A 72,089-nucleotide genomic window follows, 5' to 3' on the forward strand; every position below is an offset into this window, starting at 1 on the left:
TATTTCAAGTACCTTGAAGTAGCATTTGAGCGTCATCAGCAGACACTTTGAGCTTATCCAGGTCACACACATGCTGCAAGTGTTTATGCACATTTGGTGGTTCCATGCATAAATTATCACTTAATTTCATGCTTCAACCCTAGACGACATAATATATTGGGCCAACTCATCAACGTGATGAAGCCCATACCTCAATGATCTCGCACCTCGAGAATAAATTACTTCCAAATTGAATAAAATAAACATCATTACGGTTTGCGGCCGATGCCGGTTTGATCCGGTGCGGTTTGCCTGCTTTTGTCACATACCCTCGACTATATGTGTAGACACACATGCCAAAAGCGTTTTTCTGGAAACCGCAACGGATCTGGAAGGATTCTCACATAGTCACATGAAGCAAGATTAGAAGGAAACCAGTGACTACCATCATAGTGGTGAAAACTTAATTTAACTTATCAGCAGTTCGATTAAAATTTAAACTGTTCAACTGAAAACAGTAACAGAAATAACACAAACTAAATTTGAATATTTGAACTGTGAAAAAGCTTGGAGTCACCCTTTAAAAAAGTGTTTTGTTCATATCTCTATAAATACATATCTAATAGACATTTTTCATGGTTCTTTCTTGACGATGCTTAAGCCAGTGCTACCAGTATTCTTTTTAAGCAAATCTTGTGAACAAATTTAAATATCAAGGCTCATAATTTGGTTGTTTCTGACACGTTTAATTGATTCAATACAATAGAGAATGCCTGCTTTTTTCAAAATCAGATTTATATTAAAAAGCGGCGTTATTTTAGGAAAAATTGACACGATTTTTATTATATTGCTCTCAATTGAGTATTTCTCATTTATTTTACAGTCACCTCCAAGGATGGAAATCTAGTGATCATGATAAAATCCACGATGCATCGTGGTTATTCTTTATCGTGCGATCTAAGCAACAACGATTAACCTTTTGTCGCTATGACATCACAACAAACTACGCTAAGCGATTAATGCATCGTTCTGTATGTGGGCTAGCGATTAAGTGTTCGTGAGGCATAGTTTTATCATTCTGAGGATTGTTACATTTTTATCTGTTGATTTCCCTTCGGATATATTGTTTGTGATTTTAAAATCATTCGGGTATGGTTTTAACGAAAAATAATAGCGCGAATGCGCCATGATTCAAGTTGATCGCTACTTGTAACAACATCCGATAAACTCATTGTCCCACGCAGTGTTGATAGACTTACACTCAAAATCTCAATCAATACGCTCTCCCGTGAGAGCAAACTCATTAGAGATCTGCTTCGTAAATCTCAAGCTTGAGATTTTGATGCAAAATCAACTCAATCAACTCAAACCGTAAAAAATGATTCAGTCGCAAAACCCGGCAAAAACTCGTGAAACCCGAATGTTGTTGTTTACGTTAGAAAGGATTACTATAACTTTACCAGACTAACAACAAATTATTGCCGTGTGTGAGTAAACTGCGGAAATACGAGACAATGAGTAAAAAAGGTGAGCCAACTCATCCATGATTTTTTTACTGCTGAGTTGCATGATAAATCTCAAGCGTGAGTTGTGAGAAATTGAGTTTTTCACAACACTGGTCCCACGACAAACATTGTATCGGATGCTCCTTATGTCGGTACGATGCGCGCGTGGTGAGGTGCTGCAAGAACGACGGCACTCTTAGACCGTTCAAATACCGTGTTGTTTGTCGCTTGAGACGATTTTTTCCATCCTTGGTCACCTCTCCACATCTCGATATCGAAGGGACCATCAAGATAGGGAGAGATCGAGACAAAGAACAAATTTTTTAAGAATACTAGATTGGAAAACACTCCGTTGCCAAGAAAGTAATACACAAACAGACGTCATTTTGCGCTCCTCATTTGTTTTGAATCCCAAAACTTTGGTCTAGTAATCTTCGATATTGGTCATATCGACATACTGAGAGAAAATTGAGAACAAAAAATCAACAGAAACATATCGAGATGTGGAGAGTCGACTGTAGTATGGTACGATCACATGCGAAAAACTCAACATCAAATATAAATAGATTTGACACAATTTTCAAACTTTTGATAAAAAAAAAACTAAAATTTATGGACTAGCAACACGGCCGGGCTAGCAACAAAGCGCCCTGTTGCAATCCAACTCAACGATATGAAAGTAGGCCTTTGCCAAAACGTCCTATGAGAAGTGGTCTTTTTGACAGGCAATTGGTTTCGTTTTTTTACTTTGACCTGACACGTCTTGTCTTAGATCTTACTTTGTATGTATTTTGGCAAAAACATTTTTCGAATTCGGGTTTTTTTTTCAAAAATTGCAATGAAAACCATGTCTATTTTTCCAGCTTTAGATTGACAAAAAAATTGAAGCAATGTTGCATGAGAAGAGTAATCTTTCCGAGGTTCAGAAATCCAGATAAACTAACAAAAAAACTTAGAAATAGAGGATCCACTGTACTCATTCGTGGCAGCATGCTTTGTCCCGCATTTTCGCCGAAGACATGCGCACTAGATACCACGTTGCTCCATCTGCTCTCCTAATCTATTTTATGTTACGGAGAAAGCTGTTTATCCTTTCGATTGCGTGGCAAATGCCGGAACACAAATTTCTTCTCCAACGACTACAGCAAGCTTCCCATCTGTTTGGGCTCGATAGGGTAAGGTGACAAAAGTGCCCCACAGCGGTTCATTCAGACGTTTAGTTGGTTCAATGAATAGGAATGTTCCAGGTGAATTGTTATGTTACTTTTAGTAGTATAAATTTAGAATAAATGGTAAGAACTAATTCAAATAATAATAAATATCATCGTATTCGCTACATGATGTACACAGACATAATATTATCATCGATATTACTCAAAGCGAGCGGTACTATCCCCATCAACCCTACTTTGTACCAGAGTGAGCACATTTTCCGAGAGTCTCAATGCCTCCACTGAGCGAACAGCTACACTCCCGGAAAATCCAACCATCCCCATCCATCATCACATTCGAACCGAAAGTGGTCAAGCGTAGACGTGTCTCCTCACAGTTCTCGACGAGAGCGCCAAGGATCGGTCGCAATCTTGGCTTTGTGGAACACCATGGACATCTTGGCGGTGTCCCGTTTGGATTGATTATTGCTTTCTATCGTTTGTAAGTTCTTCAGAACGTTTAGGGCACTCATTTTTCCAACTAGTGCGGTGAATGTATTCGAAACGGGTGGAAATTGCGATAAGAAACATATGTTCCAAGTGCAAGTGTGATACGAATTTTGCTGTCGTCGTGGAATATCGATTTATACAGTCACCGCCAAAATTAAGTGCCCACTTGCTTGTAATCACGCAAAGTGGCGAAAACGTGTGTTGAAATTTATATTAAGCGGGAAAATTCTTTTGTTAAAATGTGTGTACTTAATATTTAACGCATAATCTCTCTGATACACAAAAATAACTCTTTATTTCGTATTAAATTATTTTTTTACAAAAACAAAACAAATGTGTCCAAAATCTATGTGTCAAAATTAGAAGCCCACTTAGTGTTGCTTTCTATTTTATATATTTTACTCTTACTGTTCCAAAGTTTTCCATCACAAACATGCTGTTTGAGCTATTCAAGACTTCTGGAAGAGGTTTTGAAGTGATCGATGGAAGCTTAGTCAAAAACTGTTCAGTTGTGCTGTTATGTCGCATAAATGTGTTCTGAACGGTTTAAGTAGAAAACCAGTGAATAAATCTGGTCAGATCAGTTTTGTTATATAGAATAATCTAAATACGGCAAATAAGAGTGCTTTCATAGAGCTTTCGATTGGAATTGAAAGACTGAGGTGAATAACTATACGCGTTTTCTTGATATTTTGAATACACATGACCTTTTACGACCATTACTGATTTCAACCAAATTTTGGTAGAAAGTTTATTAACTTAAAACATGTAAAAAGCCAAATTTGTATGCCAATAGACCTAGTGATACCAAATTATAGTACCAAATTATATTTGCCTATAGGCAAAAAAAACAATTAAACAGTTTACATTTTAGAAACTATTAGACATAGAGAAACATGATTTTCGGAACTTTTAAAGCAACTCGTTCAAGGAGTCTAGAAAAAATATTTTGGTTGGATATAGTTAGGTTGCCCCAAGTGAACATCTATTGACAGCAGCCAATGTTGAGCAGTTTTAATGCTGTTCAAAAATTTATTATTATTACGTAGATTACAATTCAACTTATAACTACTTATATTTTAAATCACAAATTTGCAGATTTTCAAAGTATCCACCTTCCAGCTGACTTTTCCTTCTTATGAAACAAAACTTATATCAACGCTCTCCAATGCTCTCAGTTTTGTCAGTTTCATAACTCTGGCAAACCACCACAGCAAGTTTTGTAACTTTAAATTTATTTCTCGTCGAATGAATGAAGTCATGTTATTTTAGTTCACTCGACTTACAAAATAGACTCGGGGTTCTGCCAAACCGCACCAAGCGCCAATTTTTCCAAAAATGAGTTATTTATACAAGAGGATTCAGATTGTCATAACCTTTCCACATTACAAATATCGAATAATTTTAATCATCCCTCGTTGTGTAAATTCAAAATTTTTCTCTGGCAGGATATGTGAAACTGAAATTGTAGCCAACCAGAGCGAACCATAAACCTAAGCTTGACATTGGAGGTAATTTAGTGTTCCGATTCAAAACGGCATTTTTTTCAAATTCTTCCTAAAACATTGCAAAATGTCCATTCCGGACAATATACAGGACCAACTCCATCATATTTTAGCATGTAATGTAAGCGAACGGCTATGTAAAATAAAATATTATTTCGGTGGTACTGATGAATTTTCATTCAAATTTTGTTCAGCCACACCGCACCAAGTACCATTTATAGAAAAATCGTATTTTTGTATGAAGAAAAGGTATCAACATGCGCTAAACGCTAGCCTTTGCTTTTTATATAATATGTTGATGGATCCATGCAGGAGTCGTAATGAAATAAAAAGACATTTTAATTTGATGTTGTTTGAATAATTTGGTACCTAGCACATGGTGCGGTTTAGCTGTTCAGAAAATGACGTTTTCACCATCACCTCATTGATCAGAGTGCGCATAAGTCGTTTCTAGTTTGTAGCTCTCAATTCAATAGCTCGATACGACCGAGAGGTAGCACGCCCAATCGACACTTGAAGGACACGAGTTCGAATCCCGACTAATATATTTTTTTTACGTTGCCCCTAACAGACAGTCATAAAAATCAATCAACTTTCAGCTATTGTGACTATTTTTGAACTTTAGATCAGAAGCAGTTCTATAAACAATGAGAATTTCATGCCATTCGTGGTCAATGATGGATTTCGTGCCATTGCTGGTATCCATGACTCGTAAAGAATCCGTGAACTTGTTCAGCCAAGATTTTCTTAATGCACTTGGTGCGCTCTGGCAGAACAAATTCATGAATTATTTCGATCATCACATTTTTAACTACATCATTGTTGTCTCTTTTGAATCTTTGAACGCGTGTGGACCTTTATTTAACATAATTTTTATTGAAATAGATAATCCACCATGAGAGAGACAGATAGAATACGTTTAGGATGCCTTGTACCAATTTATTATTCAAAAAGGTCCCAAACATTGGGAAATTACAAATCCTTTTGATTCGTAGTGTATAACATTTGAAACATGCATTTCATTATGCTTGGCGATGATACAAACCATATTACATGAAAAACATATAATGATTTTCTTGAATATTCTATCTTGACTTACTTATTGGAACCTGTTATTCATTTGTGAGTGGTACAATTTTGAAAAGAGTCATTCGCGAGCTACTCGCGGGTGAGTGAACTATAAAGTTAAATATCTAAAAATAATGATTTTGGTACTTGGTGCTGTTTAGCAGAACCCCGACCATATCAGCATTGTAAAACTTAGGGGTCTATTATAAAAATCGAGCAGTGTCATGTGGCTTGTCTGTAGTCACAACTGATCAAAGTAAGCATACATATTTCAGATGTCACAGCGAAATTTTTGGTCGAAAGTGACTCCAATCGAGTCTTTTTTGTTCGACTCGACTTATGAAATAGAGTTGTCAACTGGGGTGAGAACTTCACACCCCATGGTAATGACCAAATATGTGTTATTGTTCCATAAAGAGCAGGGAAAAGCCGGAATATTTTTTTTTCCAACATGCACAAAACCTGCTCATTTTTTCTTTATTTCAGTTCAAAGGTAACATAGAGAGCCGGTTTTGATTCTTGGAAATTTTGAATCATTTCGGCAGGGTTTTTAGAACTACTGAGGTCATATTTGGCCACAATATGCGTCATATTTAAATGCTTCTTATTACAAAGTTTCAGACAATTCAGCCTAGAAAAACTCCGCATGCCAAAGCAAATCATGGACTTGTCCATTAGCTATTTACACTACTAGATTTATTATAAAGTTGATATTGATATATTAAACTTTTTTTTTTTTGAATTTACAATTGAGTAATTCCACCGAACATGACGATTTATTTTTTAAATTTAATTTTTGTATATTTTGAATCGCCTGAAAATTTGCATACAGATTCTTTATGACCAAAAATGCCATTTTGAACCTCGCCTTATTTTTGAGAAGGACGTATCGGAAAATGCATAGCAAATCTTTAAAAAACTGTAACTCAAAAACGGTTTGTCCGATCGATTTGAGATCTTCTACAAAGTTGTAGGTATTGCTTAGGACTATATGGAGAAACATATGCACGGTAAAACAAAAGTTACAGATTATTTTTTATTTCAAAAACAAAATTTTAAAATCGATTTTCTCCAGAAACGCAGTTTTGATTTTTTTTATCTTTGGATATGTTTTAGGGGACAACTTATGTGATTTATTAGACAATGTTTCAAAATGGAAGAATTTTGGACAAAAAAGCTATGATTTTATAAAATATTACAGATTTTGAAAAAAAAATCGAAATAGAGGAAAACAATATTTCTTTATGTGATTATTTGAAAGTACAGAAAAATTGCAATCGAAGAGTACTTAAGTAAATTTTTTCTAGGTTGCATCAATTTCGAGATATACTCATATTTATATAAAATTTTCAAATAAAAAAAGTAAAATAGGTTCTTTTCAAACATATTTCGTGTTTCTCCATTCCAGAAATATTTTATTTTGATGGAGTGAATCGTAGCTGAATTGTTTATTGTTTGATCAAAACCTATATACTAAAGTATTTAAAAAAGTATGCACGGTAAAAAAATATAAACGAAATTTTCAAATAAAAATCTGAAGTTCATTGTTTTTAAAAACCGCAAAATTGATGTTTTTAATTTTTGGATATGTTTTGCAGCATATTGTTTGTAATTTCTTGCACAATGCCTCAAAATGGAAAATTTTTGGATAAAAAATAAATTATTTAAAAAAAATAAATAAAACGAATTTATGTAACACGATATTTTTGGTGCGTTTTTTTGAGTACAGAAAAATAACTATATATTTTTAAATCTGAAAAATTTCTATCGAAAAATACTCAAGTAAAATTTAGCTGAGATGCATCACTTCCGAGATATACACGGTAAATCTAAACGTGGAATTAAAAATGTGATTCTATCACAACGGTGTACCTTTGCTACCTTTGCTCGATGAGTCATCGCTACTAGATAGTTGAGTACAATTAGACAGTTTTAAACGACAAGAATCACAAATTTTAAGCTTACTATTTAATTTATTCTGTTCAGCGAATCCCAACAAAACCAATTTCTGAATATTATCAGATGTCCAAATGTATGGGTATGGGAAAAACGTGATTGTTCATCATACCTACTAACACAGGCAAAAGTGATGAGAACCCTTGTGGAGCCTGTTTAGTAGAATGCCTGTAAATATACAAAAAGATGAGTAGTACTGTTCCTTTTAATTCTACTATTGTATCCTTCGACAGATACGCGTATTTCAACCTCAACTGTAAAGCCATCTTCAGTGTTGTGTACTTGACTTGACTTGGTTTGTGTTGTTGAAATCAAAATAAAAGTTTCCGGAATGGAGAAACACGAAATATGTTTGAAAAGAACCTATTTTTCTTTTTTTATTTGAAAATTTTATATAAGTATGAGTATATCTCGAAATTGATGCAACCTAGAAAAATTTTACTTAAGTACTCTTCCAATGCATTTTCTGTACTATCAATTAAACACATAAAAAAAATATTGTTTTCCTTTATTTCGATTATTTTCAAAATTTGTAATATTTTATAAAATTATAACTTTTTTGTCCATAATTCTTCCATTATGAAACATTGTGCAATAAATCACATAAGTTGTCCCCTAAAACATGACCAAAAATAATAAAAATCACAGATGCATTTTCATAGAAAATCGATTTTAATTTTTTTTTATTAAAAAAATCTGTTATTATTTTTTACCGTGCATATTTTTTCCAAATACAGTTAAACCTCCATGAGTCGATGTTCCATTACTCGATATCGACTCATGGAATCATATTAAAAATCAAATTTCATGGTTACTATGATGGTCCCCTCAAAGGGGATCCCATAGCATTGCTGTTCCATGACTAAATATTTCCTTGAGTCGATGGTCCCTTCAATATCGACTCATGGAGGGTTGACTGTAGTCCTAAACAATACCTACAACAACCGCAAAATATATCCAAAAAATAAAAACATCAATGTTGCGGTTTTTAAGAACTATGTAAAAATGTATTCACCGAAAAAAGGCAATAAATTTTCATAATAATAAAGTCATGCGGTGATTAAACCTTATAAATGTAGAATATAATTGGCAAAGAAATCTAACTTCAGTTCGAATGATCACTTGGGCAAATTAGGGGTATGCGATATTAGACGTGAAAAAAATCCAATAAGTAACGTCAATTTCGTATCAATCTCCGAAAATATGCCAACGATCGATAGAACTGTTACATACGCCGAACAATATAGTTAACAGGTGGAGGCGACAAATTTTGCCTGTCTAGTGTTAGTAGTGACCAACACTACAACATCTAGCCGTTCAAGACCAGGACGTTAGGCAACGATTTGTCGTTTCGATTGTGTTGTTCACATATATGGCCCTCTGTTAAAACAAATTTTCAACTTCTATTCATTTCTCTCGTCGCTCGCTTGCGATTCTATCCATCTTGTCATTTCATTACTTTCGTTACTCCCTTTCACTCTGAGTATAGGTATTGTATTCACCGAAAAAAGCCAATAAATTTTCATAATAATAGGGATAGTGTACCAGTTATGGACATAGTGGTTCCCTATTTGACCATATGCAAAATTCGGATAGCTTTCACATTTTTAATCATTTTGAATGTTTTAACATCAAGATAAATCATATATCTTACTGCTAAAACACAAACAAACTTTTCAAAATGTTGAGAGATTTAAATTATCTCGTATGGCGAAATAGGGAACCACTATGGCCATAGCTGGTACACCTACCCTAATACTAATAAAGAAATTAAAAAAAAAACTTACTCAAGGAGACACGGGAGACCGTGTTATTTTCCCTATCTTTTGTCTCACTCTAACAATTATCATCAATACTTTGCAGAAGCAAATCTCGAGTTTAAGTGAACCGATCAAGCTGAAAATTTATTGGGATGTGCACTACATATATTGAATTAGAGTGATACATTTTTCGCATCGATATATTGAGATTTGCTTCTTCATAGGGAGAGGGGGATTTTAATACCGTCCCGTGCGGCTTTTAATTACAAATGTACTTGCTGAGCCTTCTATTTTTTTCCAGCTCTGGGGGGGGGGGTTTGACCCCCAAACACCCCTCCCCCCTTGGTTGCGCCACTGCCTTGAGGTGGTTCGAGCCAAGCTTGAGAAACTGCGTTTTTTAGTTTAAAAAGTCCGAATTTTCCATATAAAATCTCAAGCAATCTTAGTTTACGACAAATAAAATATTGATCTATGCAAAGTTAAGGTGTTCTGGGATAATTAAGAACTAAACAAATAATAGACAATAAAAAAAATCATAACAGTGTTGCCAGAGTACCTCTCTAAGATGAATTGTTAGAGGTAATATCAAACTAAGAGAGCATGAAATAAATTAAAATTTCTAGGTGAGGACTGTTCATTTTATAAAGTGGATACTTTGTGCATGCTGTATCTTTTTAATTAATCAATAAAATTGCAAACGGTTTTCTGTACATCGTTCGACTAGTATTGTACAATATTGTGATAATAATAATTGATAGAAATTGGCTGGAAAATTCGACAATCTATAACTTTTATTTTCAAAAAAAGCTTGTTCTTCGAAAGCATCATCAATAAGAAGTCTGCTGAAAACCAACAAGTTATTTTTGGAACATCAGTTCTTCAGATTTAATAAATTATTTTTTATCGATTTCTTTAGAGAAAAATATTTTAAATTTAAAGGGAACTGATATGAGTAGAATTTTAAGGTTAAAAGTTCGTCCTGACGGAAGTGCTAATATAGTATTAATAAGAAAAATAACTTCCGCCTTCATACAGTTGCTCCTATGTCCAGACGTCACATTTAAAGTACAGTAGAAAAACAAATGCTTTATTTTTGGATGTCCTCTCAAACTACAATGACAATCATTTAAATTGGCAACACTGCTGTAATGAAAATTATTTTACTTCTCACATACATATTATATTCATAATATGTTATTCTGAGATAACCTATTAAAACAATTGAAGAAACGTTTACGATTTGCTGTAGATCGATAAATACAGTAAAACGACCATAAAGATTAAAATTTATGCTTAAGACTGCGGTTAAAACTCACGATTTCTACAAATATAGTTCTTTTAGTAATCTGAACTAGTTTTGAACACACTTTTTACTTTTCTTTTTTGCTGTGAGTGAAAGGATTATGTATCAGCAAATTTGGCAATAAATGGATAAATCACTAATGTTTCCTAATGTCAGAGAATGGTGGAATATTATTGATTTTTTCAAAGCTATACCTTTAGTAGAATAGTGAACGATACCAACATACAACTTGTTCATAAAAATGAGGATTTTTATTTTGCGAAAAATAATGTTTAACTTTGACGAACAGCTTTTCTAAGGAGTTTTTGGGAAAACTATTAAGTTCTTCAACCAAAAGCATTTGTAAGATCTTTTATTTTTTCAACATTGTAGAATAGTATTTGATGCACTGAAAACCAAGTATGATTTAAAAAATAAATAAAATTTGAATGTACCAAGTTAGGTATTAAGTTGTAGTGTTGTCAAATATGCGACATATGTCTTGAAAATAAAAATTTTATCATAATTTGAATATGATACATACTTCTGTGTTGTCCAAAATCGAACGGTTTTGTTGCCTCAGTCAAACAGTAAAATTGCTAAAATCGAACCATGTCAAAAACAAACTAGAACTGTATTTATCATGGTGAAAAACTTCTCCGAATATAATATAAACCATCCATATCCAGGAATCAGTTTTACGCGGAAAGATGCATTTTGAGCTTTAGAATAAAACATTAGACAAAAACGGTCTTCTACAAAGTTATTTGTATTAGTTGAGCCCTTTATTTGGTGTTATTGAAAATTAGGGTGGACCACATTTTCATAGAAATTGTGTAACTAACTTTCTTATTTGTAGATATAATATTATACATACTTCAGCAAAGTTGTAGACCATTCAATTTCAAGCAACTTTGCCAAAAAAAGTTTTTTTGTATCTTTCAAATTGACGACGATTTAGAGCTTTTTTCCTAAAGGTGACATAGGGTGGTTCGAACAAAACTGGTTTTCTGACTCTAGAGTTTTAAATTTCTCATCAAAGTAGTCTATGAAACACTTTTAGAGCTTTGAAAAATGCGTAATTTGGTGAGTGAAGAAACTCGCTATCTCCTTCCGTTTATTGTTGTTTTTCTCTCAAAAACATGCCTATTTTGATTGTGAATAACTCTGATTGGGGCAAACATAAAAAATATCTTTTAACGGCGTTCAAAAGACAAAATAAAGTTGTATATTATATCAAAAAACTACATATGCATTATTTTTGTAACTCTAATAAAACGTCTTGAAAGTCAAATATTTTTTATCACAAAAACTTCAATAACTTTTGAACTAAAATAGATATCAACACCATAAACTAGAAGAGTTTTCCAACGTAGCTCTATATACTAGTGTAAAAATTTGCTAACTACGATTTATGATTTATCACCAATATCAATACCAGATTTTTCAGAACTGTAAATTTCAGCAAAAATATTGCAGATAAGACAATGAAAGTTTTGATGAATTTCATTGAATAAAATACAAAATTTTCAGCTCGACGAATTTCACTAAATTTGATCAGCTTCATTACAAGGTTACACAAAAAATATTTGAAAAGTATCATACACCTGATACGGTCATTACTGCCAATGCACAGTAGTCCAGGAATCATTTTACGCGGAAAGATGTATTTTGAGCTTTAGAATGAAACATTAGACGAAAACGGTCTTCCACAAAGTTGTTTGTATTAGGCTAAAAAGCAAAGCCATGCTGAAGGTGTCTGGGTTCGATTCCCGGTCGGTCCAGGATCTTTTTGTAATGTAAATTTCCTTGACTTCCCTGGGCATAGAGTATTATCGTACCTGCCAAACGATATACGAATGCGAAAATGGCAACTTTGGTAAAGAAAGCTTTCAGTTAATAACTGTGGAAGTGCTCATAAGAACACTAAGCTGGGAAGCAGACTTTGTCCCAGCGAGGACGTAATACATGGAATAAGATGAAGAAGGAACTCTAGTGGATTTAAATGGTATAGTACTATATTCGGTTTTTCATTTATTTATAAGTATTCAACTAAACAGCTCGAAGATTTATTATCAATATATTTTTTTGGCACGTGTCACAGAAATCATATGAATTTCATGAAATACACACATTTTAACAAATGAATTCTCAATTTTGGCAAACGCTTCTACTAATTCACGTGATTACAAGCAAGCGGGCACTTTATTTTGGCCGTGACTGTGCCTTTCCAAGTGCTGGGGCTCTTATCGCCATTGTAGCTTCCGTTTTCATGCCCAAGGAAAAATGCTCGGATTGTAGTTTCACACCGTTCACCCAATTCGACTAATCACATCGAACCGTGGAGCACGACATACATACATTCATTAATAGCGGAAATTGTTTCTTTCCCCACCCCTTTTTCCTTTGCCACGTGAACAAAGTGTGCTACCGAAATTGGAGTGAAAATCCTTCCCCCCAGCAACAAGGAGAGGAAGTTAGCGTAGAAGTGTTGAAGCAGCCTTATCATGGGGCTTCGGGATGGTTTGGCGGCCGGTGGATTGTTTCTGGTGCTGCTCTGTGGGGCGTTTTGGGGTTCAGCTGGAGCAATGTCCCACGGATTGGTGCCGGGGATTTCCCCCCGTGAGGCGGACCTGCTGAATAGCAACTTTTTCCAGCGGATGCGGGAGATGATCATGGAGCGGGCCTACGAGGATGCTCTCAACGAGGTGCCGAACGAAGGGGTGAGTTGATTTACGATTAGTGATTTATGAAGAGGGATACTGTTTTGGCGATGGGCCAATTCCTGCAAACTGTCGTCTTCATATAGTCCGCCGGGAGGACTAAATTTTTAAAACTTCGTTAAGAAATGGGATTATATCTATCTCAGTAGTGTATGTTGGAGACGGTTGGAGTCGAATTTAGGTTCAGTGGAGTTTTTTTAACCCGTAAAATGCCGAGAAGAACCTTCAAATTTCAATATGTGAGAACGATCATTTTGAAAATTAAAGGTAATACTCCAAAAGATTTTTGAAGTTTTCGGTTATAATGAAAAGTAATAATTGTACTAGCTTCAAGCGCTGAGTTTGGAGTCATGTCGTCAAACAAAATTGTGTCGAGTGTATGCAACGCAGCATGCCATCGACAATCAAAGCAACCCTTGAAATTTGTTTTTTTTTTCAATTTGAATTCTTAGTTTGAATTATACTACCAACTAATAAAGACGTATTTTAATTGTAGTCAAGTTTATCTTTTCAAGTCCAGTCCGATTGACTCCCACATTCCGCCAATAGGTTATGGGCCTTTGGAACCGGAATCGGATCTGGTGAAGAAAAAGTTTTTTCGTCCACCGAGATGGGGGACAGACTGGAGTCGTTTCCGAAGCTGAATGGCTCCAACTACGATAATTGGAGTTTCAGGATGAAGCTGTTGCTGACCAAGGAAGAGATCTGGTCGATTGTTGCGGATGTGAAACCGGAACCTGTCACGGATGCCTGGAGAACAAAGGACGAGCAAGCGCTGGCAACGATCGGATTGGCCGTGGAGGACAACCAATTAATCCACATAAGGAAGGCTAAATCGGCTGCGGATGCGTGGAATGCTCTGGAAAATTTCCGCTCTCGAAGCCCGACCGGAACAAGATTTGACCCTGGACATGGTGAAAGGCAAGCTCATAGACGAGTGGCAGAAAAAGAAGCAGCGCAACGATGATGATGACGGTTCCGAGAACGTTCTGTATGCGGATTCGAGAACCGAGAAAGATCGGTGTTTTTTCTGCAAGAAATTGGGGCACCAGAAGGCAAGCTGTGAAAAATTCCGAGCATGGAAGGCAGCGAAAGCGAACGGTGCGGTATCCAAGCAACCGAAGGTGGTAACCAAGCAACATAAAGCTAACCACGTGTCACAACGTAACGACGACGATGACGACGATCACTACGCGTTTCTCACTGGATGCGCAAACGGGACGGAAAAGCAGTGGACTTTGGATTCTGGTGCGACTTGCCACATAGCAAACTACCGGAACTTCTTCGAGAATCTGGACGATGCAGCTATTGAGGACGTTTGGGTCGCAAACGGAACGAAATCTTGCTCGAAAGGCCGTGGTTCAGGACGGATTACCGTGATAGATGGTGCTGGTCAGCGGCGTGAAGTGCCAATAGAGTGCGCGCTGTATGTTCCAGAGATGAAATCGAATTTGCTGTCCGTGAAGCGACTTGTGCAACGGGGATTCGTCGTCACATTCAATACGAGTGGAGCTAGGATCATGAGAGGTGAGAAAGTGTGCGCTATGGCGGAATCCGTTGGAAATTTGTACGTGCTGCGTCAGCCCACCGAACGCGTATCGATGGCATCGGTGAATGATGACTGCGTGCACGCGTGGCATCGACGATTGGGGCACAGAGATTGTGAAGCGGTGCTGAAGCTACAAACCGTGGCTAACGGAGTGAAAGTGAAGAATTGCAACTGCAGCGGTGCTTGCAACGTGTGCATTGAATGCAAGATGCACAGAGCACCATTTCCGAAGGTATCAGAAAGTGTATCATCTGCGGTGATGGATTTGGTTCATACCGACGTATGTGGACCAATGCGAACAACGACTCTGAGCGGAAGACGGTACTTTATCACGTTCATCGATGACTACAGTAAGTACACGGTGGTCTATTTGATGCGTGAGAAATCCGAAGCGCTCGAGAAACTAGCTGAGTACGTCGAAATGGCTAAGACGCAGTTTGGAAGAAAGCCCAAAATTTTGCGATCCGATCGAGATGGTGAATACACCGGCGAGAAGTTCAAAGCGTTCCTGAAGAAAAATGGTATCGTCGGACAGTTGACGGCACCGCACACCCCACAGCAGAATGGGGTAGCTGAACGGAAGAACAGGTACCTCGTCGAAATGGCAAGGTGCATGCTTATCGACGGAAATCTGGACAACCATTTCTGGGGAGAAGCGGTTATGACGGCCAACTACATGCAGAATAGGCTGCCGTCGCGGTCCATCAGTGGCACACCACACGAACGATGGTACGGAAAGAAACCCAATCTTGGTCACGTCCAGCGGTTTGGTGTGGTGTGGATGCATATTGTCTCCTGCCAAATGCAAAGCGAGGTAAGCTAGATCGAAATGCTATTAAGTTGAGATTCGTTGGATATAGTGAGGCGTCGAAGGCATACCGCCTAATTGATGAAAGAAGCGGAAAGGTAACTATTAGCCGTGATGTTAGGTTCCTGAGCACATGTGGATCTGGTCAAGCCGAGTGGAAGAAATTCTGGTTGTTCCATCCATCAGCTTTCAACGACCGGAACCACCAAATGAGCCGATCGAATCTGATGATGACGATGTCTGGGATGTTCCAAACGATGGATTAAATGATTTAAGTAGCGGCGAAGCTGGACTGGAAAACGTACCTTGTGTTGATACTGGTACACCTCGAAGGTCAACGAGATGCAACCTGGGTACAATTCCAAAGCGGTATGCGTGTAGTGCGCAAAATTTAGTTCAGGAGGAGCCGAAATCTTTGAAGCAAGCGTTAGCCAGTCCAAACAATACCATCAATGCAAGCAAACGATGCCTGGGATTTAGTCGACCTGCCGGCCGGCCGCCACGCCATTGGATGCAAATGAGTATTTACGCAAAAGCGGGACGAAAGCGGTAAAATAGCTCGATACAAAGCCAGGTTGGTGGCTCAGGGATTCAACCAGCGATTAGGAATCAACTATGGAGAAGTTTTTGCACCTGTTGTTCGCCATGCAACGTTTCGGGCGTTAATGTCCGTTGCAGCGAAGAAGAAGATGTCCGTCAAGCAATTTGACGTCAAAACGGCGTTTCTAAACGGCAACCTTGAGGAGGAGATCTTCTTGAAGCAGCCTCCCGGGTTTGTCGTCAGCGGAATGGAAAGCAAGGTATGCCGTTTGAAGAAATCCTTGTACGGGCTCAAGCAAGCGGCTCGTGTTTGGAATCAGCGACTACACGAGGTGTTGATAGCTGATGGATTCGTGCGTTCCGAGGCAGATCCCTGCCTGTATAAGAAGCAAGTCGATAGCAAGTGGTGCTATGTTCTCGTCTACGTTGACGGTCACATCGTGGCGAGTGAGGATGAGCGCATCATCGGTGCCTTGAAGACGAAACTGTCGAAAAATTTCCGGATTACCAGTCTCAGTGACGTCAAGATTTACTTGGGAATCGAAGCCGATCGGGACCATAATCGAGATTTCTTCATCAGTCAGCAAAACTACATTGAAAACATTGTGCGTTCCGTTGGTTTACAAGACGCAAAAGTGTCAACCGTGCCAATCGATCCTGGGTACGGTAAGACGGACGATGATGACTAGCTGCTCCCAACCAATCTGGAGTATCAAAAGGTAGTTGGGCAGTTGTTGTACATAGCGGTCAACAGCAGACCGGATATTGCAGCGGCAATTTCGATCCTGAGTCGTAAGGTAAGTTGTCCAACCCAACGCGACTGGAACGAACTGAAACGAATGAAACTGAAGGGGACAGCAAATCTGCGACTTCGGCTAAGCAGCACAGGTGATTCTTCTGGTCTGGTTGGATACGCCGATGCTGATTGGGCAGAATGTCGGACCGATCGGAAATCAAACAGCGGATATGTGTTCCAATACTGTGGAGGCACAATTTCGTGGGCATGCCGGAAACAATCTTGCGCGTCTTTGTCCACAGCAGAGGCAGAATTCGTGGCTCTTTCCGAAGCGTCTCAAGAAGCGGTTTGGCTGCAGAAACTCTTTGGACCTAGGTGAGAGAACGAAAGTATTGTTATTTGAAGACAACCTAAGTTGTTTGAAGATGTTGGACTCTGAGAAGTTCAGCAACCGTACGAAGCACATTTCAACCAAATTCCATTATGCCAAGGACTTGAAGACGAAAGGAGTTGTTCAGTACGAATACTGTCCTACTGAAAGGATGACAGCGGATCTTCTAACGAAACCTTTATCAAGATTGCGTTTGGAAGTACTTCGGCAGCAGTGCGGTCTACAGCAGCAGCGTTGAGGAGGAGTGTCCGAGTGTATGCAACGCAGCATGCCATCGACAATCGAAGCAACCCTCGAAATTTGTTTTTTCAATTTGAATTCTTAGTTTGAATTATACTACCAACTAATAAAGACGTATTTTACTTGTAGTCAAGTTTATCTTTTCAAGTCCAGTCTCCAGTGACTCCCACATTCCGCCAATAAATTGTACATTACTGAGCCATCTCCAAAGGTGGCGAAGTATTTAACAAATCTGTCAAAGCAGAATTGCAGTCTCTTGGTCAGAGCGTTGACAGGCCGCTGCCGACTCAACTATCACATGGCAAATATTCAGCGTGCTGACTCATTTGTGTGTGATACAGTCACCCCACAGTTATGGATCAACTAAGGGCCATTTTTCAGAATTAACTACGATTAAAAAACATGATGAAGCTGTACAGAACAAAATTACCTCCTTGGCACTGCGGAATATAGTTGTTTCTGAGAATACACCTTAAAATACCCGGTTATTTACGAAAAAGTGTCGATTTCAATAGAAATTGCAAACGATGTCCACCCCACAGATGTGGATCAGTGGGAGAGGAGGATCCGTATTATGGATCAAATCGACTCATATTATGGATCAAACAGCAATTTATCTGCGAGATAAACGAATGGTGTACTAGTGAAAGCATACGTTTTGGCGTTTGTTTCGGAATCGTCTTATCTTTGATTCATAACTGTGGTATGAGTTTCAATGCCTCACAGTTATGAATCAACGCATCTGGGAATACGCTTGACTTTTTATTTCCTACGGACGGAAAAAATATGAATAAGCATATTACAATTGATTGTGATGCTGTACAGATTTATGGTTCACGTAGGTAAAATGTGTTCTGCGTAATTGCAACTCTATTTGATGAGATATTCCCGTTTTAATCCAAATCTGATCCATATCTGTGTGCTATCCATAACTGTGGGGTGACTGTAGTTGTGACTCCGATTATGGAACTTCGTATCACCTGATATGTAACTGTCCAGTTTTTTCGCAAATGCGATTCCAATTACTTGGTAAACACTTATTAAGTGAAACTGAATTCAGAAGCCTGAGTCTTCAGGACATTCTGTTATTCTTAACCCGCTGTGGTAATGAGCTATAGGCTCTCTTTTCGCTCATGCGTTTTGCAGTGCTCTTTTTAGGGCGCTATTCGAACCCATTGTGGTATGGAGCTACATGCTCTCATTTCGCTTATGCGATCTTCCCTCTTCAAGGGACCCCACTTCTATTTCCTACCATCTTTCCCTTCCCTTTCCTCTCCCATCGGGTAGATGATAAAATAGGCTCAAATATGGCGATGGCACAAATCTCCCAACTGGTGGGGAACGTGCCTTTGGAGCCGGCCTTCTGATACCTGATACCTGATAGGCACAATCTGGGAGACAAAACAGCTACCGGAGGAGTGGAAGGAAGACGTAATATGCCACATCTACAAGAAAGGCGACAAGTTAGTGTTGTACGGTGTAATGAAAGAGCAACCGTACAAGGTCACTACGATCTATAATATTCTTCAGAGTTTGCTTGACAACACTTCTCCTCAAACTCGGAAGAAAAAATTGAGGTAAATCTGAATAACATGTCTTAATGCTAGAGAGCCCGTTGCCATTCTTCACGGTCTCGACTTGTTAAAGCTTCTTGATATTTCTGAGGTTTTGCATTGTCGCTAAATCTTGAACAAACGCCACCTTGAGCATCATCGATCCAACAAGCACACCATCCTATGTTTGGCTCCTCCTCCTGCTTGTTGATAGATACAAACAGTCCCTCATCACCGGCTTTTGTGATTACGGAAGTATCGTCTGGATTGCATGCTACATTTAGTGAGTACAGTCCTCCAGTTAGAGTGGCTGCTCCGATCACTTTATTGTGTTTGAGAAGGCAGCAGCCATCGACATCAAAAACTATGGTAGTCCCGTTCGATGCTAGTTTCTTAACCGATACTAGGTTTGATTTGAAACCAAGAACGTGGAGTACATCTGTTGGCGTAACTCGATTGAAGCTCCCGTCAGGGGAAACCAGAACAAAGCTACAAGATCCCATACCAACGGAGTTAGTCGTTCTGCCATCCTTCTGCTTCGCAGTAACATCCAAGGTGTTAAACAAATCTGCATTCGCGCACAAGTGGGATGATGCGCCCGAATCAATCAACCACCCGTTGGGGAAGTTCAGTGACTGACTGGTCAGGAAGTAATATTCATCGAGGATGTCTTGGCGCAATGCTCGTGCCCTTGGAACGTTTCGTTTTTTCTTTTTTTTTTTTTAAGGCACTCCGTGCTTGTGGCCACTACTGTGCCGGAATCAGTTTATCTGTATCTTCCTTACCGATACAGTTCTATTTTTAGCTAATCTATATTTACATCTGCTTTCACTCTCTTCTGCTCGTTTGCTCTCACACCGAACAGGTAGGAGTGTGCTCTGTTGTTGGTCCAATCGATTTCCATAAGCCATAGTCAATTGCTCTTGCGGTGGTTAATTTTGCCGTGTTCCTGAGCAGTGTTGCCACAAGTACAGATTTATCTGGAAAGGTACAGATTTTTGAATAGTTTTTGGTACAGATTCTGTACGGTACAGATTACAGATTTTCACCGAAAAGTACAGATTGGTACAGATTTTTGGAATTGGCGATTTTTGTAACACAAAATTCAAAAAATGCTTGAAATTCGAAACTAATTTCCACGAAACTGTTATTGAAAGATACTATTTCCATAGAATTTAATATTTAAAGAGTGAAATTAGTTCAATAAAAACTGTGTTAAATTTCCAAATAACTTAGAATTAAAGTTTTTTCAACAATTAATGTTGTGTGTGGTACAGATTTTGGGTACAGATTTTCAGAATCTTTGGTACAGATAAAAAAGATTTTTGAGCCTACGGTACAGATTTAAATGTGGCAACACTGTTCCTGAGTCGTTTGAGGCTAGCTGCCTGCGAAGTGGGTCAGTTTGTCTCAGTCACCATCTGATACTTACGGAGGATGGATGTGCTCCCCAAAGCACGGTCCTCCGTGCGGCGTCTTCTGGTGGCTGGACGGGTTATGTTTTTGGAGGGGCTGGGAATTGAATCCATGACCTTCCGCTTATGAAGCGAAAGCGTTACCTCAAGGCTACGGACCCCCCTACAAAAGTAATGTCAGAAGTGGGAAGAACGTTTCGTTGCATCGCTTGATCTTCAGATTTTTCATCATTGATCCGCTGTTCAACTTGTGCCTTGCAATGCTTTTCTTTGTGACCGGGCTTTTAACAGTACTTAGGGGGACTGGGGGCAAGAAGGACACCTTAAGATATATAGGTTCAAATCATGGTTAATTAGCACAGTTTTTGAAGATTATTCCAGTGTAGGGGCAAGCTCACCTCTTGTTCTAAATGATGTTATCGATAGATTTCAAAAATATAAGAATTTGATGATGATTTGAGATTTTTGAAAATGTCCCTTCTTATGAGGTTTTTCAACGAGGCACGGGGCAAGAGTGCCACTCGTATGGGGCAAGAAGACCACCAGAGCAAAATGCCACAAATTTTGTATATTATTATTTCCCCACCTAAATGATAAATTCTAGAGTAAGTAAAGATAAAAACTGAGGGATAAAAGTTGACTTATAGTTGAGAAGTAATTTTACGAAATTAATTTAGTTCTCATCTTATTTGACTGTAACAATATAGTCAAAAAAATTTCAGAAACCATTTTGAATGTCTAAGATGGTTTATTTTGATTTTATTTAGTGGGAAGCATTAATTTAATGCAATTTTAAACAAGAAAAATAAAAGTTCATGTGATTTTATATGAGAAAATTGTGGTGTCCCTCTTGCCCCATAAGACATACTTTTTTTATTTTTGTAAAACTTAATGTCAAAAGAACTTTTTCGAAAAAAAATCCTCACAGCTATATTAAACAATTGAAAATCATCAATACTGTGCGGAAAAACAAATATGTTTTGTATTTATTGGGAGTCAAACCTTGTTTTCCAGTCTTACATTCTTATAATATTTCGCATTTTTTGCGTTGGTGAGTTAAATACATTTTTCTAATTTTTTGTACTAAACATTTTTAACTGTAATATTTACACAACCCTCAATTAGTACTCAATTTATTCTTATCCTGCGTTAAACATCAAAAAATTGATTTGAACTACGTGAAATTAGAGGTGGCACTTTTGCCCCGGGTGTCCTTCTTGCCCCATGTCCCCCTACATGTGAATTTTCTCCTATCCGCGTTGACCATCAGTAGAGAATCGCTCAGTCCTTTTTCGCCGCGTTTTGCCACTTCGTCAACAAGCTTGGACTTGATCAATTCCAACGTTAGCTCGTCGTCGGTTCTACTCTCCAGAGCCGTGGTAAGTGTATTGAACGACTCTGGAATGCTTCGAAGCACCATTTCAACTTGCAGGATTTATCCAGTTCTTGGCCCGCCACAGTCAATCACTCGAAGAGGTCCTCCACCTTTGTCTTCCAGATTATGTAGTTGCTCCCATTCAGCTTGGTAATTTCCAAACGATCCATTTTTTCAAGGATTCGGCTTGAAAAGTGAAAAAAGTTTTGGCTTGTTTGTTGATTGCTCAGTGGAAGCGTGTTGGGCCCATAACCTGTTGTACGGTGTAATGAAAGAGCAACCGTCTTATTCAAACACAGAGAGAGAACTAATTTTATTGAATTCAATTATAAGTACAAAATTACAAGCACAAAATTCAGAGTTTGCTATAACAACAGTTAGATTATGAGAACCTTCCGAACGATCACCATCCTTAATGCGGCCTACAAAGTGTTGTTTAAGATCATCTTCGTCAAGTGACAGTAAATGAATTCGTGGGAAGTTGACGGCCAATTGACAACGGACCAGATCTTTACTGTAATGGCAAATCCCCCATCCCGAATACCAGGTACCAACTTGCCACCTTTTCATCGATTTTAAGATGGCATCCGCGTAGAATAATGAAAAATCATGAACGAGAACAGCTGTCCCGGGAAGCTCACGAGACCGATAAGTGCTACGATGGAAGGTGTGCAAGGTTGTGCTTTCAGGCGAACTATCGTTTGTTCGTTTGAATCCCACCGGGAACTACGACAAGGTGATGGACTTTCGTGCCTGTTGTTCAATATTACGCCAGAAGGTGCTATGCGATGAGCCTGGGTACGATTTTCATAAGATCCAGTCAATTTATTTGCTTCGCGAATGATTGTCTGCTAAACATTTTCAAAGGTGGCAGAACTGTAGATCCGCCTGAAATGCGACGCAGCTAAAGTTGGGTCATTTGGGTTTTGAACACCGGTGCTTAGAGCCAACTTTGGCGGCGTAGAGGAAGGAGAACGGTGTATGTCGGCGCGGCGAAGGATGAATAACGAGCTCGCCCAACTCTACGGTGAACTCAGTATCGAGTACGTGGCCAAAGCTGGAAGGATACGATGGGCAGGGCATGTTGCAAGAATTCCGAACAGCAACCCTGCAAAGTTGGTGTTTGTTTCGGACCCGGTTGATGCAAGAAGGTAGCAGCGATGGCAGAACCGATGATGAAGAGATGAGACCGTCAACTGAGTATTATGGCGTGAAATAGTTGATTCACTGTTATTTGTTTACATGTCAACTAACTACATAATTTAAAACAACATTGAGAAAATAATTATTTTAAAATGTTCAATTTCCTCATATTTCCAAAATCAATAATTTTGATTTCAACTACTCTTCAACATTTATTTTTCAGTCACAACCGGTGAAGCCAGTCGACACCTCCCACCTGGACAGCCCACCCAAGCCTCGGGTCGTCGAAAACTGGCCGATGGTGAACCACGAGTTTGGGCAAGTCACGGCCGTTTCGATCAACCGCGAGGGCAATCCCGTCATCTTCCACCGGGGTCGTCGCGTTTGGAGTGCCGAGTATGAGCGGACTTTGCTTTTCAAATCATTACGTTAACTAACGATCTTCTTATACATTGCAGGAGCTTCAACGAGACCAATCACTTCCAGCAGATCATGGACGGTCCCATTGAAGACAGCACGATCCTAACGCTGAGCGCCAAGACCGGCGAAGTGATCGACGAAAGCGGCGGAGGAATCTTCTACATGCCTCACGGTATGACGATCGACCGCAATGGAAACATGTGGCTGACGGATGTGGCTCTGCACCAGGCGTTCAAGTTTATGCCGAACCATGACTATCCCAGCATTACGATCGGGCGTCGATTCGAACCAGGTTCTTCCCGGAATCACCTGTGTAAACCGACGGCAACGGCCGTGGCCACAACCGGAGAGGTGTTCATTGCCGATGGTTACTGCAACAGTCGGATTCTGAAGTTCAATGCAGCTGGCCGTCTGATCAGGACCATTCCGCAACCTCCGGAATTCCTATCGCTGCAGGTCCCACACGGGTTGACGCTGCTGGAGCATTTGGACTTGATCTGTATAGCTGATCGGGAGAATATGCGAGTCGTTTGCCCAAAGTGAGTACGCTTTTGAATTTCCCATGTGACGATCAACTATTCTGGAATACCTTTCTAGGGCCGGTCTTAAGTCTTCATTCGGCGAGGGAACCCAGGCGGCTACGATCCAAGAACCGGATCTCGGACACGTTTATGACGTTGCGGCTTACGGTGATCTAGTGTATGCCGTAAATGGCCCTACGGCCGATATGATTCCGGTGCGAGGGTTCACCATTGATCCTCGATCGGAGACCATCATCGATCATTGGGGCAAGTTCGAAAATCCTCACTCGATCGCATTCTGCCCGAACGGATCGGCAATGTACGTCACCGAAATCGGACCAAACAAGGTTTGGAAGTTCGAACTGGTTTAGGGTCAGCCCGGGGACAAACATGTGTGAACCAAAAACGCAAATGTTTATAGAATTAATGACACAAAGGCGAAAGCCAACCAAATGAGTATATCTTATTCGTAAAGAGCTGTCTACGCAATTGGTACGTAATAATCATCCAACCTATAAAACCAAAAATAAGTCCAGAACTAAATGAAACGATGCGCGGTGCAGCCAAGCGGGAAGGTAGCAGAATGGTAACACCAACAGCCATGGAACAACATCAATGAACTGTAACTTCATGAACAGATTCCAGACGTGTTATGAACTTTCATCAGTTATTTATTGCAAACGTTTTGGGGGTCATCTTTATCTGATTTTAGTTTTTCTGCGTTCTCTTATCATAGCGATTCATCACCTAGGTTCGGTTTATGAAACCGAATGATTTATATCTATTGTGCACTCAGTTGGTGCGTCCTGAGACGACACCTCTATTGTATATTTAGCAGTTTAATATGCAACGTTAGAGAATTTATGAGTGTTAGACATGTTGCGATATATGATACACATTTAGTGGATGTTGCCAGTTTATCTTATCGATTGTATTCTCTCAAAGCAGGATCAGCAGAACAAAAATATCACAAAAATCATGTCGTAGAAAGCTGCTAGCTGATAAACAGCAATGTAAAGTAAAACATTTATACGTAGAAACTATAAAATGTGCGTTTTGATTATCCGTTTCCATATCCATGGGGGTAGGTAATCGATTCGAGGAATTCTAAATAAGGGTTCAACAGTTCGAAAAACAACAATTCTGGTAATCTCTGACTTACTATGGATCATACGAGTTTCGGCCTGCCTAAAAATAATAACTTGTTCAAGATTAATCGTCTTCATTGTCCTTCAGCTCGAATTATCGTCTTTGTGTGTAACGTTTTATATTTAACAAACAAGTCCTGATCTCCTGACAGTTATAATACCATTCGATAGATTGATCAAAGCATAGTTGTAAGGTGAAGTTTGGTCCACTGCACTTTAGGCTGGAAAACACGGAAAGCTTTCTGGTCTACCTCTTTGAACGCCTACGATTTGAGACCAAAAAGAGCTAACAGAAGAATGATGGTCTTCCACAAAATTTGTTTGAAGATCAATAGCTTGCTTGTAATACAAAGCTTTGGTTTTTTTTATAAGAGGTAACATACATTTTATATATGGTACGTCTGGCTTGAATGGCCTCAATATGATTTTTGAAAGTTGAATTTTAATCTAGCATGAACCCTCTATTTCATTTCATCTGACCAATTCATTGGAACCCCTCTCAACATGTCTTTTAAGTTTCTGGTTTATGAGGGAAAATTATAAGATGTGCTTTGGAAGCATAATTTATCATTTTTAGAAGTATGAAGACAAAATATCCGAACTTTTTTGCAATCTTCAGGGTGTCCGCAAATTGTCCGTACAAACTTTGAAGACATGGCTCTACGCAAACAGGCGGAATAAATTCAGTATTCTTGCATCGTTTATTACATTGACCAATTATATGCTTAAGCAATAAGATTGACACATTTCCGAATTCAAATAATTGTAAAACCAAGCCAAATGTACTGAGTAGTCTTAAAGAGAACTGTTTTTCTAGCTCTATGACGGAAGAGAAATGTCCATAGAACTAACTGGATTTGAATCGTATAAGTTTCTATTTCCAGCCTTGCTTAAAGCCAATGACCTAATGGTTACTTCAAATAATAATACAGTCGCTTCTTCACATCTCGATATCGAAGGGACCATCGATTTAGTGACTGTAATCATATATTGTAATGATGTTTATTCAGGTTTCACTTAGCTTAATAAGGATTGATGATTTAACAACGCTAGTTTAACAAACTACATTATTGCAGTTTAATTCAGCATCATGTTTAACAACATTTTAATTATTTCCAAGTGAAGCCTTTGTACAGGCGTTGTTCACACAAATTTGGAAAAGTTATAAAGCTTGTCGTTGTATATTGACTTTATTCTACAACTTCAAAATCGCTTTATAAGCATTCATCTCAGCTTTTATTCAACTGCCACAAAATTGATTGAAAACAAATAAATGACTAAAAATAGCTAACTCTGTATACATCAAATGCAGTGTATACCTTTACCATGAATTGATAACCACACTTTTAATAATTACCTGAATACTGGATTCAAACTCGAGACCTTCCCATCGTCAGCGGTATACCTTGCCATCTGCGCCATCCTTGAATTCATATATCAGCCTTCCAGTGCCCAATATAAACTGCCCATACTCGCATAACAGTCCCATTTGAATTTTCATCACTTTTGAGATTTCTTCGTGAATCATGTTTATTATAAGTGTACTTCTAGGTATCATGCTTAAAATTGTATTTTTGTATGGACGAAATGCGAAAAAAATATCAAATCAGGTGCGTCCCATATTGAAAGTACCCGCATAACAGTCCCACCAGTAGTTTACGATGAAATTCAAGCAAACCTCTTCCTGTTATGATTTCTTTAATCTTGGCTCGTAATTTTCATCCTCTAAGAAAAATAAATACTACAAATTACAGTATTTTGAATCATCTTTATTCCATAAAAAATATTGTTATTGCTTGAAATAACTTATGATGCGATAAGTGATAAATAAAATATCTCAATGTTAATCCTTATGAGAGTCTAAACTAAAAATAAGATAAATCGCCACCCTTCAAGTCAAACCTACAGCTGTCATTGCTCTCGTCTTCTGACCAATTATCAACGAAATCTTCGGTAGGTTCATCTTCCTAAGATATGGAGGGGAAGGCTTTTTGGGCCAATGTGGGAATACGCAAATTACCACTACAGCGCACTGGTATCGTCAACTGGTCAAACTATGCATGAGCCATATCCAATGCTGAAAAATTAATAGATCCAATAAGAAGGTAGCATTATGGGTTTCTAAGAAATGTCGAATAGATCTGCCGAAATCAAGCTAAATAATACTTGCCCTCCCTGTGTTTCAAATCCAATATAAACGTGCTGCAGGTGAAACCAGAGTACCTTTCGTATCGGCCAGCCGCAACGCTTTCATAAAATCCTGGAATGTCTTCAGGACTGTCACTATCTACCGTTAAGTTTAATATTTTTCAAGAAGATGAGAGCACTAATAGTAGCAAAAGTAAAAGTGCCTTGGTATCTAAAATAAACTTGGCTTTGAATGTGTCAAGGTGCGCGATAACAAAGTAAGCGAGTCCTAAGTAATGGGACTGGTATGCGGGTATATTTGAATATGATGAGAAAATTACTCGGATAACGAGTCCCACTTGCAAGTATCTTGGATTTGTACATAAAAACAAACGTATTAACAATATTTTGGTTGTTGATCATTTTCTTATACTCTAATGATAATGTGTTGAGGGATGCCACTAAAATTTTCTGCTGCGGGCAGCGGCGTTATGATTTTTTTTTTTGCAATAATGTTCAGTTGCGTTTTTCTCGACATGATGATTTTCCTAATGGGACTGTATTGCGAGTATGGGCAGTAAACCTTTTGTAGCTGATTATTGATCATGCTTGAGCTTCTATTCAACAATAACTAATCAACACGTGCTATGCTGATCAACAAATGAATAAGCGCATTACTTCTGCTGCTGTTCAGTACTGATGCGAGCCGAACTCAGTCGGCTATTTATAGCGCACAGTGAGAAAATTTATTTCAATGCTGGTCAAAAATAAAGTTCATTCACAAAGTAAAAACAGTCTGAAATGATTAATCGAATTTCATAATAAGTTTTAACTTGTTAAAGCTTTAATTGAATTGTTCATCTAACTATACTAAAATTCATTTATTAAATGTATAATAATTCTACTAGGTTAATATTTTAATTATTTGTCGTACTTTTTCCATCTATTAAACATTATACAAATATAAAATATTTTTCAATCAATAATCCTATGTCAGAAGACTGATTCAAAATATTTTCTACGCATAATTGAATATTGTATTGAGAAAGCATCAGTTATTATTGTATCTAACATGTTTTTATATATTAGTAAGTTAGTGGCGAATTCGCCAAGGGCGAAAAGCCACTCAAATAAAGATAAATAATAATAATATTAGTAAGTTGAACATTGCAATACATTAGGAATACAACGCAATTTTTAGATATTTTGTCCATTTTTCAAAAATTTGCTATGGTGTGACCTCTTTTGTAAGGCTTCTTTGTTGCTGAACAATGTGTTTAGTAATCGTTATTTTGGACTTCTTTGGATGACCTGCTCGGATGATATATCTATGTTGTATTAGGATTTTATAAAATACCTATTCAGCTTTTAATCATGTTCATGTTAAACATGGAAACACCGCTGACGCTATGACGGATCCCTGTAGTAACTTGTCCGTATGAACATGAAACTATTGAGAACCAGAGCTACCGGTCCAAAGCCCGGATAAAGTGTGGATGGTTGTGATGGTTGTTATCCATGGCCATCATGTAAAGAAAATGGATACAGTGGGGGACCGAAATCCGTTCAGTCTCGAAATCGTAGACGTACGAATCTCGGCCCCCCACAATGAACCCCAATGCCAAGGTGTGATGCGACCCGTGCCGATGGAAGAATGGTTGAGGGGGTTTCATAAATGCTCAATCACACACGGAGCCTGAAGAGCACCAGGGCGAACTCTTCAGTATGAAGCTCTTGCTGCATTATGGCAGGGTAATGATGCAGTTGACCTTTATTTCCCTAGCGACTCGTGGGACCAACAAAATGAATACCAGTGTTAGCAAACCAATCAAAGGTGACGACTGCCTCACACAGTCGGAAAAGATGGAAGTGGAGAACTCACTAAGCCAGCTTGGGCTTACAGAAGACCAGCTACTGTGCAGTTCTCAAGAGGAGATGAAATCTACTCCGTCCCAGAAACCCAACGCACCGGGCAAGTCCAGCGCGGGACATTCAGAAGATCCTGGTATCCCCTCGTCGATTGAATCGGTGAACACGGACGACGACAATGATGATGGAATCAAGGTCGTTATCAACACCCCTAAACCTGTACCATCCAAAAAAGGACCCAAAATGGACGATCCTATGGATGGTGAGGAAGCTGAAGGCAATGTAACTCCCAGAAAAAACCTAACGCGCTCACAAAGGAAGCAGCTCAAAGCTCTCCGGGAAAGCGGACTATGCCGAAACGAGGCTTTATCCAAAATCCTGGCAAAAGAGGGTACTGTGCTTGCTTCTTCTAAGCGAACGAGAAACGACCTTGATAAATCTGCTACGGTTGAAGAGGATTCAAAGCCGAAGAAGATGAAACACCAGTTAGATCCCCGAGAGCGCGCTGAAAAATCCTCAAGCTCAGTGCCACAAAAAGGTGTGTCCAAACGACAAGCCACTGGTCAGAGCTACAGCGATATGACCAAGCGTGTGAAGGTCGGGATAATACCCAAAGACTTTCCAACCGCCCAGCTCACGACGGCTCAACTAGACGTTCTACAGGACGCTCTGTTGCTTAAAGTGGAACAACAGCGTGATGAGTCACTGAAACCCAAATTCTGTAACCTTGTCTACAAATCTGGCTACATGGTTCTAATTTGCAAGGATCAAGAGACAGCTGAGTGGGTGAAAGAAATAAAACCTTCAATAAATACCTGGGAAGGTGCTGAGTTGGTTGCACTGAACGAGGAAGACATTCCCCGCCAAGAGCTTCTTAGAGCATTCTTCCCTCAAAGCTCAACCTTCGCGGACGAACGTATTAAGGCTCTCATAGAGAGCCAGAACGGGTTGAAAACAACGAATTGGCGTATCGTGAAAAGGTCCATCCTCAATGACATCCATGTCGAATGGATCTTTACAGTAGATGGATCGTCAATGGACATGCTGTCGAAATCCAAGTTCATCCTCAACTACCGATTTGGAGAAATCCAGTTGAGGAAAATTAAGAGGACACCCTCCGTTTCCAACCACAAGCCGAATAAGGAGCTGGCCCAAGAAAATTCTGAGGAAGCCCCTGATTCAAACAGTGGTAAAAGGAACGCAATTTCTCACCCAAAGACCACCATGAAGGCTAGCGTGTCCGCTCCTAAAGGAAAAGTTCCGAGCTCAGCTTCAATTCCCTGCTCAAGTGGTACCAACCCAAAGGTATCTAAAACTAGCAGTGGAAAAGAAATGAGTGAAGTCTTGACCACAGGGGCGAAACTCGCAGGCCTGGATGTGATGGGTGGGAAAAACAAAGTTCTGAAACCTAACCCGAAACAAAACCGTGATGACCCGCAACATCCAAAGAAGGGCGATACTCGCCTGGATAAAAGCGGAACTCCTAAATATGGCGCTTAAGGCAGTTCAAGTGAATCTCCACCACGCACAGAGTGCAACAGATGTACTCTGTCGGAGATTCACAAAAGAAAAATTGACGGTGGCGCTTATTCAGGAGCCGTGGGTCAATAAAACCAGGATACTAGGTATTCAACTAAACTCATGTAAGTTGGTATATGATGATAGCCAGCTATCTCCAAGAGCGGCTATCTTAATACGCAATTACACTAAATGTTTTCCTATTACAGAATTCATTAAAAAGGACATCGTGGCAGTCAGGATGGAGGTGCCCACCGCTAGGGGAAAATCTGAGATCCTCATGGTTTCAGCGTATTTTCCTGGTGATGCGGAGAATATTCCTCCACCAGAGATAGCTGCGATTGTCCATTACAGCCGTATCCACAACATCCCGTTCGTCATTGGTTGCGACGCGAACGCGCATCACACCGTATGGGGAAGTACAGATATCAACACCAGAGGTGAGTATCTTTTACAGTTTCTTTCCTCCAAAAACATCAATATATGCAATATTGGCGACAAGCCTACATTTTCAAACTCCATTCGACAGGAAGTGTTGGATTTGACTTTATGTAGTCCATCTATTTCTGACAAAATAAAAAATTGGCATGTTTCTGATGAAACATCAATGTCAGACCACAAACACATAATATTCGACTGGGAAGGGGGTCTAACAATAGAAAGAACGTTTAAAGATCCTAAGAAAACTGATTGGGAAACCTATTCAGCAATTCTCCAATCTGAATCATACATAATTGAAAATAATATTAAATCCATAATGCAGTTGGAATCGGCGTCCGCCTGCATTAAAAACAAAATTCTTAATGCTTATCAAGAGAGTTGCCCGACTAGAACAACTAGTTCGAGTAGAGATGTTCCATGGTGGAACAAAACTCTAGATAAGTTCAGAAAAACAGCGCGTAGAGAATTTAACCGCGCTAAGCGTACTTCCGATTGGAGCCTATACAAAAAAGCTCTAACAGACTATAATAAGGAGCTAAGGCGCTCAAAACGGAAATCATGGGTTAGTATGTGCGAGAACATAGAGATGACCCCCGTGGTAGCCAGGCTTCAAAAAACACTCTCAAAAGAACACTCCAATGGTCTGGGTAGTATCCGTAGAGTCGACGGTTCATTCACTGTAGAGGCAAGCGATACAGTGAGTGAAATGTTAAGAATTCACTTCCCTGACTCAATTCCTCAATCAAGAATAAGTGACGAAGGTACTGAGATTGCTGTTTCAGTTCCACAAGAGACCATATCTTTGGTTTCTGGGACAAAGAGAGACGCAATTAAGGTTGCCAAAGAAGCTTTTACTTGTACCAGAGTTGAAAGGGCTGTGAGATCTTTTGAGCCATTCAAATCTGCTGGCATGGATGGGATCTTCCCAGCGTTAATCCAAAAAGCGGAGAAAACGCTAATCCCACACATGGTAGAGATTTTTAGGGCGAGCTTGATTTTAGGGCATATTCCAGATGATTGGCGTCAAGTTCGAGTTGTCTTCATTCCTAAAACAGGTAAAAAAGACAAAACAAATCCCAAAGCATTTAGGCCGATCAGTTTGTCATCCGTGATGCTTAAAATCATGGAAAAGGTATTGTGCGAATACATAAATTCTAAATTTATGAAAGCAATGCCTCTTTCACAACACCAATTTGCGTATCAGAGTGGCAAATCCACGATCTCAGCACTACATTCGTTAGTCAATAAGATCGAAAAAACTCTACAAGCTAAAGAAATCGCTCTTGTAGCATTTCTTGACATTGAGGGTGCATTCGATAATGCTTCTTATTCGTCTATAGGATCGGCAATGTTGAGGAGGAATTTCGACCCATGCATTGCTACCTGGGTACATGTTATGCTAGCCAATCGACAAATCTCCTCTGAGCTAAGTGGTTCGTGCGTCACTGTAAAGGCTACAAGGGGGTGCCCACAAGGTGGGGTACTTTCACCTTTGCTTTGGTCACTGGTGGTGGACGAGCTTCTAGATAGCTTAGAAAGGAGAGGCTTCGAAGTGGTAGGATATGCAGATGACGTGGTCATTATTGTACGAGGCAAATTTGAAGACGTTATATTCGAAAGGATGCAGCTAGCTCTTGATCATACCTTTTCCTGGTGTCAACGAGAGCAACTAGGAATAAATCCTTCCAAAACCACCATCGTACCTTTCACAAAACGTAGGAAGGTACAATTGAGAACCCTTCTCCTAAACGAAACACAACTGACTTGCTCAAAGGAAGCCAAATATCTTGGTGTCATACTTGACTCCAAGCTAAATTGGAATTCACATCTTCAAACAGTGGTGCAAAAAGGCCTCAATTCACTCTGGGTATGCTTCAGAGCACTTGGTAAGAAATGTGGCCTGAAACCAAGTATGATTATGTGGATCTATAAAACCATTGTTCGTCATAGAACAACTTATGCTTCTCTTATCTGGTGGCCTAAAACAAAAGAGGCTACGGCAAGGGCAAAGCTAAACAAAATCCAACGTATTGCCTGTATAGCAATTACTGGTGCAGCATGCAGTATACCCACCTCTGCCTTAGACGCGATGCTTAATCTGCCCCGGCTGGATCAATTCATAAAGCTGGACGCTGAGAAAAGTGCGCTGAGGCTGAAACGAACAAAAACCCTACTATCAGGTGATCTTACGGGTCACCTCAGTATATTAAATGAATTTTCTATAAATCAAATTGTAGAAAAGTGTAGTGACAGGATGGAAATGGTAGTCAACTATGACATACCCTATCAGGTGATCATGTCTTCTCGTCAAGAATGGGAAGAAGGTGGACCCAACATCCCTCCAGGTTCTATTAAATTCTACACAGATGGTTCCAAAATGAATAATCTGGCAGGTTCTGGAGTCTACGGACCCCGAACAAAAACCTCAATTCACTTAGGACAGTGGTCTACAGTATTTCAGGCAGAAATATATGCTATCTTAGAATGTGCGTTACTATGCCTGAAGAGGAAATACAGACACGCAAGTATATGTATTCTCTCCGACAGCCAAGCGGCTCTTCAGGCGCTTAACACTTACACGTGTAACTCAAAACTAGTGTGGGAATGCATTCTAGCTTTGAAAAAACTAGCTCTCTGCAATCGAGTTAACTTATATTGGATCCCAGGGCATGCGGGTCTAGAGGGAAACGAAATTGCTGATGAGCTGGCCAGAAACGGATCTGCCAAAAGGTTCACTGGCCCCGAGCCATTTTTCGGAATATCAGACAGTTTCTTAAAAATGGAACTGAACAACTGGCTGGTTAGCCAGACCTCATCAAACTGGGATGCATCTCCTAATACGAGTCAGTCAAAAAGGCTTGTAAATATAAACCCAAAGAAAACCCAACAACTATTAGGTCTCAGCAAAAGGGATCTCAGTTTATACACTGGTCTAGTAACAGGACACTGCCCCAGCAGATATCATTTACAAAAGATCGGTGTTGTTCAAAACTCCAACTGTCGCTTCTGTGACGATGAGCGAGAAAATCAGAACACCTCATCTGCTATTGCAGTGCACAAATCCATCGTAGGTCCAGGATATTTGGTAAGCCCTTCTTAGAGCCTGCCGATATAAGGATCGCAACCCCCAGCAATGTTTAGGCTTTATTAAGCTAATTGCACCAGACTGGGGGAATTCTCACACTGCAGCTTAGGACCATTATTTCTCAATAATAAGGTGTTCATGAGCTCAGAAGTACATAGATCATTTAGTGACATACATGTCACTGGATGATGTATGTACTATACATACAGTAAAAGGGGACATCACAATAGTTCAAGTTAATTGGACGCAGTGATTCAACACCCGACAAAGAAGGAGGAACATGGAAACAGCTGAAGTGCGAAGCAACCAAAACGTTAGTTCGTCTCCGGTACATCTGTTTACACAATTATATTTGTTTGGTGGAATATTGGCTCTTTAATAGAAGGAAAAACTACTTGTTCAACTCATTAGTAAAACAATCTTGACAAGTCGGCAGAGATTCTTTGGAGAAGTTTAATAAGTGTCGATTCTACTATTATTCATTCCAATGAAAAATGTTGAACATTGACTTAAATTTGGATCTAAATACCATCTTCTCAGCTCTTTGTAGGGCATTTTTTCAGCTGTCACCATTATTCAACAATAATTAACTATGTATGTTTATTTGTGACACTTGACTGTAAGTTGGGTAACCACTGTCATGTAACTATTGTTAAATTATTATTTATACTTCTATTATCATTAAAAATGTTATGATTAGTAACTTTTTCCGATATCAATAACGTCGCAGATGATGATCACTACATTAAGAAAATTTAAATTTTGATATTTTAATCCAATGTGATTCGAACTTTACCCTCGTTGATCCATTACGTCGCCATTACGTCCATTACGTTAATCCATCGATCGCATACACGTCTTGGATTTGATTTGAAAAACATTTGAAACATTTGAAAATAACATAAAAAGATATAATATGTTTTGCTTGAATAAGAGCATACTCATATACTGTTTATATTGTTTATAAGTTTTACTAATCATGCTGGTCAACATTTTAAGTATTAGACACTGAAACTTTTGTACGATTTGTTGTTAATCAAATGTTCAATATTCTACTAAAATGATGGCTACAACCTATAAAAGCTTTTAATCAGTCAATTGTTAAACTTCTTATGTAGAAGTGGAATAACAGCTTTTTTATAAGCGGAAATTAATTTTATTCAATTAATGATTCAACTAAAAATTTGTTCAGTAATGGTTGCTGCTATGCAGCTTGTATTAAACACGTAAGTATCTTAAAAGCTACCAATTATTCCTTGGGATGGGAGATTAGGACCCTGAAAACTTATAGTGAGTAAGGAGACTCCAAATACCAGCAACTGAAGCGACAACACGACAAGACGAAGCCTACGGAAGGCACGGGAGATTGGGACCCTGAAAACCTGTAGTGAGTAAGGTGGCTCCAAATACCAAATAAGATCAGCTATGAACAACACCAGTTACGAGGAGTTCAGCTCTAGAAACACACCAAGCGTGGAAGCAATGAAGTCACAAGCCCTGGATGGTGTACTGGCGGCAGCAGCAGCTGCAAATATCGATCAAGTCCAAAGTGTTACGCAATCCTGTAAATCTGTCAAATAAAGGTCTTCTCGGCACCTCGTAGTGTTCGGGCGATTGCATGGCATTATCATCCCGGGTATCACCCAAAAGCAACGCGACCAGGGGCGCGGATATTCCAAGGTAACTTGGAATTGTGAACCTTATTCTTGGATCCATGCACATCGAGGGCGAGGAAATGCGCTCTTTTGCGAACTAACTACACAAGCTATGCACTCGACTTCGGTCAGTGACTAAGCCATTAGGCACGAAAATAGGCAATTATACCATCGATGATGTCCTAGCCTTAAGTAATTTAGCCAATACAACAATTTACCTCTATGTTTCTTGTGTAGATGTAAGATTTTTCTAGTTTTATTTACAACTAGAGATAATCTATTTGTATGTTCCACTGTCATCATTAGTACTACCACGACACAGGAAAAAGTTTATTTCCGCTGTGGCAGACAAAAAGTGCACCGGCAGCAGCAAGAGAACAGGTGCTAGTGCTTGAAGCTGCAGAGATAGCTGCCTCCTCGTGGCAGACTAAGCTGATCGAAGCAAATCCTTGCCGACACGGTGCCAGGACGCGCGGATCAAAGGAAGGTTCCAGATTTCGATGGGACAGCAGCTAACGGGATTCGGACCGCCTAGCCCGGATCAAGGAAAAAACGCCAGAACACGCGGTGCGGGACCGGTGAGAAGAGCACGGCTGCACAGTTAAAAATAATAAAGATTACACGTCATGTAAACTTCATTTGTGCGATGTAAACATGGCGTCATGTAAATTTAAGTCTGGAATCATGTAAATTTATGTTATATGTCATGTAATCACTCAGAATCCTGCTGGATTACATGACATATAATTGAAGTTTACATGACATGTCATGTAAATATCCATTATATACCACGCTCCAATTATGTGCATTATATATCTCAGAAATTTACACGTTTCGTTCGAACTGTGTGTGTTCAGGGACTGTGCCAAGGAATCCGTTCCGAGCATCATCCGGCAAAACCCAACGGCAAAAAGTAGCCAGGACAAGGAAGTTCTGAAAGAACTAGCATGAGAAGTCGACCCTAATCTCCATCCGTGCGTTTGGGAACGAGGAAAGTGCTGAGAAATACTCCGAAAAAGCGTCCCAAATCCAAATTTTCTGTTACGTTTTAATCCGAGGCAGCAAAGCATCCAATCCGGACAAGCACTTGGCGGCGGGAGATCCTGGTGGATTGCTGGATCGAGGACCTAACAGATCTCGGTTGTCGGCAAGAGATCCAAACCCGTCGGCCAGAACAAATACCTGTTTGGTGGCATTCACAGAGTGGTCGGTGTCTGCTAACGGAGGTTCATCGAGCGCGAACGTAGTCAAACTCCACAGTGAGGGTCATTTAGAGGAACGGAGGCGGTGCAAAAAGGTCCGAACAACGAGACTACCGACCATTGTCGGCGCGAAGAAGACGGCGAGCAAGGCGAGGTGACGAACTCTAGGGAGAAGAAGCCGTGAGTACACTATAGCATGCGCACAAGTAATGATCGCCCGCAGGGCAAGAAGGAGACCATAATCTGGCCGAAGACCATAGCATAGGGCATTAGCGTAGGAGTTAGCATTATCGAAGGCGTGTGATAGGTGTGTGTGGGAGCGCTAAAATACAGAATTCTTCGAAATTAATTTTGTGGCTCTATATTCTTTTGGTTTGAGGGAAAAACCCAACATAGTGTTTGATCCTTTGATCTTGTCGCTTGCTCCTGTGGGGGCGGGCGACGAACACTTGTTCGGCGTTCAATGCGTTTATTTATTTATTATTGAATGTCTTCGAACAAGTCGCACAGACTGATACTTATGAACTAATATTTCTTTTGAATGTTAACTTAGACATATTAAAATCAAATCTGTCAGATACTTCGTTAAAACAACAACATAGAACCGGACAAAATCAGCTTGACGAGTAGTTCTAGCGGGCACATTTAAATTGATGTTGGTCAACAGCACTGAACAGTCTACGTTGTTACTTAAGATGTCAAACACGAACAAGCGTTGAAGCAAAACCCTCCTGCAAGCCACAGTTTCTAGATGAACCAAGGCGCATCGATGCTCGTACGGTGGAAGTCGAACTGGATCATTCCATGGTAGCCGACGGAGCGCGTAACGAATAAAGTTGCGCTGAATTCGTTCAATCCGGTTGGATTGGGTGGTATGGTATGGCGCCCAAACAAGTACGCCGTATTCCAGAATACTTCATACTAACGAGCAGTAGAGAGACTTCAGGCAATAGACATCTTCAAACTCCTGAGTGTTGCGTTTGATAAATCCAAGTACCGCATATGCCTTGGCAGTTGTTGCAGCTATGTGCTGAGCGAAATTCAATTTGCTGTCCAATAGAACCCCGAGGTCCTTTACGGTGTTGACTCTGGTGAAATTAGTTACCGACATTCTGTATCCGAAGTCAATCACATTCCTCTTTCGGCTAAAAGTGATGACGCAACATTTTTGAACATTCACTTTCATTCCATTCAGCATGCACCATCTCACCAAGGCGTCAATATCAGCTTGCACAGCGCAACAATCAGTCAACGATGAAACCACACGAAATAATTTCAAATCGTCAAGGCAAAGGTCGTTGACAAACAGCACAAACAACAGCGGACCCAGGTGGCTCCCCTCGGGGACGCCTGATGTAATTTCAAAGGAATCGGAACTTATACCAGCAATACGTACATGAGCACTGCGTTCGGTGAGGTACGAGAGTATCCATCGTGTCAACCAAGAGGGCAGACCCATTTTATCTAATTTTTTCACCGACAGTGAGTGCGGTACTCTATCGAATGCTTTCGTAAAGTCAATATAGACCGCGTCGATTTGTTGGCGCTTCTCCATCGCTTTCACCAACGAAGACACATACTTTTATATTTTAACCCTACTTCCACACTGCTGGAGAACTGCACTGATTAGAAGAATTGCGAGGCGGAGAAACTGCGGACTGTTCGTACACCGTGATAAGGCTTGGAGAGAAAACGTCTGATTTGTTTCAAGTTACAAAATGAACTAACTTTATTTTCTTTTCTTTCTTTTCAGGTAACCACCGGATCAACCTGTCGTGGAACGAATGCACCCGAACTTTGACAGTTCGAATCGAATGCGCAGGGTGCGCCTGAACGTCATGGACATGACAGTTCTTCCCCTTTTAATTAGTTGATCAGATCTGGCCGTTGCCAACTTAGATAGAATTCAAATTCAATAAAAAATCAAATTCAATAAACCTTAATTCTAAAAAACGATCTGAAGGTTAACTTTATCAGAACTTGTAAAGAAACTCATTCTCTAAATTCTTCTTCCTAGTACGTTTAGAACGCCGGAGTCCCTCTGCTTCAGGATCAGCCATACTTGGTAGCTTTCTTTTTCTGTTCATTGTTTTACGAATCTCTCCCTTTGGAGTTGGTTTCCCAGTTCCTCGGTTGTCGTCGAGCTCCTCCTCGCAATCTTCTGCGGTCACTACTGCTTCAAGATCAGGCAGTCCGTCATGTTCCAGTCTTCTTATAACAACGTTGGGTAGGGACCAATCCAGACATTCCTTGCAAACCTTTAGCTGTCTACGGTGTGCCATTACGCTGACGCTTCCAACATGAATCTGGAAAATATTTTGAGAATATTTTTTACTAAAAGTTGCTTTGATCCATCTTGCCCGACTGTGGGGGTTGTTGGTTCTGTACCACACTTCTTCCCCCACCGTCAGATTATCAAGCGCATCATTTGAATGCCTCGGGATTTCCCCGCCCAACTCTTGTTCGATGCTTTCATCATCCGGTTGTGGTACAGCGAGCTGTTTTTTATAATGATTTTTAGGGTTGACTAGACCCAAAAGCGTCTTAGGTATATAAGAAAATATTCTCTCAGATGGAAAATGACCATCACTCGTTAAGTTGTTGTTTCTAAAATTAATCAAAAATAAGTTTATCTGGTCCTCCAGGTCTAATTTTGCTATGTCCGGTTCCAACAAGAATCTCTTCAAAACCTCTTTTACGGTTCTGACCAGTCTTTCTGCTTGACCATTGCTAGAAGGGTGGTAGGGTGGACTTTTCATAACCTTGATTCCCTGTCTCTCAAGGAAGCTAACAAACTCATATGACGTAAATGGAGGACCATTGTCCGATACTAAAACATCCGGAAGACCAAATCTTGCCATAAATGCAACTAATCTCTTCAAAACTTTATTACAATCTGTACCTTGTTTCATCCATTCAACCTCAATCCATTTGGAGAAACTATCGACAATTAGCAGGTAAGAACGATGCTCAAAAAAGAAAAAATCTATATGAATTCTACTGAAGGGTCTAGTCGTGGGAGTCCATTTAGACACTTCTTCTGTCTTGTGAGGAATGCTCATACTATTGCACGCAACGCAGCTTGCAACGTATTGTTCTATATCTTTATTGATTCCAAACCAGTAGACCATAAGCCTGGCAAGTTGCTTCATTTTTACTGAGCACGCATGATTTCCGTGCAGAAGCTCCAGTATCTGTTTTTGGTATAATAATGGAATTATTACTCTGTCTTTGTAAAGTAGACAATCATCCAAAAGTTCCAAATTTTCTTGATTTGCAAAAACATCAGCGAAACGTTTTTCCACCCTTTCAGGCCAGCCATTTAGCATAAACTCTTTAATTTTCTGCAAAAAATCATCGCTTCTGGATGCTTCTGCAATCATTCCTGAATCAATTGGTAAGTTTTCACTGAAATTTGAACTTTTTATTACTTCCGCATCCAATTCCTCAGGAACTTCCTGCTGCAGTGGAAATCTCGAACAAAAATCGGCATTCCCCAATTTGTTTGCTGGTCTATACACAATATCAAATTCATAAATCGACAAATCTAAAATGAAACGTTGAAGTCTAGTTACATATATAGAATTTTTTCCTTCTTTGCCAAAAATGCCTACTAAAGGTTTATGGTCAGTGTACACTGTAAAACGTTGTCCATACAAATATTTATGAAATTTTTTTATCGTGCAGACTAAAGCTAAAGCCTCTAAGTGTAAAATAGGATATTTTTTTTGTGCTTCATTCAGTGAAAACGATGTGAAACTAATTGGTTTCTCAACGTCTCCTATCACATGTGCAATCAATCCCCCTAATCCATAACTAGAAGCATCCGATATTACCACGATATCTTTTCGAGGGTCGTAAAATTCCAAAAATTGAGTATTCATAAGTAAGGTTTTACTTTCTTCAAATGCTTTTTGGCAGTTTTCATCCCATACATACTTTACGTTGTTCTTAAGTAAATTATACAAATGGTAAAGCTTAGATGACAAATGTGGTATAAATTTATGATAATAATTAAGCAGTCCAAGGAAGGATTTTAGCTCTGATTCATTTTTCGGAGCCTTTGCCTTCTCAATTGTTAATATTTTGTCATTGCATGGCCTTAGTCCTTTTTCACTTATCACGTGCCCTAAATGGGTGAGTTCCGATACAAAAAAATTACATTTTCCAAAATTAACCTTTATGCCAGCTTTTGCCAACCTCTCCAGGACCATTAAAAGTTTGACCTTGCCCTCCTCTAGGTTTCTTCCTGCAATCAAAACGTCGTCTAAATATACTGAAACATGATCGATTCCTTGCAAAACTTTATCCATTACTTGCTGAAATATAGACGCACTTGAAGAGGCGCCCTGTGGAAGCCTGTTATACACATATAATCCTTTCATGGTATTAATGACTACGAATCTTCTGGACCTTTCCGATAACTCCAATTGCGTATAAGCCCCCTCCAAATCGAGAGCACAAAACACTCTACAGCCAGACAAATTTGCAAAAACGTCTTGCGCTGTGGGCAATGGGTATGTGTTTGGAACTATTGATTTATTGATAGATACCTTGCAGTCTATAACTAATCGAATTTCGTTGTTCTTTTTCATTACTATAATGATAGGAGAAGCCCATTCGCTTCTATCAATGGGTGTGATTACATTTTCCTTTTCCAATTTATCCAAATAAGCGGAAACCTTGTCCCTCAATCTGTAAGGAACTTCATAAGCCTTCTTGAAAATAGGCGTCTCGTCTCTCAAAACTAATTCCGCTTTAAATCCACTTATTGGCTGCCCAAAGTCTTTAACAAAAACATTACTAAAGCGTTTCTTTATGTAATCTACATCGCAATTAGCGACTTCGTCTTTTACATTATTTACTTCTAAGGATTCTGAAAAAAATTGCCTCCAATCAGGGCAAAAAACATCCAACCAGGTGCGACCAAACAATGGATAAAAATCATTTTCACAATCTAGAACCAACAACTGAAGCAACTTCATTTTATTTTTAAATTTGACTGAGACCGTTGCCTCCCCTTCAATTTTAAGTTTCGCTCCATTTACCACAATCAATTGTTTACTATATTTGCGTAAGGGAATGTCAAAATCAGACATATATCTGCTTTTACTGATTACTGAAACGGAAGAACCACAATCAACTTCCATTTCGAGGTCTTTACCTTCAACTTTGACTTTGATCAAACAAGGGTTGCTAATCTTATTAATGGACGATACCAACATACAGTGCAAATCACCTGTGTCACTCTCCTCATCTTCCGAATCTACTGTCCTCATTCGCTCCATCAGTTCATTAATGTGCCTGCCGGCAGAAGGACCAGGTCTGTAAGAATCAACAAGATTAACGGCATCTCGCTCTAGATTCTTCAGTTTAAAACATTTTTTCTTGATGTGCCCTTTCATTCCGCAGAAATTGCACACCATTTGCGAATAGTCCGGCCTTTGTCTCTTTTGAAATCCTCCATCCTGCCGGAAATGAACCGTCTTTGTACCGTAATGTCGTTTACCTCTTGAATGGTGTCCTTCGTCATATGATCTCATCCCCAGACGGCTTTTCACTGGACCTCGGCCGCTTCCGGTTCCCCTAAATGATTCCTCCTCTTGATACCTCTTTGCTAAATCGAAAGTCCTGTTAAGTTTTCCGTAGGCTATTCCAGCACGTTCTGAACCATTCCGAATTGCAGCAACGAATCCAGTATTTCCATTTGGTCCCTCATCCACTGCACCTGCGTTAGCCTTCGCTATTTCCCAAGTTGCTATAATTTTCTCAGCATTTGCCAAAGACAGTTTTTCTTCTCCTAAGAGACGTTGCCTTAAATTTTTATCATTAATGCCTACTATAAGGCGATCTAGTATAGCGATCTCCTTATAATTGTCAAACCCACAGAATTCGGCTTGAAGTTTCAGTGCCAACACAAAATCCTCGGTGGTTTCACCCGGATTTTGTACCCTAGAGCTGAACTTGTAGCGTTGTACTAGATCAGGTTCTATTTTGTCTAAACGACTTTTGAGTTTAGCAATTAAATCCTCAAATGCCACTTCTTCAAAATTACCTGCCGGATAAAGCAGTTTTATTTCGGCAAACATGGATGGTCCACTCAACGTTACGAAATATGCCATCTTATCCTCTTCCTTAACGTTGTTCACCTTGAAGAAGTACTTCAATCGGGTGAACCAATCGGTAAAGGAAGCACCACGCCGATAAGGCTCGATGGTAAAAGCCATCCCGGATAAAAACGTATCATTCAGTGAATGGAATAAACCATTAATGTACAATATAACGTATTGGATATAATACAGCGTATTGTTATTGAATGCCGAAGCAACATTATTCTTGTATGGATATACAATTCAAAAACAATATAATATATTGTAACAGAACACTGTATTGTTTTCAATTGGTTTTATACCTTACAATTTTGGTCAAATTCCTATTTTCGCGTAAAACAACTGTTGCTTTTTTCTATGTAGCTTTGCTGAAAGAAATAAACAAAACAAGTTCAGAAAGCAAGAAATGTTGGGTGAAAAATATTCAAAAAGTAAAAATAAGTAGTTTTTTAGAAGTCACTTGACATTAGCTGTAACGACGAATGCAACCATGATACAGTTCGTTGAATTGTTTTTGTATTGTACAACAATACACGAATTGCTAATCAAGACAATACATGAACAATATATCGTATTGTATTTTCAAAATGTTTGTATGAGAAAATATCTATATTTGTATTGTTACGATACTTAACCACCCATACATTATATTGCAAAAATCTCATATACCATACAGTGAACTGTTCAAAACAATATATTGTACTGTAATTGTATTGTCATTTTACAATATACTGTATTGTATTTCCAATATATTGAATGGTACTGTTTCAATACGTTATATTGTTTTTGTATTGTATTTTTTATCCGGGATGTTAGCACTCATTCTGCGAAGCTCTTTTTCTCTTTTTTTTATAGAGGTAATTGTCGATAATAAAATTCAAAAGCAATGACACCAATTGATCAAACAAAAATTTCAATAAAACAATACAAAATAGCAAAAATTGTCACAATGATTCAAAAGGATTCAACACAAAAAGAGGAAAAATAAGAAGAAAAAAAACAATACCTCAGTTAACAAAATCAAAATCCTTTGAAAATGGCAAAAATGTCCCCGTAACACAAAGGATACAACTGTGTCCTCACAACACAAAGGATATAACTTTCAATATAGAAAAAAAAGAAAATGACTCACCAAATCACTTCCCGTCCTGATGGCTGAACTTTAGCCGAACTGTCCCGCTCTAGGTACTTCCTCTGACCGAGCCTTGCAACAGTAATCTCCGCTCTCCGGAACTTGAGGGATTCCAATGAGTGAGTTGTTCGAACTGGCCGTCAGGGAATTGATCTGGAACATGCACTTCCCGTCCTGAATTCGTCCAGAAGCTGTACGGGTGATAAAACCACTAGCGATTTATCACTGACGGCATCCGCGCACACCGAACTGATCCTTTTATAATCTAGCAATGCCAATAATATTTTAGGATTAGAAGAAAGGCACTGTTCACTTCCTCACCCCGATGAATCGGAATTGCACAGCAAAACGCCGACACGCAGAGAATGATGGTGGCCGATGTAATGCCGGCTGCTGCTGTTGTGTGTGGGATACCACTTTTTCGCACGCACCCGATTTTCCCCGTCGACACTTTTATATTTTAACCCTACTTCCACACTGCTGGAGAACTGCACTGATTAGAAGAATTGCGAGGCGGAGAAACTGCGGACTGTTCGTACACCGTGATAAGGCTTGGAGAGAAAACGTCTGATTTGTTTCAAGTTACAAAATGAACTAACTTTATTTTCTTTTCTTTCTTTTCAGGTAACCACCGGATCAACCTGTCGTGGAACGAATGCACCCGAACTTTGACAGTTCGAATCGAATGCGCAGGGTGCGCCTGAACGTCATGGACATGACACATACGACATTAAATTTGAAGTTGTTGACCGTTTTTTCACAAAGCCATGTTGGAACTCAGAGATGATGTGTTGCACGTGAGGGTAGAGGGAATCGTGAATGAGGCTTTCAAAAGCTTTTGGCAGACAACTCAGAATGGAGATGCCACGGTAGTTTTCGACGTTGTTCATATTACCCGATTTGAGTATGGGAGTAATAGCAGCATTTTTCCAAACGCACGGGAATGTTCCTTCGGACAATGAACGGTTGAAAAGAATAGTCGCAGGAACAGTAAGCGAGTCAGCACAGTTTTTGACGAAGAGAGGAGGAAGGTGGTCAGGTCCAGCGGTCTTTGAGTCGTCTATTCCTCGCAGCTTGCAGCACACATCCCTCGTCGAAAAGTTGAAAACAGCAACGTTCAAATCGTATCGTGGCAAACTGCTCAGGTACTCTTCAGACGAAGGTGATCGGTTATTACTTAGCACACTTCGAAAGAATGACGAGAACAGATTTGCCGAATCAGATGGTGTTACGGCGTTCACGTCCTTGTAAAAAACATGTTGAGGAATGCTATTTGTTTGCTTTCTACTTCTCACGAACGACCAAAACGATTTCGGATCATGCTTAATATTTTCCTCCGTGCGACGAATGTAACAGCTAAAGCATCGTGCATGCAAAGAGTTGTATTCGCTCTCTAAGTCACGCAGTTCAACTTTGTGCTGTTCATTTTTCGAACGAAAATAACGTTTCCTAGCCTTGCGCAGTCGATTACGTAGACGTTGAAGTTCATTATTTCACCAGGGTTGCCTTTTTCCGATACCTCGACGTCTCTGTTTCAACGGAACAGTCTCACGAAGAATTCCATACACCTGATCATGAAATGTTGCCACTGCTTCATCAATATGACATTGGGACTAACATCCGAGTAATATCGCGAATCCGGTTAGGCGCATTAATTTCAAATTTTTTATACTTATCGTTTACCAAAACGAATCCTTTACCCAACCCTGTTCCATATCCAAACTCCCAGTGTCTACTTGTGGAAGTGCAGAGGACTTCTCGGTTTCTATAAAGCAAGTAACACGTCAACATTTCCCTCCCATGAAATTTCCGAAATCGAATTTTTTTTTTGATGCCAGATGTCTTAGAAATGCATGAAACGTCGAGATCTGGTGTTATTTGGAAAAAAACTTTTTTTTGAAAAAATCGACCTTTTGGGACTTAGTAAATTTTTGAGTTGGGGGAGAGAATTGAATTTGAAATGAACGATTTGAATTCAATTGCTGAGAAATTCAAGGCAATAGTATTGAAACATATCCTATATGATTGTTGGCCACTGAAAGCATATGATATTTGATATTTCATTAGGGTGGTTCATTTACTTTGCATTAGAGTGGTTCTTTTTGTTAAAAAATAAAAAAATAAAAAATAGAATTTTAATTGAATATTGCAGGCAATAGTATTGGAACATCTCTCACATTATCGTCAGCCATTTTCTACATTTAATATGTGGTATTTTATTAGGGTGGTTCACTTATTTTCCATTCGGGTGGGCTTTTCTGTCGCGCCTCTAGTTCCATTTGATATGCGACATCATCGTAGGATACTGTTAACATATTTCATTAGGGAGTTTCTCTTATTTTCCATTAGGGTGCATCATTTTTCGTATAGTTTGAAACCATGATTTCTCGAAAAAGTCTCGTCCACTTTCCTTAATTATTGTATCATTGTAAAAATTTCAACCTTAATATCTACAGACCGAAAGATTATGGTGTGGACTACTACATAATATTTGCGTAATGTTCGACGAAAAATGTAAAGGTAACTTAGTTAACAACAAAAGAGTTTTCTAGAAAGCCTCTCATTGTTAGAAAGGTCTTTTTGAAAAGTTTTGCGTGATTTTCATTCGGAATGCAACACTTCACTAAGCTGAACCAGTTCGGAGTCCTCGTCTCATACAAAATCCGCTTGCTACTTCGTGATTTCAGATGCACTCATCTCAAAGATCAAGCATTGAGCCTCGTGACCTTTCCAATTTAGTTTTGCGAATTCCGAAGGAAATTCTAAAGAAAATTCTGAAGGAAATTCTAGAGGAAATACCGAAGGAAATTCCAAAGGAAATTCCAACGGAAATTCCAGAGGGAATTACGAAGGAAATTCCAGTGGAAATTCCGAAGAAAATTCCAGTGGAAATTCCGAAAGAAATTCCAGAGAAAATTCCGAAGGAAATTCCAGACGAAATTTCTCAGGAAATTTCAGAGGAAATTTCGCAGGAAATTCTAGAGGAAATTTCGAAGGAAATTCCAGAGGAAATTCTGAAAGAAATTCTAGAGAAAATTCTGAAAGAAATTCCAGAGAAAATCCCGGAAGAAATTCCAGAGATAATTTCGAAGAATATTCTAGGGGAAATACGGAAAGAAATTCCAAAGTAATTTCCGAATGAAATTCCAGAAGAAATTGCGAAGGAAATTCCAAAGGAAATTCCGAAGGTAATTCCAGAGGATATTCCGAAGGAAATTGCAGAGAAAATTCCGAAGGAAATAACGAAGGAAATTCCAGAGGAAACGAAAATTATAGAGGTACTTCCGAAGAAAATTCCGAAATAATTTCAAAGCTTCAAAAGAAATTCCAAATCAAATTCCGAATCAAATTTAGCATGAAGCTCCAAAAGGAATTCCGAAGAAAACTCCAGAAGAAATTCCGAAGCAAATTGCAAAGTAAATTTCGACGAAAATAACGTAGAAAATTCCAAATCAAATCCCGAAGGTAGCTCCAAACGAAATTCCAAAGCAAATCCCGAAAGAAATTCCAAAGCAAATTCAAAAGGAAATTCCAGAAAAATAAATCCGAATGGATTTTTGAAGGATGTTCCGAAGCAAATTCCAAAGAAAACTCGGACGAAAATTGCGCAGAAAATTCCAAATGAAATTCCGAAGCCAGCTCTAAAAGAAATTGCAAAGGAAATTCCATAAGAAATTTCAAAGGAACTTCCGAAGCGAATTCCAAAGGAAATTCCGTAGGCAATTCCAGAAGAAATTCTGGATTAAAATTGCAAAAGAAATTCTGAAGCACATTCCAAAGGAAATTCCGACGACAATTCTGAAAAATATCCAAAGCATATTCAAAAGGGAATTTCTAAGGAAATTCCAAAGAAAATTCCAAAGCAAATCCCGAAGCAAATTGCAATGAAAAAAGGAAGTTAAAAGGAAATTTCGTAGAAAATTTCTAAGGAATTTTCTATGGAATATCCAAAGCAAATTTGTAAGGAAATTCTCAAGAAAACTCTGTGGAAATTCCAAAGAAAATTGTAAAGGAAATTTCTAAGAATATTCCGCAGTAAATTTCAAAGGTCCAAAAGAAATTCCGAAGAAAGCTCCAAAGAAAATTTCGAAGGAATTTCCAAAGTAAATTCCAATGCTTCGAAAGAAATTCCAAATAATATTTCGAATACAATTCTGAAGGAAGCTCCAAAGATAATAACACAGGAAATTCCGAAACAAACTCTAGAAGAAATTCGGAAGGAAACTCCAAAGCAAATTTCGAAGGAAACTCAAAAAGAAACTCCGAAGTAAATTTCGAAGAAAATTCCAATGAAAAGTTCAGAATGAAATTCCGGAGGACACTTCATAGGAAATTTCGAAGGAAATACCACAGAAAATTCAAAAGGGCACTTCTAAAGATACCGAAGAAAATTCCACAGGATATTCCGAAGCAAATTTAGGATAAATTTCCGATTTTGATAAAAATTCGTAGAAAAGTCAAACAAAAACTTTTAAAAGGAATTTCGAAGGAAATTCCGATTAAAATTCAAAAGGAAACTCCAAAGAAAATTCCGTTGAAAAATCCATATGAAATTCCGACGAAATTTCTTGAAGGAACTTTGTTACATCTTTGAAGAATAAACGAGAACTGATTGTCAAAACTTGAATTACCTACGTTGTCACAACCGAATCGCGTGTACTATAGCAAGCAGAAGGCAACGTACTTTTGTTTCGGGAATGAAGGAGCCCAAGGCTGAAAATCTCTTTTGAAGATATAAACTAAACACTTTTGTTGCCCTTCATCGTCGCCCATCAAGCTATTGTCATAATTTGTATACGTCAAAAATTATTTCATTCCTTTTTTATCTGTATTTTGATTATGGCAGTTAGAGTTGTGCTTCACTGAATTCACTGATGATTGGAACGTTTTATTTTAACTATTCAAAAGAAACCCTTAATGAAAATAGCTTAACGAAGAGTTGCATGCCAATGAAGAATCATGATTCAAAACTATACAAACAAAGTTGATTTGTTAGATCTGTTGAGAATATTTTACAAATTAAATGATCACCCTTATGCAAAACTGAGGACAATAGCCCCAATGAAAAATCACATATTATACATTAACAGTGGCCTACGATGACATAGGAGATGTTTAATTACTCTTGTATTTACTATTCCATTCAAATACTCAATTTTTTTTTAAAGAATCACCGTAATTGAATATAAGTGAGCCTTCCCAATGAAATATCACGAATCTAATGAAGGAAATGGCCTGCGATGATGAAAGAGGTGATAAAATACTATTGTTTTTAATATCCCATTCAAATTATGATTTTTCGACAGAAAGGCCCACCGTAATGAAAAATAAGTGAACCACCCTAATAAAATACCACATATTAAATGTAGAAAATGGCTGACGATAATGTGAGAGATGTTCCAATACTATTGTCTTCAATATTCAATTAAAATTCTATTTTTTATCTTTTTTTTTAACAAAAAGGACCACCCTAATGAAATATCAAATATCATATGCTTTCAGTGGCCAACAATCATATAGGATATGTTTCAATACTTTTGCTTTGAATTTCTCAGCAATTGAATTCAAATCGTTCATTTCAAATTCAATTCTCTCCCCCAACTCAAAAATTTACTAAGTCCCAAAAGGTCGATTTAAAAAAAAAAAAAAAAATTTCCAAATAACACCAGATCTCGACGTTTCATGCATTTCATCTGGCATCAAAAAAAAAATTTCGATTGTCAGGGGCGGCTGATAGGGGGTAGGTGTCAGGCCCTGCAAGCCAGCTGTAAAAAAAAGTCAAGCAACGTATAATCAACGAGAGAATACGAACCGCTTGAGCCATGGATTTCGGTTAAGAAAGAAACATACACATCAGACATAACATTAACAATTTTTAATATTTATTACAAAACATCAAAAGAGTAGATTCCGGACATTCGATTCATTTTCTTCAATTTCCTGATTCACCTAAAATATGCGCATTTCCTATAGACATTCATCTCTATCATCAACTTACCAAGTTTCTAGCCTCAACGACCGAAAGTACTTTTACAACTATCTTGTAAGTGATTGCCCATAAACAAAAAAAAAACGTGCACAATTTACCGTCTCACATTGTGTAGCTACCTAAAGCTTATACAGTAGAATAACCTATGAGTGGTGGTATGAGAATTAATCCTCCAATTGAGATCATTTCGATTGAGTTGGGATTAGTGTGTGATTTTTGTAAGTCTTTCCTGGTTGTTCTTTCGTTGAATTCGTGGCGTGTATTGAAATATGCTAATTGTTTTATGATCTATTTTGTGCTAGTACATAGCTGCTATTATTGTTCTCAGTTTAAGTCTTTTGTATATTACAATTTAGTGTACAGGTGGAATGATAGTGAAACGATTATTCGCAGGCTGTTCCGGTGGAATGTAGTACAATTACCATATATTAAAATCTACCTAGATTATGTACAGAATCGAGTTGTCCGACGTTTAAAACTATGATCTGAAATCTTTCGTTAGGATGAAGGCACTTGCTATTAAACAACTTTGATGAGATTCACTCTCCTGCTTCTCAGTGCGGTTTCTATTGTTTAAGACCTACGACTAAACTCCCTTCGATGAAGGGACAAAAAGCTACCATCATAACAAATCATATATTGCACACGTGTGTCGATCCCGTGGTAAAACTTACGAATCTAGATTTTCCATTCCTTTAAAAACTTAACAACGCGATTCAGCTCGTTGAGCCACATTTTGAGCTCGTTCGGTGTATCCACCGAGAGCAGATAGTTTCTGGTTTGTTCCGATTGATGGGACTGCGATGGGGAGCGGGGCGGTTGCTGAGACTGCTGTTGATCGGTATTTCGATGTGAATCGGAATCTTTGTAGCTGCTGATTCCGCTGCTACTGCAGCTGTTGATTCCCTTGGCGATTACTTCCACCTGTAGTGTGCGAGGTCGCGAGCAGATCGCCCGATCTGCAAGATTAACTTGTTCGCTGATGCACTTGGTCAGATCGATTTGGAGAGTGGGGAGCTAGAAAGAAGTGGACAGGGTCAGTAAAATCTCATTTGGGTCGTCCGAGAAAAATCCCAGTTCGTTACTATCAGAAAAAAGCTTCATCAAGATCACCAGTCGTTTTCTATGGCTAAGCTAATAATAAATACTGGTTTTGCCCTTTTGATGATATAAGTCGACAAATTCGAAGAAAATCATTTTACCGATTTTTACCGTAATTATCAGAAGAAATATACCATCAAAACTTGATTCAAAGTTGCTTTAATTAGTTATTTGTAACCTACGGACGGTGCTTTGAATAACAAAATTTGAAGTTACGCTCGTTCGGCGGCGTTACCATAAAAAGCTTTGATTTTTAAATAGGCATTTTAATACCGTTAATCATGTTCAAATCATACAACTTTTTTTTTTGGTCAAGCATAATTCCGATTTTCACCCTTTTTCGAGTTTGACAGTACCATAATCCGGAGGCAAATTGATCACTGGGTCGAATTTGATCAGGTCGGTACCAAAAAGCATTTTCTTCAAAGGATGTTAAATATTTCGTTGGCATTCCAAACATTTCATGTTTTTTAGTTTAAAGATGTCTGATAATGATTTTAAATTATTTCATTTCCATTAGGGTCCGTTTTGTATAGAAATATTTGCAGTTTTTGAAGGTGTAAGCATGCATTACATTTTTGTGTAAGTGTATCGATGCTAAACAATCCACTGGTGCTAGGCCCACATGTTTACTTTGAGTATTGAAAATCTTGTGTAAGCTTAAGTTTGGACTACTGAACTCATTTTTGAAATCATACAGCATTACAAGCATATTTTTTGATCATATAACATGCTTATATCAAGGAAAATTGTCAATTGCAATAAAATGATCAAATACACGAGTTGTAAGAATTTTGATATCATTTTTAGATTCAGGAGGCACCAGATTCGGCTCATTAGAGGAAAGTTGTGTGTTCAAATGTTTAGTATAAAAAAACAATTGAGTCGTTTGGTACTATTTTTATGTCACAATGTAGCTCAAATTATAGGTAATCTGCGGCGAAATAAAATAATTAGCCCTTTTCTTTGATTAAGAGAAGTAGGCCGTTTCACTGATAGGCAAAATAAAGTGTCCACCTTACCAGTTTTCGAATTTCTCTCATTGATTTGGTTCAAATTAAAGTTAACACACTTAAATCTTTTTTGATATTTTATTTTTTATATTCTTTTTAAGTTGCACTTACGAAAATTTGATAAAAAAAAGAGTTTTACTTTGAGAAAAAGAAAATCAATTTGTATTGTAAAAAAAAATAGTGACAAAAAAAAGTGCCCACTTTCTTTTTGACATCAGAAAAAATGATTTAAGAAAAATAAAAAGCAATTTAATAGTTAATGTGTCCTCCTTTGGCCTTAACGACTTGCTGGAGGCGCTTCGGCATGCTTTTCACCAGGTTTTGTAGGTGTTGTGGTTCTAGTTCTTCCCAGGCGCGCTCCAAGGTCTCAAAATAATTATTTTTGTTGGTAACACCAGTTTTGTCAACCCTGGCATCGAGAATCGCCCACAAATTCTCGATGGGGTTGAGATTTGGGCTTTGTGGAGGCCATTTCAGCAGTTTAATCCGACAAGACCGGAAGAAAGACTTGGTCTTCTTGGCAGTATGCTTCAGGTCGTTGTTCTAGAGAAATATGAATTTCTCTTCAAGGCCCTTCTGGATCAGCGAAACCACCAGATTTTTCCGCAAGATGTTGATGTAGGAATCTGCCGTCATTATTCCATCGATTTTCACGAGGCTTCCTACTCCACTCCATGAAAAACACCCCTGGACCATCACATTACTTCCTCCATGCTTCACCGTTCCTTGGATGTGGCGCTCTGCACCACACACGAGCCCGCCGCTTTCGTTTAAACAGCTCGAGCTTCCGGAGCGCTACATCCAAGGAACGATGACGCATGGAGGTGTCATGTGATGAAATGTGATGGTCTGGGGGTGTTTTTCATGGAGTGGAGTAGGAAGCCTCGTAAAAATCGACGGAATAATGACGGCAGATTCCTACATCAACATCTTGCGGGAAAATCTGGAGGTTTCGCTGATCCAGAAGGGCCTTGAAGAGAAATTCATATTTCTCTAGAACAACGACCTGAAGCATACTGCCAAGAAGACCAAGTCTTTCTTCCGGTCTTGTCGGATTAAACTGCTGGAATGGCCTCCACAAAGCCCAAACCTCAACCCCATCGAGAATTTGTGGGCGATTCTCGATGCCAGGGTTGACAAAACTGGTGTTACCAACAAAAATAATTATTTTGAGACCTTGGAGCGCGCCTGGGAAGAACTAGAACCACAACACCTACACTGCCGTGAATCGCAAGTCAGTCCCATCTGTAAAAAGTAGGCATTGAGAAAATAGACTGTGAAGTTTTCAAACTCGTTTTCCATACGAATATTCAAAAAATTCCAGAGAATTGGAAGATGTTCCAATCTTAATGAAACTTTCACAACTTGCTTTTCATTACGATATCATTCCGAGAAAAATATAAAGATGATCAAAACAAGTTACATGTTTGTGTTCCATGGTACGAAAGTCTGTAGTGGGACTGATATGCGGTTATTTTTCATTATGGGACAATTTGACTTGCTGTTTTTTTCCTAATTTTTTCCGAACAAATTATATTATTTCATTAGTGTAGCTGAAAGAGCGTTGGAAGAGATGTTGAAAACTGAACTTAACTCAATTTTGACGAAAATGCAGATGGGACTGACTTGCGATTCACGGCAGTACAAAACCTGGTGAAAAGCATGCCGAAGCGCCTCCAGCAAGTCGTTAAGGCCAAAGGAGGACACATTAACTATTAAATTGCTTTTTATTTTTCTTAAATCATTTTTTCTGATGTCAAAAAGAAAGTGGGCACTTTTTTTTGTCACTATTTTTTTTACAATACAAATTGATTTTCTTTTTCTCAAAGTAAAACTCTTTTTTTATCAAATTTTCGTAAGTGCAACTTAAAAAGAATATAAAAAATAAAATATCAAAAAAGATTTAAGTGTGTTAACTTTAATTTGAACCAAATCAATGAGAGAAATTCGAAAACTGGTAAGGTGGACACTTTATTTTGCCTATCAGTGTATGTAGTTCATCTTCTTGATGAAAAGCATACTGAGAAAACTGAAGTTATGTTATTCATAATACCTTTCGTATGAAACAGTATTTTCCTAGCTGAAAAACATTTCATACGACGCGCAGAGCCGTAGCGTGGCTTCATGGCGCCCTTGGCGAACCTCCATTTCAGCGCCTGTTAATCAAAGCCCAGCAAATAAAAAAATTCTGAGCGATTTCTACGAGAATTTTTATGAAAATCGTCAAAAGTGTCATAAAAGGTTATATTATTTGCTTAAGATCAGAACATATTAAATTATTGACTAAATCTCCTGCAAGAAAAAATAAGTATTCTTTTATTTTTTAATGAAAATTTTCTGAGTACTTTTGAATAATATCTGAAAGATGCATTGACAAATTCCGAAGAAGTATAGAGTTTATATAGTTAAGAACAAATGTACAGTTTCTATTAGATGTTACAAACAAAATTTGTAAATTTTGGTGAAATGCAAATTTTGAAAGAAATTCTCCTGTACATGTCGGACCATTTGCTTTCAAGCAGAGTTTTAAAACTTTTCGCTCTGAATAACTGGAAAGAATTTGAGAGCTTATGCCAGAAATACAACTCGAAAGCCATTGCAATCCTTTACAGAATTATGATTCTTAAACAAAGACCAACCTCATAATAGTAATCGTAAAGGAAAAATTGTTATATTTTCTGAGATATGATAGGATGGTTTAGATTCTTTGGACATTTATAGAAATATAATTTTTCAGGTAATTCATAGAGAAAGCAAAGAAAATTCTCTAGGATTTAAAAGGAAATATTTTTATTTGAAATTTTGCATAGATTTAGTCAAGACATTATTTAAAAGCTTTATTGCAAAACTGCTGTTTGTAAATCAAATAAAAACATTTGAAATATATCGAAGAGTTTTCAATTTACTTTCAAGGAATTGCTGTTACCATTCAAATTGAAAGCATTATTCACAGTGAGATATCGAAAAATGGAAATATTCACAAAAAATCTAAAGTTTTTTCCAAGAACCTTTACAGTGGAAGAGAAGGTGAACATGGAAAATGTCAATCATGCAAACTTCTTGAAAGGTGATCAAATTTTTACAATAATGTTAATGAAGAAGTCTAAATAGTTACATTCAACTTTTCCACCGCATTTTTTTAAAACCAAACGAGTTTCAGCTAGTATAGAACATGTTTACGGTTATCTATATAAATAAAAAAGAAATGGTGTTTGTATGACACGAAATGGCTTACGAACGGGTCAACGGATTTGAATGTTTTTTTCTCCGTTTTGTTCGTCAAGGGTTCCAACGAGTTTGTGTGTATGAAAATCCCAGGATATTCACCGGGAACGTTGAAAAAACGAGAGTACACGGAACTGTCATTTTGTATGGGACAATCCATAGCGTTTTTCAACAGACTACTTGATGGCAAGACGAAGTTTGCTGGGAACACTAGTTAAAAATATATTACAAATTATGTCTGGTGTGAGAATTTTCGTCTAGGTATAGAGCAGTTTACAAAATGGTTAGAGTTATGAAAATATTACACAACATTTTATCAGAATGACGCCTAGAATTATGTGAAAGACCGACCAAGATAAAGCAAGAGCCTGTTGCTTAGAATCTTGTAATTGATTCTGTGAGAATCTTGCCCAATTTTCTGTTGAAAATCTGCCCATAATTTCGTGGATCCTACTCAGGATATTCTTAGATTCATGTTCAGTATTCTGTGAAAATATTTCTTGTAATTTTACTAAAATAACGAGTGATCGAAACATACAGTCTAACTTTTAGCATACAAATCTGAATGATACAAATCTTTGTTTCTTATCATTAACAAACTTAATTTATGTGTATTTATTTGAACTTCAAACTTTAAAAATATATATAGGAATGAACAATATCTTTTGAAATACTTATTGCATATTTTGTTAAAGCCTTTCAAAACCTATTTTGTATGTTTCTTTATTATGTCCTATTTTTTTTTTTGGAATTGTTACTAATAATAAGCCCTAATCTAATATGCACCTTTGAGAATTTTACCGAGTGATTCACGCATTTTGGCGCCCCTCTTAGGCTGGCGCCCTTGGCGGGTGCCAACCTGGCCAACCGAACGCTACGGCACTGACGACGCGTATGATTTTCATAACTCGCTTATGAAGAACATACGAAATAGATTCAAGATTCATACGCGGTTCTATAGCATTTCATACGATGTGCTTATGAAATCCAAAGCAAGCCTTGTTTGAAAAATAGCATACGATGTTCTTATGAACCGAGTTTCAAAACGAAACAAAATGGCGTTTGAACAAATGAAGCCCGCGAGTTTTAAAGTTCTGGTGAAAACGATGGCTATATTTAAAGGTAAATAGTAAAAGAATAATATTCAAATTAATTTGTTAATATCGATAATTCTATGTTGAGTGGAGCAAATATGGCGGCTCGGGCTAAACTATGTCTCGTGCAATGGCAACAGAATGGAAATGCGAAGTTTTTCGAGCGTGACATCGAAAACGTGAGTTGGTTTATTAGGTTTAATATTATGTTTTAGTAATTGATAATCGACTATCTTCTTCAGAATCTGTCCAACTTATCAATAGTGATGAAGAAGCTTCCGCGAGTGGTGCCAAGCTGTTTCCAGTTCTTACAACGGCAATATTCGATTGGATGACAATTTCAACTGGGAGAAAAACTATTGATTTGTTATGAAACAATGATAAAATATATACTTTCTGATGAATGGTTATTTTCTCTTTAAAATTTGGTTGTATAAATTTAAGAAAACAACGAGAACACCTCTTGTTATATTTGAAATATTGCAAAAGGTATAATAATATGAAATAAATTACATATATTTTCTTATAAAGAACATAGTTTAACATACTGAGCTTCATACAAGTACCCTTTGATGTTCATAACAAACATCCTTAGATTTCATACGACACTTTTATGAATTCTATACTTTACTACCACAAGCTTATTCGTTCATAGCGCCATCGTATGAAATTTATAATATTTTCTTTTGGTAAAATTTCATAATCGTATCGTATGGAAATCGAAATATTTTTTTCCTCAGTGTAGGCCAATATATAACGGAATTGCAAAAATTATTTTTATAAACTGTCCGAAATTCAAAGTGTCAAGGCAAAAGTTAGCGTCCGGAATAAGAATCATAAAAACCACACATTTCTATTCACTTTGTTCAGATCGCGGAATCAAAATCTTTACCCACCTTTTGAAAGTCAAGTGTTTTCAAGGCTCGATAACGCGGAGGAATCATACAGAATGATTTATTTTATATGCATCTCGATGAGTTATACTCAACTGAGGCCTTATGTGTCCGTAATAGGAATCAAAACCGTACCTCTGATTTCTTTTGAATTTGCGGGCTTACATCACCAAACTTGATTTACAACTTCAAACGAGACCCACGATTTTGTTTTTATTTTGCCTATACATAATCCCATAGAAAATAACCGGTGAGCACAGATTTGATAAAAATTTTCCCCTGAAAAATAAGGATCTTGGAAGAATCATGTAATACTAACCTTCTCTTGACATTCCTGTGGGTAGTTCCAAAATTCCAACACAAATCCATTCACCTTGCACCACTTCCGGCTCCAGTCGATCCTTTCGTTCCGAATGTCGCCCACCGTCAGAAACCCGCTGATGTCCGAGTTCATGAAGAGCACCTCACTCTTAAAACTCATCCCGATGCCGCCCAGCAGATTCGAGTTGTACACCGTCGAGTCCAGCTGCAGATACTTGAAATCCTCCACCAGGTAGATGTTGTGGTCGCCCTGTTTGCGCACCATCTGCTGGAAGTTACTCGAAGCCGAGTAGTACGGCGAATGGTGGCAGCTTTCCAGAAGCTGATCGTTGGCCAACGGGTGTTGGGTGTGGCTGCTCGTTGGAAGCAGGTGGGAGGAATTCAGTGTGATGTATCCTTGCGACTTGAAGCGAGAAAATTCGTTATCGAAGTCGAAGTTTTTCGGGGAGCTGGAGCGAGGCGTGAGTAATTTGGCCGGATTGCGAAGCTTTGCCGGACTTGGAAGTGAGTCGAACAGGGTTTTGTTGTCCTGGAATGGGTTTAGAAAGGAAGCAATTAGTTTTAGGGGTAGGACAAGATGAGCACCTTTAAGAACGTCACAAACAACGGGTGTTCAATGCACTGACCATCTAGCATTGGATGGCAATCTTACCTTGTTCAAATGATATTTGCTCTCGAAGCTGTAGTTCCGGGCATTCTTTCGCAGCCGCAGCACGTAGACTTCTACCCGGATTTCGTAGTCAGCATCCAGGTCGTGAAATTTGATCTCGCAGTTTCGAAAGCACACCCGGTCCTCGTAGCGTTCCTTGGCCAGAGTTGCCTTTACCTGGTTCTTGTACGAGCACACGATCAGGTAAAAGTAGTTGAACAGCATATCATTCATGGCAGTTTCCTTCAACGGAAACTCGAAATGATTCAAAGCTACAACGCCGACTTTCTTACTATCGCTCAACAGCTTTTCGTTTCCGTTGTAGTCGATCTTGCTGAGCTCGTTCCTAGCGGCGGTCTCCTTCAGGGTGGAAAGCAACATCAACCGTTCGGCTTCGATCAATTCCGAGGAGCACTCAAACTCCCTCGTATTTCGACAAACCGCCAGCGCTTGCTTCAGCTGTTTCTTCAAATCGCACTGAGTCTTAATCTGATTGACCAACTCCGCCAGGAACTGATTGTTTAATTCCGTCAACGACCCAGCATTACTCAGCGATTGATAGATCTCCTCAGCATCAACCTCACTCTCGTACTTTCGCTGATAATCGCCCAAATTAAACGCCACTCGGTTACCGTCCTCTCGCTTCACATTGGACTTCTCGTCGAACAGATTCGCAATCTTTCGATGCTCATTCTTGATGAACCTTTTGCTCTTCCGAAAGGACGAACGCAACCTATCCTTCAGACTCCGATAGATATCACTCCCGTTCATACGCATCTTGTCCGACGACGACGGCGAACTGTTGACCGGCGAAAGATTCGATCCACTGTACTCCTGTACACTCATCAGCTCCGAAATATTGTCCGTACCGATGCTGGAGTTCAATCCTTCACGTTCGCCCGAAGCGTTTGATTCCAACTTATTCCGATCCGATTCAATCTTCCGGTTAAAATCCACCGTATCGTATCCGGTCACAAAAGCGTCCGATTCCGTGTCGATTGTTCCAATCTCCGAGATGGTGATGTTATCGCGTAACGACGTGAGCAAATCGTCCAATCCTCTGTCCTGGTACTTCTGAAGTGATTCGATCTGGCGAAAGAAAGATGAGAAAAAGTGGGAAACTTACTTTTTGGTTTTCTACCTTGGGGGTTTGACGGATTAAGGAGGTAGCAAACGATTCGTTACTAGACAAGCCTCATAATACTGTTTGGAGAAAACGACGGTTTATTGCGGATTATACCTGACCGTAGAGCTACATATTGGAGGTAAATGATCATCTTAACACATTAAGTACATATCGCTGTTATAGGGTGGATCTTTTTTCGTTTGCGAAAAATCCGTTATCCCTCGTTTGAAACAACATAACGTATGTACAGTAAAATGGAGTAACATTGATCAGCGAAGTAACAATGAACGTTAACAATAATGTTGGTTGTAATTATAAATTTCAAGATAAATCACTCAATGCGCGTACGACAAAAGTCGCCATATAAAAGAAGTGAAGGAATTATTTCAAAATTCCATTGAAAACAAATTAAGGCATTTGCCATATATTTTATTCAGGTAAACTGCGGTCCGTTTGCTGATGTAGTTTTTTTAGTTTGACCTTTTCCAAACTTAAAGAATTATGTTGTGCTATTTTTCTGATGGATCACTGTAGTTTTGCTGGTGCCAAGTTTCTATACATACAGTGCTGTTCTGAATAATAGCAGCGTATGTCGATTTTCATACAAAATGCTCAACTTTGACATGCTGTTGTTTTGTTCCCTTTCAAGCAATCGAGTTGAAATTTTCTCCACAGAACTACAAATATGATCAATTTTGTAACTACAAAATTTCAGTTTTTTTCTGAGTTCCTGCCGAAAAGTGAGACACTAGGTGAAATTTTTTGAAAAAATAGCTGTTTTTCATTTTAAAATTTTTCTTTTACAAATATTTTAAACATTTTCGGTTTAGGTGTAGGTTTGATAAGTAGGAGGAGATTGTTCCAATGGTAAGTGATATACAATTTAAAACTATAATGTCAAGCCGAAATTCAAATTTTTAAAACTGCTATTTTTTCGAACAATTTCACCTAGTATCTCACTTTCCGGCAGGGGCTTAGAAAATTTTGAAATTTTGTGTTTACAAAATTGGGCATATTTGTAGTTCTGTGGAGAAAATTTCAACTCGATTGCTTGAAAGGGAACAAAACTACAGCATGTCAAAGTTGAGCATTTTGTATGAAAATCGACATGCGCTGCTATTATTCAGAACAGCACTGTAGGTTATCAGTGAGTGAATTTTTAAAATGAAACTTTCTCCATGTTTGGGGAATCTATTAAGCATTTCGGGCCTCTTGGATGCTGAATTGTTTGAAACTATTATGTTGTAGACAACCCACAATTTTTGAGATTTTCTTTAAGTTACTGTTTTTAGCAAAAAAAATCATAGATTAAGCAGGGCTTCAAATCCCCGGAAGCCTCATCTGTTTTGAGGATACCAAGGGGTTATATGCAGTTTGGTTTAGGACCACTGCTCTTAAAATTTATTCAGGGCTTCATCCTGTGATGCTTTCAATGTTTTTCAATATTTCCGCAAATACCTTCTTATTATTTAACCGTAAACTGGACAAACTGAACAATTCAGCTATTTGCATCCAATATTTTAACAAACTTTGAAAAAATAGCATGAAATAAACTAAGAAAATCAATTTAATAGAGCCTAACCTATTCATAAAGTCTAATCAATGTTACCAGTACTCTTGAATAATGAACTGCATCAAGGTATAACCCGTAAGTATACGACTGGGTTAATCTTCTTTTTTAATTGTTATTCTGAACGTTCAATTCAACTGATTTAGATACGGTTTGCACAACATGCAATCCAAATGCTTTTAGATTCATATTCTGGTACAAGTGGACCAATTTATTCCCGATTGTCGGAGTTATTCCGGTGTCCTCCTGGGTGGGCTCAAAATATGACCAACTTCCTTTTTTGAACAGCTCCATCATAGTACCTATATGGCGTTTAAACACCTCAAATTTAACAGAAAACGAAAATTATTTATCCTCGGGTAATATTGCGATATCGTGGTACAACCGATTGCGGGCAAGTCCTCACTTTATGGTCACTTAAAGGTCCTCCATAAGATCCGGAACATCCGACAAAGTGGACATATCTTGAGAGATGGCCTAGAGAGCTTGTTTTTTTTAAACAACTTGCAGTGATGAGTTTAAAATTAGTATACCATCGTGGCTTCGGTATGATCTCAAATGGCAATTGCTTGGTCATTCGGAAAATCCGAAACATCCGTAAAAGTGAACATATCCTGAAATTTGACTTAGAGAGCTGGGATTTTTTCTCAAACGAGCTTTAAATTACTATATCATCGTTTCCTTGGCATGATCTCTACTGGAAGATCCGGAACATCCGTAGAAATGAACATATGCTGACACACAGAGCTGCTTTGTTTCCAAAACAAATTGTATGCGTAGTAGCCTAGAGAGTTGCCTTTTTCCAAATAACTTGCAATGATTAGCTACAAGGTACCTCTGTAAATGGTCATTAATGGAAACTTTGTGTTACTCCGGAAAATCCGTAAAGTGGTCATTCGAGACCACATGACGGCGATGACATTGATACTTTTCTGAAACCACGCATGGAAGAAAAGGCAGTTCTTTGGGCCAATTGTCAGCATTTGTCCATTTCACGAATGTTCATGGAAGACCATGAAATGGTCATTCGAGAGCATACCGAGGAAACAATTACAGTGGGATTCCGTTTTTGGCATGCTCCGTTTTTGGCATCCCCCGATTTTGGCAACAAAATGGATCCGTTTTCGGCAACATTTTTTAAATACCATTGAAATTTGTAAATTTTTGTAAATATTATCGTGTCTGTTGCTTTATTTATCTGAACAGTAGGTCAACTATGCACTTATTACGTTCCAGAGCTCAATTTTCGTCGATATACCCGCAAATCTCAATAACTACTAAGGGCTCCCGTACGCGCTCATTTACTTCAGGATGGTCGTTGGTGTTGCGTTCGCAACATTTCATGAGGTCATTAACCTCCACACGAACTCAACAATCTCTTTGGCATTCATACTGAGTGACCAGCCCACTTTAGTCTGCCAGTAGGTGATACACTAAAAAGAGTGTATATTTTACTATATTGTATGATGTTGTAGAATTCCAATGTGCCATTCAATACCGGCACCATGACAAATACGAACACAGTCCAAACTACACTTTATTCCCAATAATATCAATGCGGCATACGATAAAAACGGTTAAAAGTGTATTTTAACTTTTGTTTGTGATATTAGAGTGTATATTGATCTTCCAGCGTCAACTTTTAAGAGCTACGTTCCCGCTTTGTTGGAGGTTCTTCAAGACGTTAGGTTTGTTAAGAGACGATCCAGAATTCTGTACAAGATTTTTAATCTAGCTAAACTCTGGAGAATCCTTAGGAGACTCTTTGTTCTTAATGGACTTCTCAGACATTTTAACGGATTCTTGAAGATGTCTGCAGATTCCTAGCGGACACTGACGGTTTCTTGCGGGATCCTGAGAATCTTTAATTGATTATTAGGGATTAAGTTCAAAGTTTGGTGATTCCTAAGAAACTCTTAAGCAGGATTCTGTAAATATCCGTTGGTTTCATAAGGTAGGTGTAAAACATATATCAAGCTCAATTAGAACTTAAATGATAAAAGCATGGTTGTGTATTCTACAAAATTGTGAGCCGCATTTATGGATCATGAGATGTAGTTGTTTATGTTTGCCTTTTTGACTGCAGTTGCATTATTGAAATGCTTTACTTTATCAAAAACATAAATTAAAGGAGGAATTCTCTTCTTCCTTCTGGCGTTACGTTCCAACTGAGACAAAGCCTGCTTCTCAGATTAGTGTTCTTATGAGCACTTCCACAGTTATTAACTGAGATCTTTCTTTGCCAATTGACCATTTTTGCATGTGTATATCGTGTGGCAGGTACGAAGATACTCTTATGCCCTGGGGATCGTGAAAATTTCCTTTACGAAAAGATCCTCGATCAGCGGGATTCGAAACCACGACCCTCAGCATGGTCATGCTGAATAGCTGCGCATTTACCGCTACGGCTAGCTGGGCCCCCAAGGAGGAATTCTAAACTTACCGAATTTTGTAAAATTTTATTTTAAAGCCTAAAAGTTAAACTGATTTATAATGTTCATTAAATAAAAAAAAACTTATGCCGTTTTGCAATATCCAGCGATTTTGTTGTGTAAATTCGGCTTTGTATGAATACAGTAATATGTTTTATTTTTTTCGTATTCTTACACAGTTCCAGAAAAATGTTAAGTTCTTGTATAAAGGTCACTTTTGCGAATATTGATTTTACATGGCCCATACAAGTGATACAAATAGTGCGCATGAAGCTTCTTAAAATATTACGTCTTCAGGCGTAAAAAGTTTGTATGTAAAACGTTTGCTACAATTAGCATTACGGCGCTATAGATTCATATCATAGTACAACCCTACGAAAAACTGCTTCGAAGTGAGCCGTTTTGAAGTCTAGATGCCATATGGTTCCATAAGGATGATGTAATAACACTCTAATGATGTTTTCAAAACCAATAGTTGAAAAATAAAATTTTAAATAAGGGTTCCGATTTTGGCACGGTTCCGTTTTTGGCAACTGACTTTGTTGCCAAAAACGGAATCCCACTGTATATACTAATTTGAAGCTTATCAGTGCAAAAAATCCCAGTTCATTTTGTCAGCTTTCAGGCTATAGGGGGAGATCCCCCAGTGCCGGACAGCACCCAATACCGGACAAAGCCGAAACATTGAGAAATCATGGTCCAATCAAGATGGTGTATTAGTAGAAAAGAAAGCTATTATGTAGACTAATGATTGCGTAAAATAACACATCCTTGAAATATGCATGCCTTTTTAAAAAAGTAGAAAAGTTTGAAAATCTTTAAAAAATTGACGTATCCACTTAATTTTGAGCCTATTTAGTAAATATTTTGACAGGGTGTCGACTCAATTTTGAAAATAAAATTCCCTGACCTTCCAATCATTTTCCAGAAAAGTTCCAGACCACTGAGTTGGTTCATTTGAACCGAAATAAGTACGATTTTTACAAGATACATATTCGACGATTTTTATGATGTTTATGTTATTTTTTTTTTTAAGGCACTCTGTGCTCGTGGCCACTACTGTTCCGGAATCAGTTGATCTGTAGCTTCTTCTTTACCGATACAGATCTATTTTCAACTAATCTATATATACATCTTATTTTCACTCTCTCCTTCTCTTTTTACTCTCACACCGAGCAGGTAGGAGAGAGCTCGGTTGTTAGTGAGGCTAGCTGCCTGCGAAGAGGGTCAGTTTGTCTCAGTCATCATCTGATACTGACGGAGGATGGATGTGCTCCCCAAAGCACGGTCCTCCGTGAGGCGTCTTCTGGTGGCTGGACGGGTTTTTTGTGGAGGGGCTGGGAATCGAACCCATGACCTTCCGCCTATGAAGCGAAAGCGTAACCTCAAGGCTACACACCCCCCTAATGTTTATGTTATAGGTCGTATATGAATAAAGTGATCAAAAGCTTTTACTTTATTGAGATATAGGGGAAGTGGTGGTAAAATGAACACCTTGCCTTTTATCGGGAAAAAACAAATTTCGGTGAATTTTTATCACGCACGGACGATTTATAGCATAAATCAGAGTGTTCGAGTTGATACGTAGGCCAATTGAAGTGAAAATATCAACGAAAACTAAGATTTTAGAAAACCACGTTTGAAAATTAGAACTGACGTAACTTTTAGCTCGCAAGACGTGAGATTTTTCAGTAAGGTGAAAATCGTTATGATGTGAGGTCAAATCTGGTACCTTTAGAATTCTTTATGAATGGGTTACAATCATTAATGGATATATTTTCGGTAGGGCAATAAAAATTTTCAGAAATATTTATTTCGCTCACGTTTTTTGCATGATGTTCATTTTACCACCAATAGCTGTTCATTTTACCCACATAGTGCAGGTAAAATGAACATTTACATCGTTTTTTGCAAGCGACAAAAATATGTGAAAATTAAGCAATTTTAGTCTGAATTCGTGTCGCTGCTATAGATAACATCCCTGTTTTTGATGTTGTTGAATAAAACTATACAAATTCCTTGTTTTTCTATCAAAAACAAGATGATTTCCTTAAGGTGTTCATTTTACCACCCCTTCCCCTATGTACTTGCCAGATGACATTCTTGAACGTTTATTTAAGTTGATGTGATAAAACTGAACAATTAAGAATCTATTTACTTTTCAAACTTGAAGATCCGTATGAACAAAGATGTTCTCGGCTAGTGAACTACCTCAGACCTAATTTAAAATTTTAGGCATGAATGAAAATTTTGGACTTTATACCATACTTTTTTTAGTAGAAGAAAGCTATCCTAAAATTTGGCTATTTCTTTTTCCAGGCAAAATTCTAGCCATTGCCATAGAACTTTCTTGGAGAATTGCTTCAAGGAATTCCACATTGATTGCTCAGAAATTCTTCTTGAAATTCTTAAGATATTTTCCAGATATTCCTTCAATACTTCTCACTGAACTCTTGAAAGATTTCCTCCAGAAGCTCCTCATCTCCAAGATACTCTAAAAATTGTTATAGAATTTCTTTTAGTCTTAAATATTTCTAAAAATAGCATTTGGAGTTCCTAGAATTATTTCAGGAATGCTTATAAAAATATTTTTCAAGAAGACACAATTTTTTTCCAAATTGTTTTTATTTTTTTTTTTTCTTAGAATGTCTTTGATAATTTTTCACGATGATTCGTTACAGGTAATGTAATTATGTAATATTTTAGGATTACGATATGAATTATCCTTAGCTTTTCTCCCCGAAAAAAATATCTAAATATTCTCAACGGAATGCATTGCTAGAACAATGCGCTGATTAGAAGGTTTCTAATGTTTCTCTTGAATTTGTCGTACCTTCAGCAATGCTCCGAGGAACTCTTCTAAGAATTCATCTACAAGTAATATCACAAATTGTCAATAGATTATCAAATTGTCAATAGATTATCAAATTGTCAATAGATTATCAAGATTATTTCAAATGATATTCCTGAAATTTCTGCTTTTCAATGATTTTCTGGATTACTAAAAATAATCGAGGAACTTTGAGAATCATCCTCAGAATTTCTGGAGAATTTTCTGGGTCCTGGTTCCTTAGTCGAGTGGTTAGAGTCCACGGCTACAAAGCAAAGTCATGCTGAAGGTGTATTGATTTAGCATGATCAATTACTTTGCAGACAATAAACTCGTTTGATGTTGTAGTATAGATATTTTTTCCCTGACCTCAAGTGAAATTCCCTGATTTTCCCTGACTTTCCAGGTCAAAAATAAATTCCCTGACATTCCCTGACTCTCCAGGTTTTTCCAGGTAGTCGACACCCTGATTTGAATATGAAAAAATACTTTGGATCCCGCAAGCATGATCGAACATAATCCTAATTTGATAATATGAATGTATTTTGTACCTTAATTGAACTAAATATGGACAAATTACAATTTTGGTTAAGCACCTCCTGTCCCTCAGTTTCGGACAGCTTGATTTGTTATACGATATCTTTGTAATTATTGCATCAGTGTCTCAGAATACATTCATTTTTCATGGGTTCCGTCGATCATGGCATCAAATATGCAATAAAATTAAGAATAATGAACATTCAGAACAACATCGTAAAATGCGCTATTTTTCATCATATATGAAAGAGGTTTTTGATAGGCATCTTGCAAACTAAGAAAAACTCAAATTATTTTTGTAAATGTAGCAAATGCATTGAATTGGGAATTATAAACTATTCCTATAGTGTACACATTCGATGATGTTCAAATTTACAGAATTTGAGGCATTTCCAGATCTTGTCCGGTATTGGGTGCCACCTTTCGAGATCGATCAATTTGGTACTAAAACTCATCATCAAAATGCAATATCAAAATTCATATTTATATTTTCAAATTTATTTTTGTACACTATAAAAATGATAATATTTATCATAAATGGGTAACACGAGCCCATAAAATCAATATTTTTCGAATTATGAATTTAGTGGCTTAAGTGTCCGGTACTGGGGGATCTCCCCCTATCCACTTTTACGGATGTTCCGGAGGATCAAGAAATGACAATTCGAGATCATTCTGAGACAACAATATTAAACTAATTAAAAGCTCATATCTGCAAGTCGTTTGAAAAAAACAGCTCTCTATTCTACTTTCAGGGTATGTCCACTTTTACGGATGTTTCGGATCTTTCGCAGAGCCATAAAGTGATTTTGACCGAAATCGGTTGCCCCACGATATCACAATATTAGCCGAGGATACATAATTTCCGTTTTCTGTTAAGGATACCGTGCGAGCTCCATATTATAGACAGTTCCATATTCTGAACAGTTTACGACAAACTTAATGATTTCAATCTTCTAATCCAATTTTTTGCACAAATACTTATATAACTTACATCAGCTACATATTTTCTTATTGTATATCCGAGGCACAGATTTATTTTGGCAATATTTCACGCGATTTGACGAAAAATAAAATTCGGACTTCGACAAACGTGAAAAAACGTGGCCGCTAAGCCTGTGCACTAAGACGCCGGTCAAAACATTTGCTCCATTTTCGTAGCTGCTGCGGAGACTGATCGGTCAGAATATATCTTTATATTATTTACAAATATTTGGAGCTACTGCGTTCCATCTCTAATTACTCAAGTGTTCAAAGATCGGCACCATATGTTGGTGATTGATCCTTATTATGAACAGATATGCCGCGGTAAAAAAGAATCACCGTACACGACCCGTGGAAGCTGGAGAGGGCTATTAATAATAATACACTCAAAATAATCCACACGTCAAGGCTACGTGAAAACATACGTAGTTTTTTTTCCATCGCACTTTTCACGTAGCACTTACGTGAATCGTAGGTGACACAAAATGAACACATGAACACCTAATTCCAACCCATTTCACCGGAGTTTCACGTCATAGCTACGTGGAATTTCCCGTACCTTTTACGAAGATAGAATCACGTAATAATTTTAATAAATCCCGTTATTTTGCAAGGAATTAAAAACACACAGTTTTCCAATTTGGCAATATTGATGAGATACAATTGAAATGCATTTATTTTTCAAGCGCAATATGGAAACAACTGGTTTGCAAGACTAAGTGGTTTGCAACAGATAACACCCAGTCACTTGCTCTTCGTCGGGTGTCTTTGTGGGTTGGCCTGAGTAGATTTAAGTACACTGAGGCAAAAATACTTAGGTTTTCCATAAATCAAGACTTATGAACCAGCCAAATTATGGTTTTATTGCACGCTTAAACATGTCGAAAATGGGATCATAAGTTTCATAAGTGAGAGCTTTGAATTCTTTAACAACAATTACTTGAAATAATTATCATAGCAATCGCTAGAAGAACTACTCCGCTTTCGATGTTGGCTACAAGTTAATCGAAAACAGATCACATGTTATCAAAACATGTCAATTTTTGAGCACGCTTGAAATGAAAGGCGTACAATACCATCGATTGATAATTCGAATTAAGTTATTATCATTGCGTTTATTACCGAATTTCATTGAATGACTTATGAAATTTATTACTGAGATTCTTCACCAAAATCATATGTAAAACTTAAAATTTTTAACAATAATCGTTGTGGCGCCAAGTCATAATTATTCCTTAAGAAATTATTAAGTTTTTTTGCCTCAGTGTATGATAACAGCGGATCAATCGGGTGGTTCAGCAGTATCCATGCTCCAGAGATATTTGGACATAATTTCTGTGAAATCACCCGAAAGGGAAACAAACAGAATTGCAATATTCACATACCAACGAAATTGTGATTGCATACTTACGATTCGCATAGAGCATGTTTATTTAGTTATGTAGTTCCAACAGCAGTATTATATAATAAAACATTGATAAAATATAAAATATTGATTTGTTTTTGAAATCGCCAGCGGTCACCATTTTTTTTCTTCAATACAACACAGAATGAACGCTATTTTCAGTTGTCAAAATGAACACAAGTGCGTACTTGAATTTCACGTAAGCTCTAAGGGCCAACCAAAGTGAAATTCACTGTATCCCCATCTGATTATCACGTATAACCCGGTAATTGTTACCTTTGACAGGTAGAGCATGGGAAAAATTCATTTGTAATCGTTTAGGTGATTTTTTACGTAGCAATGACGTTTAGATTATTTTGAGTGTAGCCTGTTATCACAGACAACTATTATTCTTATCAGGAAGGGGTTTTCGACTAGAAGCACTGCAGGTCTATATGGAATTGCTGTCAGTATTCTATACACAAAGAGAAAAAATCTATAGATAACCGTCCAGGAAAACCAACCATATTGTCGGAAGAAGATGAGGATCGCATATCGGATTATATAGTCCGGTCAGCTAAAGCTTTTCCATCGGCACAAGCCGCTTAAGAATATCGGTAGGTCAGTACACGGTTCTTTCCGGAAAATCAGGTGACTTTCCAAATAACATTCCGGGAAGAAAATGGGTTCAGTTGTTTTTGCACCAATATCCGGATATTTCGAGACGGATCCCGATCTAAACAGCAAAGAAAGCGTTCAGGTCAGCTTAAAAGGCCTGGAGAATTGCTAATAGATTGCCTCTTTGAACTACTGTTATAAACCATTAATAAATATTATTGCTTTTGTTTGATACATAAGGATTTATTGCTGTCTATAATTAGGAACACTTTTGTCCATTGTTAGGAACACTTCCCTGTAGGCTGTTCAGAATAAGGAACATGGACACGGTTTTCAAAAATAAATCGTCTGACTGATCTCTTATGATTACACTACGGAACACGTTTTTGTCTCCAGCATCAAAATACCTCTATTTACTTAATTAAGGGTTGCTAAATCCATTGCCGTTTACAGAAATATCATAGCACGTCTAGTTTTTGAGATATTGATTGTTGAAAATGCAAAAAATGACTATTTCAGCCAACTTGCATGCAAGTTTGCCAGCTTGTGTGGCAATTTATTTGCTTAATTTGCCACAGAATTTAAACTTTATGTGTATAACAATACTTATCATCAAAGTTTATAATACTTTTGATACGAAAAAGTTTTTTTTTATGGTTTAGAAAAGTATTGTATTTTGCCGTATAAGAGAAACGAAGAATTTTGTATGGAGACTGCAAGCATGTTAAAAAAACAGTTTAATCTAAATTTAATCGTGAAATTTCAACCAAAATATATCTAAAACAAAAGTTTAAAGCCTCTTTTGCATGCTTGATTGATAAGATCACAAAATTTTTTTATAAAATATACTTCAAAATTTTGGTAAAAATCAATAAAACCAATGTTTTATACAACTTTGGCGACCTGTAGCTAAAAATTGTGACGTGCTGGGAAATTTCTAAGAACGGCATCAGATTCAGGAACCCCAAATCAACAAGAGATACATAATTTGATCCTTGAGACACGCAAAAATGTCATTTTTGTTGCGCTGTGTTATGCAACCAATATCGAGCCATAAATTAAAATATATATTTAGCACATGCGAAGGTAGTCAATACCGACGACTAAAAAGAAAACCTCTTCTTTTGATTAAGCCATTATCCTCAGGTTTTCTTAAGCGTTCAGAATATGGTGCCGGCACGGTAAATCTTAGATGTTTAAACAACATTTACTATGATAAAAATGTTCAGCAAAAGAAAGTTGATCGAATTTTTACCCGACCTGAACCAGGAGGACAACGGAATAACTACGGCCATCAGGAATAAATTGGACCACTTGTGCCAGCATATGAAACTATAAGCCTTTGAATCGCAAGTAGTGAAAACCGCATCTAAATCAGTTGAATTGAACATTCATAATAAAAAAAAATGAAAAGGAAGCTTAACCCTGTCGAATACGGTTTTATTGATTACTTTAGGTGAAACTAGATTGTAGTGTATTGTTTACATGTGCAAAATTTCATAACAATCGGTTCAGTGATTATTGAGATGGCATCGAAACAAGAAGACAATCACCGGATAATTTTACGCGCTGTCATGGAAAATCCGACTGCGAGCATGAGATGGATCGGAAGACAACTGAGAATCACCCATACAACTGTCTTTCGCGTGGTAACATTTTTCAACGAGTCCCAGACGACCGAGTGGCGGGCTGGAAGTGAAAGAAAATCAAAGACAGCTGACCCTGTGAAGGCCCGGAAGGTGTTGGATTATTTCAAGCGTAATCCGATCCTTTCGATTCGCGACGCGGCTCTGAAGGCCAAGTGTTCCGCCTAGTTCGTTCAGCAAACCATGAAACGCACTGGGCTTCGTGTATTCAAGGTCCGGAAGGCACCGAACCGGCGTGATCAACAAAACACGGCGGCCAA

At 38.2% G+C, this 72,089-nt stretch overlaps 3 protein-coding genes across 3 annotated transcripts in view; 1 reads left to right on the plus strand and 2 right to left on the minus strand.

The window, feature by feature from the left end:
• Positions 1-2,974: 2,974 nt before the first annotated feature.
• Positions 2,975-25,178, plus strand: LOC5579975 (peptidyl-alpha-hydroxyglycine alpha-amidating lyase 2). The gene is made up of 5 exons (XM_021841705.1): positions 2,975-3,137; positions 13,140-13,439; positions 23,413-23,585; positions 23,648-24,148; positions 24,207-25,178. Exons 2-5 carry the CDS (start codon positions 13,224-13,226, stop codon positions 24,499-24,501), a joined length of 1,185 nt encoding a protein of 394 aa, XP_021697397.1. The 5' UTR covers positions 2,975-3,137; positions 13,140-13,223; the 3' UTR covers positions 24,502-25,178.
• A 25,143-nt stretch (positions 25,179-50,321) lies between these two features.
• LOC110675119 (anillin-like) lies at positions 50,322-65,931 on the minus strand. Its single transcript, XM_021839497.1, has 4 exons — positions 65,899-65,931; positions 58,706-59,791; positions 58,052-58,582; positions 50,322-51,423 (listed from the first exon to the last, which is right to left on the minus strand). Exons 1-4 carry the CDS (start codon positions 65,929-65,931, stop codon positions 51,085-51,087), a joined length of 1,989 nt encoding a protein of 662 aa, XP_021695189.1. The 3' UTR covers positions 50,322-51,084.
• LOC110675836 overlaps positions 59,780-72,089 on the minus strand; it is a 22,928-nt gene continuing 10,618 nt past the window's right edge. The window contains exon 3 of the mRNA XM_021841707.1: positions 59,780-59,791. The gene's annotated coding sequence lies outside the window, so the exon portion shown is untranslated. The remainder of the gene's footprint in view (positions 59,792-72,089) is intronic.

The sequence above is a fragment of the Aedes aegypti genome, chromosome 2 (assembly GCF_002204515.2).
Source record: "Aedes aegypti strain LVP_AGWG chromosome 2, AaegL5.0 Primary Assembly, whole genome shotgun sequence".
NCBI classification, from domain to species: Eukaryota; Metazoa; Arthropoda; class Insecta; order Diptera; family Culicidae; genus Aedes; species Aedes aegypti.

Coding starts and splice junctions, on each gene's coding strand:
- LOC5579975 (XM_021841705.1), top strand. CDS start 13,224: ATGGGGCTTCGGGATGGTTTGGCGGCCGGTGGATTGTTTCTGGTGCTG. Junction 13,440..23,412: donor ACGAGGTGCCGAACGAAGGG/GTGAGTTGATTT, acceptor TTTATTTTTCAG/TCACAACCGGTGAAGCCAGT. Junction 24,149..24,206: donor ATGCGAGTCGTTTGCCCAAA/GTGAGTACGCTT, acceptor ATACCTTTCTAG/GGCCGGTCTTAAGTCTTCAT.
- LOC110675119 (XM_021839497.1), bottom strand. CDS start 65,931: ATGTCATCTGGCAAGTACATAGGGGAAGGGGTG. Junction 58,583..58,705: donor GCAAATATCATTTGAACAAG/GTAAGATTGCCA, acceptor AACCCATTCCAG/GACAACAAAACCCTGTTCGA. Junction 51,424..58,051: donor CACAGGAATGTCAAGAGAAG/GTTAGTATTACA, acceptor ACTTCTTTCTAG/CTCCCCACTCTCCAAATCGA.